At 55.8% G+C, this 55627-nt stretch overlaps 2 protein-coding genes across 5 annotated transcripts; both read right to left on the reverse strand.

The window, feature by feature from the left end:
* Positions 1-3295: 3295 nt before the first annotated feature.
* On the reverse strand, positions 3296-12565 carry CEL (carboxyl ester lipase). Its single transcript, XM_069586266.1, has 11 exons — positions 12500-12565; positions 10392-10542; positions 10192-10314; positions 9786-9983; positions 9136-9266; positions 8873-8980; positions 8662-8779; positions 6086-6272; positions 5392-5595; positions 3989-4186; positions 3296-3698 (listed from the first exon to the last, which is right to left on the reverse strand). Exons 1-11 carry the CDS (start codon positions 12563-12565, stop codon positions 3383-3385), a joined length of 1800 nt encoding a protein of 599 aa, XP_069442367.1. The 3' UTR covers positions 3296-3382.
* Positions 12566-15222: 2657 nt separating this feature from the next.
* GTF3C5 (general transcription factor IIIC subunit 5) lies at positions 15223-36040 on the reverse strand. 4 transcript variants are annotated; one of them, XM_069579979.1, is made up of 12 exons: positions 35537-36040; positions 27288-27507; positions 25896-26094; positions 21794-21989; positions 20877-20981; positions 19563-19677; positions 19291-19350; positions 19042-19122; positions 18752-18849; positions 17665-17747; positions 16733-16875; positions 15223-16021 (listed from the first exon to the last, which is right to left on the reverse strand). In XM_069579979.1, exons 1-12 carry the CDS (start codon positions 35690-35692, stop codon positions 15861-15863), a joined length of 1617 nt encoding a protein of 538 aa, XP_069436080.1. In that variant the 5' UTR covers positions 35693-36040; the 3' UTR covers positions 15223-15860. The 4 variants fall into 4 exon arrangements, with proteins under 4 accessions (XP_069436080.1, XP_069436079.1, XP_069436082.1 ...); XM_069579978.1 differs by having other exon boundaries at positions 18752-18873; XM_069579981.1 differs by lacking the exon at positions 19291-19350 and having other exon boundaries at positions 35537-36037.
* Between the last annotated feature and the right edge of the window lie 19587 nt (positions 36041-55627).

Below are 55627 nucleotides of genomic sequence, written 5' to 3' on the forward strand. Positions count from 1 at the left end.
GGGATTGGGGGCAGGAGGAAAAGGGGCGGACAGAGGATGAGATGCCTGGATGGCATCACTGACTTGATGCACGTGAGTCTGAGTGAACTCTGGGAGTTGGTGATGGACAGGGAGGCCTGGCATGCTGCGATTCATGGGGTTGCAAAGAGTCAGACACAACTAAGAGACTGAACTGAACTGAACTGAGACCACCAGGAGACCATTTTATATTATATGTATCCCAATTTAAAAATAGAAAACTTCCTCAAAAGCTGCTCTTCTACAGCTTTTGAGGAAGACAGAACATTTTATGCTTATCTCATTGGAGTTTCTTTTGACCACCAGTACCACTTGTTGATAGGTGTAGACGGTTGGATGGCATCACTGACTCAATGGACATGAGTTTGGGCAAGCTCTGGGAGATGGTGAAGGACAGGGAAGCCTGGCGTGCTGCAGTCCATGGGGTTACAAAGAGGCAGACAAGACTTAGTGACTGAACCAGAACAATGGAAACCACTTGTAGATTTCAAGGTCAAAGTCTGGAATTCCATCAGCACTAAGTGGGGAGAAATTGTAAACATCAAAAAGGGAGAGGAAGCGGGCCAGGGGGGCGATTATCAGCTAGGGAATATGGACAGGGGGAGATCTGCACTCACCCAATTCTGGGGCCCCATGATTGACCCTTGACCTGGAATCCCTGTCTCTCACCTCGGAATTCCTTTTCCTGCTCACTTCACACCTGGGGCAAGTATTTATGATGCAGCTCTTAGAGCCACAGCTGGACCTTATTCCTTAAGCATTTTGTCTCCTTGTGAGTTGGGATTTCCAGCAACTCTAGGGTTTCTGCAACTCAAAAAATTTTTTATTTATTTTTAATTGAAGGATAGTTGCTTTGCAATATTGCTTTGATTTCTGCCATACATCACCATGAATTAACCATAGGTGTGCGTATGTCCTCTGCGACTCTTCAGACAATTGTTTTCACCTAGGATCTCGCTAGGAGGCCACGTGCCTCTCCATGTCAGGCACGTGGGGGCCACTCATCAAGGCTGTCATCTGACAAATCCCAGGTGAGCACCGGTTCTCAAGGATAATGGGGCTCATTCCTGCCAGTGAAGGACCCCTGCGCTGCCCTTCTCTGGCTGAGACAGAGTCAGAGATCGTGTAGTTCAGAGGTCCACCGTCTCGCACAATCACCAGTTTACAAATGCTATCGTGTTGATACCAACTTTATCCTGAAGGGTAGTTGGATTGAAGCCCTTCGAGCTGCAGCCCCTAGGATGGCTGCTTTCTTTGTCCAAGTCTATGTTGTGGTTATGTCATGGGGAGATGGGAGGCTTGACCCTTTTCTGTGGGGAAGACTGAAAGATGAGGCATAGGGGGCAGGGGATGCCCCCAAGACTGCCAACACACAGGCATGCTCGGGAACAGCCTTGCCCATGAAATATCGAAGCACCACGTCTCATCAGGGTGGTGCACAGGCTCTGACCGGAGCTCCCCCGCGTGTCCCCTCCAGGCTTCACCCTAATAGGAGCTAAAGGGTCGTCTCTTGGCCCAGCAGGGAGACTCCAGGACCCTGGACTGGCCTCTAGCCTGCACCTCGGTAGGTATTTTCTGCTTCACGGCCTGGAGAAGGCCTGGAGAAGGCCTGGAAGGCAAGAGCACGATGAATTACAAGGTGTCCCCACGGCTGCAGGCGTGTCACCCAGACACACGGCCAGGCTCGCTCCTGCCTGGCCATGTCTGCGCAGTGCGGGGCCTGAGCACACATCCTGCCGTGGCCCAGCCCTCTGGGGACGTGAGTTCCTGCACAACAGGCACAGCTGAGCTGTCCCCTAGCGAGGGAGGGAAGTGCCACGTCGCGGGAGCCTGACGAGGCTCCTGAGAACAGACCCCGCAGGTACAAACACTTCGTTTGTGGCAGAGGGCAGGTAGATGGCATCCTTGGCTCCATCGGCCGAGAGTAGGGACGGGCCCCAGGAGAGCCCATGCTGGGGGCATCTCAGTCTTTCATACCTGAGAGCCCTGGACTGACCAGGAAGCCCAGTGCAGACAAGGTGGTCACAGGCCAGGCTGGTGTGGCCCCTGCTCCTCGGGGGGCCAGGTTTGCCCCTTGTTCAGCTCTGCTGCCTGGGGCCACAGGACTCACAGCCCAGGCTCAGCCCGCCGTCTGTGGCTGGCGAGTGTTGAGGCGGTCTGAGCGCAGGTTGGAAAAGAATTTCCCGACACAGAGCATTTCCGAAGGGAGTGGATTTATTAAGAACGAGGAGCAGAGATCAAGTGGGCACAGTGAGTGCAGTGACCTCCTGACAGATCAGGGAAGAGTCGACAGCTTTCCTGAGTTAATAGCCAATTCTTAGAGCCTCAAGACAAAATTCCTGCCGGAAGGTTGGCATTAGGTGATTGGTTCCGGCGCTAAAGGGCTCTCACCGGAGAGGGCATCTTTGCCTAAGGGGGAGCCAGGAAGAAGCTTGTTAGCTCAGTCGGCTTCAGAGCTGATCTTGGTCCTGGGCTCCGCTTCTGTGGCCTCGATGCAAGGTGTCGCACCTGTGGTCTCGGGGGCAGAACTCACCAGGGAAGGAGCCTGGGGCTGGCAGCTGGTCCTGCTGCCCCACGCACCCGCCCAGGACCCTAGACCCGCTGGCCCCTCACCCCCACCCCACAGTGACCACAGAATGGTCGAGGGGAGGGGAGAGAGGGAGCCCCCGGCCTTGTTACGAGCACTGGCTTTGGAGTCTCTGGGTGTGACTCTTGCTCTGATGTCCTCGGGCACGTACCCAGGCTGGATTCCCAGCGGCAGGGACGGCACTGACCCTGCCCTCTGCCTCTCACGCCCTCACGGGGCACAGCCCCACGTGCGCTCCTCTTGCAACCTTTGCTCCTGTCCTTCCAGTGCGATGCTCTGTCCTCGTGGGCGTGGAGCCGCCTGGAGGCAGAATCCGATTCTCTCCCCCAGACTGTAGTTAGAACAGAGGACCTGGGCGTGGCTGGGCTCCCGGGGTCCAGAGGCGGCCACCCCCTGCAGAACCTAGTTTTTCTCTTGGCTGCGGCCCTGCCCACCCTCGGTAGCAGAGCCCAGCACCTGGGAGACGACGGCCTTTCATGGGAGCGGTCCACACCTGAGTCCCAGTCCTAGCCTGACACTTCACTTCTATGGACCTGTTTCCTCCTCTTTAAAGAGGATGGTCCTGTTGGCTTCCTGGGCTTGAGGGCTGACGGATGGAGGGAAACACCTTGGGCCGGGCGCCTGGGGCTCGTGATAACTGAAGACCCCTTTTTCCTCCAGCTGGGTCTTGGGAGCAAAAAGAGACCCCAGAGAGAGATGGTTGAGGCTTTATTCAGGAGGCACTTGGGAGGGAAGGTGGGTCCTGGGGTCTCCTGTGGCCCCTGGAGGCCAAGGACATTAGAAGCCAATGACGACAGGCATCTGAGCCACCTCAGAGTCACCCGCAGAGGGTTCAGTGGTGGCCTCAGAGTTGTCCGCAGGGGGCACGGGGCTGGCCTCAGAGTTGTCTGCGGGGGGCACCGAGCTGGCCCCCTCGCCGGTCACCGTGGGCAGTGCCTGGTAGGTCTGGGTCCAGAACTGCAGGTAGTTGGTCCTCAGGTGCAGCTTCATTGAGTTGCTATCCATCTGCTTGTTGATTTCCAGGTAGTTACCGTCTTCCAGGGTGTAGGGATCCCAGTTTGCGGGCACTGTTGAGTGGCCCATGTTAGGGTCCCTGCAGAGTGAGAAAAAAGGCTGAGTGGCTAGGTGGGGCCAGGGGGCTCACAGGAGGCTGGAGACCCCCATCCCCTGCTCACCTGAGCAGTCTTCCACCCTCTGCCCCTTAGGCACTTCCATGACTCCCAGGCACTGGTTGGGCACATGAACATCCTAGGGCCCAGCCGGGAGCCCTTGGCCTCACACGGAGTGCTCGGGCTCAGGGAGGGTAAGTGTTTAAGGGAATAGGGACTGAACCCCCAGCCTGCAGGATGATGTGGACAGAGGCCATCCCCACCCCTGTCTTACCCAGTTCTGGCAAAGTTGGTCCAGTAGGCAATCATGGCCTTGGAGACAGTCCTGTCTTGGGCCCGGTAGCCCAGGGGGGTGGCGAAGGGCTTCCCAAAGACATACTGGAGATCATCGGCATGGTCAGCCCCCATCCACTTGGGGTAAAGGGGCATCCGAGACGGTTGGGAGAACAGGTAGGTGTAGGTGTTGGCGCTCCTGAGGAGGGAGGGATGACCGCCCAGGTTGGCAGGGTGCCCACCTGGGGCTGCCCACCCCAGAGATGGGCCCCAGGGGAAGGCCATGGGGGAGTAGGTAAGGGTCTGGGCAATTCCCACAAGACTCAGGAAGGGGAATTCCCTGGCAGCCCAGTGGTTGGGAATCAGTGCTTTCACTACAAAGGGCACAGGTTCAATACCTGGTTGGGGAACTGAATCCCACAAACTATGCAGCAAGTTCAAAATAAATACATTAAAAAAAAAAAAGACTCAGGAAGGATCTGGATCTTTTCACCCAGGAGAAGGAAACTGTGGCCAAATTTTTGACTTCATGGATTCTACAATTTCAAGTGCATTTACACTTGGCCTCCACCAATGGTATAGAGGCATCTTCCTTCATAATTCAGTATCAAGAGAAATTGTTTTTCTCTGCACGTGAATCTGTATTCTTGATTTGATGGGACAAGGTAGTATGCATCCTCAGTTATTTCCTTTTGGCCTCGACTGACAGGAAGCTCCAACCAAATTTATTGCCGAATTTTCATCCTAGATTTCTGCGTGTGTGCTCAGTCATGTCTGACTCTGTGACCCCACGGACTCCTCTGTCCATGGGGATTCTGCAGGCAAGAATGCTGGAGAGGGTTGCCATTCTCTCCTCCCGGGGATCTTCCCGACCCAGGGATCGAACCTGTGTCTCCTGTATTGGCAGGGAGATTCTTTACCACTCTGCCACCTGGGTTCTAGGTGAAATTTTATCTTCCTACGTTTTAAGCATCCCTCGCTTATTTTTCATTTTCGTTGGCTATTATCACGTGGAAGGTTTAAAATTGGCTGCAGGCTTGTTCTGAAAGTTGTCAAATTTGAAACCCGCTGCAGAGAATACCACCCAGTGGTGCCGCCTTCCAGACAGCTGCGGATAGGAGGCCAACTCAAGGACTTTCTGACGGGGAGCGCCGAGGGGTGTGGGAGAGTGTGCAGGCCTGGCCTGGGCCGGGAGTCACAGGAGGGTTCAGTAAAGCCCCCGAGCTGAGGCTGGGAGGACGGGCCCTCTCAAGGTCCGTCAGGCCTGGCAGACAGCGCAGACACAGGTGGGAACTGAGCCTGGCTTTCCCGGGCCTCCTGGACTCCTGGGAGCTGCCTGCCTCAAGGCCTCACTGGGAAGGTGTTTGGGATCCCTGGTGGGCCACCCCCGCCCGCCCTCCTCACTTGGCATGGCTCTTGTGCTGGGCCACGGCGATCTTCGTGGGGATCAGGAAGAGGATATCGGTTTCCAGGTCCACCATGGTCTTCTTCCTGGTCTCCTGGGATGAGTCCTGGGCCCAGGGCTCGGTGTACACCTCGTACGTGGCATTGGCACCTCTGAGCCCCTTGGTGACAGTAAGCCCGCTGACCAGCTTATAGAAGTCTTCCCTGCAGACACCAAAACGGGCACTGGACCCTCCACCCCCTGCCCACAGGAGGGTATCTGCCGCCCTGTGACTGCAAGATCAAACCAGTCAGGAAATCAACCCTGAATATTCACTGGAAGGACTGATGCTGAAGCTGAAGCTCCAGTACTTTGGCCCCCTGAGGTGAAGAGCCGACTCACTGGAAAAGACCCTGATGCTGGGAAAGATCGAGAGCAGGAGGAGAAGGCAGCGACAGAGGATGAGATGATTGGATGGCATCACCGACACGATGGACATGCGTTTGAGCAAGCTCTGGGAGATGGTGAAGGACAGGGAAGCCTGGCGCGCAGCAGTCCATGGGGTTGCAAAGAGTCAGACGTGGCCAACAACCGAGCACCAGTAACACCGAAGCAACAGACGGTCACGGACAACCCCTCACCGCCGTCATGGCGCCGACTTCCTCATTCGGCTGATGCCACCCCCTCCGCACCCCCTCCACTTCCCCAGCTTACTCCGTGACGTCCCGTTTGTTGCTGTTGATGGCTGGCACATCCAGCCCGACAAAGAGGTGGCCGTCCATGTCGTTGGTGCCAGCTATGTAGTCGATGTCCGCAGCGTTGGCGTACAGGTTGACGGGGTCATCAGGGATGAAGTCTCCATCGATGACGGGGACAAAGGACAGATAGTGCAGCTTGGGGTCTGGGGGCAAACAGCAGCATGTTCTCAAACCTTATGGTACCCACCTGCGCCTCCCCCAGACCTCCGGGGCAGGAGCTGACTCCATCCTGAGGCCACCAAGGAGCTGCACCTCCTTTGATGGAGAGCGAGGTTCCTCGGCTTCAGCATTATTGAACTTCTGATCCCTTCATTCTATGTCGTGGGGGCGCCATCCTGCACAGTGTATAGTGTTAGCAGCCTCCCTGACCTCGACCCACTAGACTCCAGTGGTGCCGCGTCCCCGACTGCAACCACTAGAACCGCCTGCAGGCTCTGCCACACATTCCCTGGGTGCAAAATCACCCAGGACGAGAAGAACTGGTCCAGGCGCCAGACCTGCTCCCTGTCTGCAACCTGATGCCCTCTCCCTGTTCTCTCTCTCTTTTTGTTTTTTGGTCCCTGTTCTCTTGCTCTGTTAAATCAAGAAGGAGCAAAGTCTAGAAATCCCGGAGGGGACCGTTGGAGAAAGAGGTGCCCCCTCTCTGTTGGGGGGCACTGGAACCCACCTCTTTGGCGGATTCCAGTGTGTCAGCCAGAAATGGTGTGAGACCCCTGAACTGGCCCCAAAGGACCGTATGCCCTGCCCCCATTAGGCCTGTCCCATTTCCCCTCCAATTCAGCTCAAAACAAAACACAGTCACATTTCTGCAAATCCGTGACTGTTGCTACCAGGACACCAACATCCAAGTGCTCAAATCTCTTATATAAAATGGTGCACTATTTGCATACAACCTACCGACATCTCCCCATATACATATGCGTGTGTGGCTCCTCTGTCCATGGGATTCTCCAGGCAGGAATACTGGAGTGGGTTGCTATTTCCTTCTCCAGGGGATCTTCCCAACCCAGGGATTGAACCTGTCTCCTGCATTGGCACACAGATTCTTTACCAGTGAGCTACCTGGGAAACCCCCATCCTCCCATATACTTTAAATCATTCCTAGATGACTTTTAATACCTAGTGCAAAATAAATGCTATGTAAATAATTGTAAATGCTATGCAAACATTATGTAAATAGTTACAGGGCATTCTAGCATAGTGATGGAGAAGGGTATGGCACCCCACCCCAGTACTCTTGCCTGGGAAATCCCATGGACGGAGGAGCCTGGAAGGCTGCAGTCCATGGGGTCACTGAGGGTCGGGCATGACTAAGTGACTTCACTTTCACTTTTCATTTTCCTGCATTGGAGAAGGAAATGGCAACCCACTCCAGAGTTCTTGCCTGGAGAATCCCAGGGATGGGGGAGCCTGGTGGGCTGCCATCTATGGGGTCGCACAGAGTTGGACAGGACTGAAGTGACTTAGCAGCTTAGCAGCTAGGGTAATGAAAGTGAAAGTCTCTCAGTTGTGTACGACTCTGCGTGTCTGACCCTTTGCAACCCCATGGACTATACAGTCCATGGAATTCTCCAGGCCAGAATACTGGAGTGGGTAGCCGTTCCCTTCTCCAGCGGATCTGCCCAACCCAGGGATCGAACCCAGGGCTCCCACATCACGGGCAGATTCTTTACCAGCTGAGCCACCAGGGAAGCCCAAGAATGCTGGAGTGGGTAGTCTATCCCTCCTCCATCAGGTCTTCCTGACCCAGGAATCGAAGCAGGATCTCCTGCATTGCAGGCGGATTCTTTACTGAGCTATCAGGGAAGCCCTGCAGTGGGGTGGGGGGTGGGCAGGGGTTGCGGGGAGGGCGGGAAGCCAATTCAAATTTTGCTTTTTGGAACTTCCTGGAATTTTTTTTTTAATGTTTTCTATCTGCAGTTGCTTGACTCCCCAGATGCGGAACTCTCAGATATGAAGTTGGTCTGCGTCTTGGGCCAAGATGTTTACGTAGCACTTATGATTTACTTCACATTAGGTCCAGATGCAAACGATGGCGTTTGCATTGCACTTTGCCTTAGAAGAAGGAGGGAGAGAGAATGATAGCTTCCTGCGTTGATGAAACTGACACCTGCAGGATTCTGCCCCTGGGCCCCCTGGCCTTCCTGGGATACAGAGCAGCAGAGCTAGAAGGGGAACGCTGCAGCAGGTGTTCCGGAGATGTTTGCTGAACTCATGAGCGGAGGAAAGAATGAATGCTTATCTCTGTGCAGAGGCTTTCTTGATCTGGGGTCCATAAATCTGCTGAAAATCATGTACGAATGATTGCCTATGTGTGCGTGATTGGGGATGGGGCCAAACTGTTCTCCAAGGCGTCATGACCCACTGAAGACAAGAGGTAAGACGCCTCCCCCACTTCCAGCTGTGGCCACAGAGGGCTGCCAGGGCAGGGGTGGCAACGAGCTGCCCGGGAATGCCAGTGAGCTGGTGACAGAGCCAGGATGAGATCCAGCGCCCAGTGGGGAGCCCCCGGGTCCCCAGCCCCCTACTCACATTCCGTGCTTCCCAGGGGCAGCTTATAGGCCAGCGTCAAGGCACGGGGGTCGGTGATCTTCAGACACCCAGCCATCTTGCTGGTGTCGTCCACGGGGCAGCCCACCTTCTCTGCAATCTGGGGGTTGGGGACAGAGAGGCAGTGCTCAGGGTGTCAGACACAGGGTCCAGAAGAGAGTGAAAAGTAGGGAGGCCCCGCCCCCCCCCTTACCCTTTTAGCCCAGAAGAGGGGATCCTCCTGGATGGCCCATGGGCACAGACCCACGCCACTCTGGCTGATGGCTCGCTTGATGAGGCCCTTGTTGTAGGGAGAGAGGGTCTGCAATACAGAGAGGTCCAGTCATCCCCTGAGCCCGCCTGTCTGCAGGGCTCGGCCAGAGACACCCCCACGGCGGCGCCTGTCAGCCTTGCTTCTCCCCATCACCATTGACTGCCTCCCACTCCTCTGAGCAACCCCTTTAGGGGCCCCCAGACCTGCAGAGAGACGCTGGCACCTCCGGCCGACTCCCCAAAGATGGTGATGTTGTTGGGGTCTCCTCCGAAGGCCTCAATATTCCTCTTCACCCAGGCAATAGCCATGTGCTGATCCCAAAGGCCATAGTTACCTGTGGGCGGGGTGAGGGGGCTTCCTCAGGGGGCTTGGCCCACATTAGGCACACAGTCCATGTGAGTGGGATGAGATTGTCCCTGACGGCGTGGAGACCCTGTCCAGCCCCAGGGTGGTGCGTGGTGTGTCCCCGGGAGGCTGGGTGGGCGGGTGCTGGGGGAGGGGCATCTCAGGCTGGGGGAAGGGGAGCTGGAGGCCCTGGGCTCAGCTCTCTCCTGGCCAGAGTCCCTCCTGTCTGTCCAGGGACTTCTGTGTCCTTCCCCGCCCCGCCCCGAGGTGCCGCCTGGGTGTGCCAGCTCCTGTGTCTCTCAGTGGCTCCCACCCCCACGTCTCTTGGGGTCTGGCCAGCTGGCTGGCAGCCTCTTCTCTTTCGCTTCAGCTGCCAAGCGGCTCCTGTGTCTCACTTAGCAGATGGGAGGCTGGACCCTTTCTGGGGGGCTGTAGGGAGCTATCTGGGGATGAGGGACGCTCAGGGGCCCGGCACACTGGCTCCCCCCGCCTGGTGCCCCCGGCAGACCTGGCAGGTTGGAGTCCCCAGTGCTGAGAAAGCCCAGGGGCCCAACGCGGTAGTTGAAAGTGACCACGATGACGTTGCCCCGCGTGGCGATCTCCTCCCCGTCGTAGAGGTAGTTGCTGAGAAAGTTGGCTCCCTGGCTGGACCCCATGAGGAAGGCACCTCCGTAGATCCAGATCATGACGGGCAGGTCGTGGGAGACTGAGGGGGAGGGGAGCAGGCTCCGTGATGCCAGATACACCCCTCCGACAGGCCCACACCCCTCCCATGTCCTGCCCATCCCCCCCACCCCATCCGATCTGTGCTGATGTCAGGAAGTTCAGCTCTGGAGCCCCCAGACACAACCCAGGGGCCGGAGCCAGGCCTCTGGCTGTTTGGGGAGCTGGAGGGCGTAGGGGGGAAAACAGACCTTCCTTCCCACCCTGGGGGACCCAGATGTTGAGGTAGAGGCAGTCCTCATTTCCGTAGGTGCTGTCCTGGGTGAGCGTGGCCTGCAGGCACCGTTTCTTGAAGTTTTTGGCCTTCAGGATCCCTGTGGGTGGCCGGAAGAGCTGGCGTGAGGGTGGGCTCCCCAGCCTCGGGACCTGGCCCATCCTCACCTGCTCCCACCTTGCCAGCCGGGGTGTCGCTCGGGCTTCTCCAGGGCCTTGGGGGCGGCGGCGAAGGGGATGCCCTTGAAGATGTCGACAGAGTCTCCAAAGAGGCTCAGCTTCTTGTTGACGCCCTCCACGAAGCCACCTTCGGTGTACACGGAGCCCAGCTGGGCAGGGAGGGGAGAGTTCAGGGGGGCTCTGGCTGGTGGGCCCCCGGAGGAGGAGAGCCCCCCTGCAGGCTCCGGGTTCCCAGAGGTTCCCCCGAGACAGCTCCAAGGAAGGGCCCACCTGCATCTGGGACTGAGACCCCTGCCACCTGCTCATATCACTGGAGGAGCTGGTTCAATCCCCATCCCACCCCACCCGTACCCCCAGGGTGTCCTGCTCCCTGAATCTCAGAGGGGGCTGGTTCAAGCCATGTGTCTGCACTCAGGGAAGCATTCCAAGAAGGCTGGGACAGGTAGGGTGGAGGTTTGGCTTCTCATCATGGCTGCCCGTGACCTTGAGCCTCAGTTTACCTGCCTGTAAGATGGGTGACAACACTATCCCCCTCGTGACCTGTTGGCTTGCCCAGCTGCTGGCAGTGGTTGGCGCCTGAGGGATGCCGAATTGTTCACGCCCAGCAGTGAGCTCCCTGATCAGCAGGCCCTTCTTCCTCCTCCCCCCATCTCCCCCTTGACTGAGTCCCCTCAAATCCTCACAACCCCTGTGCTCCAAGCCAGGACAGATCCCTGCTCACCCAAGGTTGCCAGAACTCCCACTGAGCTGGCGCCAGCTGGGCCCTTCTCTCCCAGAGCTTTGCCCCGCTGATCTGGGGGGAAAGCAGGTCCGGGCTTTCTGGATCTCTCCTGAGCTAGGTTCCAGGGGGGTTAGAGTGGGCCAGCCCCACATCCCAGGCCTGCCCAGATCCCAGCAGCCCTCTGATCTAAGTCTGGGCTGGGAGGGGCCCCCTGCCTCGCTGGGGCAGGGGGATCAAAGTTCCAGGCCAGGCTGGAACTTCAGAGGAAGAAGCCGGGAGCCAGCCCTGCCAGATGCCCTGGGAGCTGGGCCCCTGTTTCTCCCATCCCTCCACGCTCCAGGCGTTTCTTCCTGAACAGCCTCCCTGGCTGCTGGGAGAGGGCACTGGGGGGCTCGGGGTTGACAGCTTTGTGTGACTGAGACCGGCCTGAAGGCCCCTCATGGTGGACAGGGCGTGGGGCCCCGGCCACGGTGGCAGTGTGGGGAGGGTGTCGCTGGCTGCTGGAACAGCACAGAGGAAACCCGGGCCCCCTCAGCCCCCAGGAAAGAAGCCCCCAGAGGAAGGAGGGTGGCAAAGGGCACCCAGGACCAGGCCTGAAGCTCTGGGCAGCAGGGGTCTGAAGAGCAGGCTGAGGGGTGGAAGGACCAGCCTGGGGGGCGCTTGGGCCCTCGACCGGAGCCCTGCCGGAGCACCCACACCATCTGCATGTGGCTATTGGCTCTGTCCTGGAAAGGTCTCCCTGCCTGGGTGCTCATACCCGCACGAGGTCAGTGAGGGTGGGCAGGGTTGGCTGCCCCAGGAGGGTTGGCTGGACCTCCTGACTTGTGTCTGGGCAGAGAAGCTGTAGCAAGCAGGTGCTGGAGGAGCAGGAGATGGAGGTTACCCCAGGAACTGGACTCCAGGGTTGGACTAACGTGGATTCCAGATTCCTGCTCGGCTACAGTGGCTGTGTGATGTTGGGCAAATCGCTCGTCTGCTCTGGGGCCCCGTCACCCCTTCTGGGAAAGGGGGACCACACTGATGTCTCTAGAGAGACAACAGAACCAGAGGGGGGTTGTGGGTCAGGTGGTTGACTCAGCAAGGTTGCCCAGTTACACTTGAATTTCAAATAAACAATGATACGTATATTTTTAAGTGTATGTCCTAATCATTGGGTGAAACATACACCAAAATTGACTCGTGGTTTATGTGAAATTCCCGTTGAATTAGATACTCTGTATTTGGCAGCCTGAGGCGCCCATTCTGTTAACAATGGTGGTCTGGTTCTGCCAGTGACTCTCTGTCTTCCCCCTGCTGGCCCCTGTCCCCAGGTTCCAGGTCTGGCTTAGCGAAGGTGAGAGGGGGCTCCCTCCCATGGCTGACCCCTCAGCTGGTCTCTCGCTTACCTTCGCCCCACTCGCGACTGCCAAGCAGCAGGCGAAGCCCAAGACGGCTAGCTCCCAGCGCCCCATGGTGTGCGGCTGCCTCTGTGACACCTGCCCTCGGGGCCTGCAGGTATTTATGGGGCTGGAGCCAGCCCAGAGCCACCTGCGGAGGGACCCTTCCCCTCCTCCTGGCATTGATCCTTCCTCCAGGCTGGCCGCACTCCAAGTGGCGTACCTGGGGCCAGGGGACAGCTGCTGTTTCCAGTGGGGCTCGGGCTGGGCCAAGGTCACACGCACACACGTGCGGGCATGGTCCATCTTTCCCAGGGTCCGCTGCTCCCGCGTGACCTGGTCCCCACGGGGCATCTGTGCAGGTGACTGCCCACCTGGGAGCCCAGGCAGATGGCAGGGCAGTGGGGAGGGCAGGGGCTCAAGGACTGGGGCTTGGCTGGGTGCACAGTGCCGACAAAGGACTCGCTTTTGCCCTCGGGGAAATGGGCTCCCTGTGACCCCATACCCTGACTGCAGTTCAGCAGAGGCCGTTTACAGGGTCTGGGCCTGTGACTTCTGGGACAGAGCTGGCCATGGGCTACCGGGCAACTGGTGTGGCCCCCGGCTGGTACCCAGGGTGTGCTGGGTGTCTGTACGGTGTGAAGTGGGGGTGAGGGCTGAAGCAGCGCCAGGTCGTCACCGGGCAGCACAGTGGGAGGTGGGGACGAGACTCCAGTCCAACCTGGAGGCTTTCCCCAAGGAAAAGGAAGGGCCGGGCTTTCCAGCCACACAGATGACCCAAGCAAAGACCCCAGGTCCACCAGCTGTGGCCAGGACCCAGAGACCTGCAGAAACACAGTTGGTCCATCTGCCTGTCCGCCTATCATTTCCAGCACCCAGATCTTTTGTGATGCAGAGTGGAGAGAAGCTGGAGAAATGTGGGAGGGGTGGGTGGCTGCAGGTGGGAGCCAGGAGTTAGGATGCCGGGAAGAGGAACGGTGCAGGCTGGGCTGGGCCGCAGAGGTTTGAAGGATGCCGGCAGTGACAGAAGATGAGCTTGTTGGCTCACACCTTTGCCCAGCCCCTCCAGTTCTAAGAATCTGCTCTAAAGAAGTGACTCTGATTATGGAGGAGGGGAAGCCTCCTGTGCTTGAAGTTCAGTGGCAGTAAAAACCAAGGAAGGCGGGGGCACCCGAGAGCAAACGGTGGCCTGGGTCTAAGACAGGAAGTGAGGTGGAGGAGCCTGGACCATCACGGTGCCCAGAAGCAAGAAGGCTGGGAAGACCAGATGGTATGTCAGAGGACACAGCAGCCAGCCTGGGGCTGTTCTCAGGCCAGAGATGAGATGAGCTGGGCAGCAAAAAGCAAGACTGCGATTGATTGAAACAAATCATCGCCAAGCTAAACAGGCCCTTCTGGTCATCACTAGGGCCAGAAATGAGGCCGGGGGACGAGAGTGCCCGCACCCCAAACTGCCGGTCAATCAGTGCTCGTGTCTCTGAAGGGGCCCAGCAGACACTGGGGCCTCCCAACTGCACGGGCACGTCTGAGGCGGAATTGCTGTTGTTAGGTGTGATGACACCATCACTGTGTTTTTAAAACAAAAATCTTGATGTGTTAGAAACATACACTTAGGTACCAATTTCCTTAAAACAGTTCCGGCAAAACACAAATACGAAATAGAACAGAATCACGGAGAGGGATTGCCCTGGCGGTCCAGTGGCTGATTCCATGCTCCCGATGCTGGAGGCCTGGGGTCAGGAAACCAGACCCCGCATGCCACCACTAAAGATCCTGCATGCTGCAACCAAAAGAAGCCACGTGCCACAGCGAAGCCACGGCGCAGCGAAGCTGGAAATGCGGGCTTTGAAATCAGGAGTGGATGCAACAGATCTGGTGGAGGGTGACTGGGCTTCTTATACAAGATGCAGCCTTTTCACGTGTATTTGCTCTTCTCCATAAATAAAACGCTTCTTTAAAGGGGGGGGTTGGTGGCGTAGGCATGCAGGTTTCTAAGCTGGGAATCACTGAGCATTTGTCGAGGACCTGGCAAGGCCGTGCAGTCCGGCACATGGCAGGCAGGCTCTGGGAACCGTGGGGCTGAGCTGCAGAGGCACGGTGCTTGCCTGCCCCAGGCATGTCTTTCTCAGCTCTGCACAGGAACTGAGGCGGCTTCTGGGTGAGGGGCCAGAACCCAGACCCTCTCCCCTGAGGTCTGAGCTTGGCAGCATGGCTCAGGAGGTGGGACGAGCCCCAGCTGAGATCCACCGGCCGGGACCAGGGCCTGAGGGAAAGCCTTGCAGAGGTGAGGGGCGGGGAGCAGCCCGGCCTGCCATTGGGAAGAGCTGCTTCTGGTCTTCTGGCTGAGGCAGGGCGACGGGCTCCCCTCTGGCTGGGGCAGCGTGTGCAGTGTGCCCCCCAGGAGCATAGGTTCAGCCCCACCCAGGGACCTGCTTGCCCTCTGGTTTCCCACTAGGCAGTGCTGAGACCATGGTGTCGTCTCCAGGAACCCCTCTGCAACACATCCTTGTGGAACAGGAAGGGTGAGCGTGTGGCTGGAGTGCCCTCCAAGGCTGCTCTCACCTGGCCCACCTGCTGAGGGGCACCCGGCCTGTTCTCAGCCATCCCAGCATCACCAGCATCAGGGCACCGACAAGCAACTGAAGGGACAAATGACGTCCAGCTGGAGCCCAAGCCCCGAGGCCAGAGAAAACCCCTCTCGGGTTCTGACACCCACACTGAGACACTGAGACTCCTTGGGGAAATGTCTTTAATGAGGACAGTTCCAGCTTGGCCTGCCCTTTGCCAGGTCACCCCAACAGATGGGGTCTAACCCTAAGGACAGTCTTCGCCACCGTGACCTGGACCAGGGTCCTCGCGCCGCCCTCACCTCCAGCCTGACCCCAGCCAGGCCGGCTCCTCCTGGGCCAAACCATCCCCACCGCCAGCTCCCGCTGGGCTCAGCCACAGGCAGGGCAGGGCGCTGGGCTCAGCCACAGGCAGGGCAGGGCGCTGGGCTCAGCCACAGGCAGGGCAGGGCGCTGGGCTCAGCCACAGGCAGGGCAGGGCGCTGGGCTCAGCCACAGGCAGGGCAGGGCGCTGGGCTCAGCCACAGGCAGGGCAGGGCGCTGGGCTCAGCCACAGGCAGGGCAGGGTGCTGGGCTCAGCCACAGGCAGGGCAGGGCGCTGGGCTGGCGAGGCCAGGCACAGGCGCCAGGGGGCAGCCTGGGCAGGACCAGGGGCAGCACACCCAGCTGCTCTCCTCAGACAGGCTGCCTAGGGCCGTGCTGGCTGCTGCAGGCAGCGCTGGGGTCCCTGGCGCATCCCGGCCCCCTCTTCGGGCCTGGGCAGGGGCCTGGGTGGGGGGCCCGGCCAAGGGCCCAGGGCTGCATTACACGTAGTCCAGGATCTCCGTCTCCATCTCGTTCTCGCTCCCGTCGGACGGCTTGAACTCCTCCTCCTCCTCGTCTTCCTCCTCCTCCTCGTCTTCCCCGGACTCACCGGTCAGCTGCTCTTTCCCACTGTCCGCTTTGGTCGGGCTGGAGAAGAGAGCTGGGCCCAGAGACCAGGCCGGGTGTGTCCCGACGATGGCCCGGCCGTCCCTGGGCTCAGCCCCGGGGGACCTGCCTACAAATTCAGGGGCTGGGGCTCCAGTCTGAAGCTGCTCCAGGAATTAAGATGGCTGGTGGACCTGGACTCATTTAACCAGCACCCTCAGAGAAACACTGATGCCCAGGGCCCTGGGAACCTCCCCGGAGCAGCCCCAGGCAGCTCAGGAGTCCAGGGGACCCCACAGGAGTGGGCCCAGGCTGCCTTTCCCCAACTGGGTGCTCAGAGGGGCCTGTGTCCTGGGAGAAGCTGAGAGCCCCGGCTCCCGGCAGCTCTGTGGGGGTCGGTGGTCTGGGATGCCCCCACCCCAAGCCTGGAAGGAACCCCAGAGAGGGAAGGGGCGGGCAGGGCATGGCGACAGGGCCCCTGCCCCCGAGGAGAGACAGGAGCAACCTGCCCACACGTGGCCGCAGGACGCAGGGTGAGGTCTGGGCATGAAGTGGCAGCCCCAAGGGCAGCCCCAGCCCCTCTTCTGGGCCCGGCTCCTACCTGGAACCCCAGGGCTGAGCGCCTCAGGGAACCGCCGGGGGCAGGGGTGGGGGGGATGCTGGCTCTTGGCTCCCACCAGGTGAGGTTTCCTGTGGAGCAGGTCCTTGAGGGATGCCTGCTCCGGCCCTGGGGGCGCCCACAGCACGCGGGGTGAGCGGCTCTCACCAGGCCTCTTGGAGCGGATGGTCTGCCGGATCATGAGGGACATGGTGTCCCTCAGCTCGTCCGTGGTCTTGGGGAGGCACCAGCCGTCCCGCTCAGTGCACGAGCTCTCCGCCCCGTCATTGCGGTGAATGACTCTCTGCAGCCTGGGTTTCGGAGACAAAGGTTGGGGGTGGGTCTCTGCTCAAAGGCTGTGGGGGGACAGTCTCTGCTCAAAGGTCCAGGGTGTGGGTCTCTGCTCAAAGTTCTGGGGGGGGGGGTGTCCTCTGCTCAAAGGTTGGGGGGGAGTCTCTGCTCAAAGGTCCAGGATGTGGGTCTCTGCTCAAAGTCCTGGGCGGGGGTGTCTCTGCTCAAAGGTCCGGGGTGGGCGGTGGGGGGGGGGTCTCTGCTCACAGGTGCCAGTAAGCGGCTTCAGCAGAGCTGGGGTGCTCAGAAAAACAGCACTCAGAGTGCTGTCCTGCATATAAGCACGGTCGCAAAGGGCCTCCTCAAAAGCCACTCGCCAGACTCCAACCTGGGGTAAGCTGCCCCTCCAGCCCAGCACCCCTCTCCCGGCTTTCTAAACATCACTGGGAACAGCTGGGTTAAAAATGTCTGGGATTCTGTCGGCTCTGGGGACTGGGAACCATGTCAGGAACCCCAGTGCGGGCCACGGAGGAGGAAGACAAAGACCCGAGCCCAGCGCCATGCTCTGCGCCCAGCACGGCTGGCTGCTTGGGGGCAGGGTGGCCCACGGGGGACCCAGGAAGCCGCTGCTGGGTGCCACACGAGCCCGGGCGAGGGCTGGCAGCACTCACTCCCAGGGCCCAGCCGTCCCGAGGGGTCACGGCGGACATGAGAGGGAGGAGAGGCAGGACACACTTTGGTCCCCGGCAGTCCCTCTGCTCTGCGCCCGAGTGCCCCGGTCCCCGCCTCGGCACCCCTCAGGTACGTACTCCTCCACGTTCAGGTCACAGAACTGGTAGAACATCTGTCGGTACGGCGGCAAGGCCCCCTCCTGGAAGATGTAGACCGAGTCCTGGAAAGGAGGGCCGAGACGAGCCGGGAGGGTCAGGGGAGCGGCCCAGGGTGGGCGGCGCTCGAGTCCCCGCAGGGGGGAGCTCCCCGGGGCTCTTCCAGGGCAGCGGCCCGTGCCAGCCCTGAGACCTGGCAGGCTTGGCTCTCCTCTCTGGATTCAGGCGGGCGGATGGGTCAGAGGCCGGGGAGGTCAGTAGGACATAACCTGCAATTCCCCCGGTGCTGATAGGCGTGGAAGCAGCCAGGCCTCCCGGTACCCTAGAGCTGCCCGCAAGACCAGCCAGGCACGTCTAGTGGGGAGGCCCCACTGGGGTTGGGCTCTGCCTCGGCGCCTCCCTGAAGAGAGGCCTCCTCACTTCTCCTAAATGGTCATCTTAGGGAGAGCTGCAGACCAGCTCCAGAGGTGGAGACTACGGCCTAAAATGAGGTTCCTGAAGGCGGCTTTCCACCCTGAGGAGAGAGGAGACGGACCCTGCGGGCATATAGCTGGCCCCAGCCCTCTGTGGCCGGGGACTCCTGCCCAGGCCTGGAGCAACTCACGACAGGCCTTGGGACGTCGCTGCCGTGCTGGGTGGCTGTGCTAAGGGGGCCCAGGCCTGGGAGGGCGGCCCTCATCCAGCCCACGGCTGGGTGCAGGTGGTCTGCTGTGGCTCTGGGCTCACAGCCCTCAGTCTCACCCTGCCCGGGGGGCCACAGGGGCCTCAGGGCCCAACTCAGAGGGCAGTGCACGCGGCTGTTGGTGTCCAAGACCCTCTCTGAGACGGACGTGCCCTGGCGGTCAATACCCTCGCCCCAGGGGCTCACATCCTGAGTTGTGTTTGGAGGCAGTGCTGGGAAGTGGGAGTAGGGTGAAGGGACTGGAAGGGGAGGGCAGCCTCCACCAGAGCCTCCCCATGTCACAGGCGAGGCCCAGTACGGGTAGCGGGGCCCGGCCTGCCCAGGGGAGGGGCCGCTGCTCCACCCACCCCTCACTCTTGCCCAGACAGGCTGCCCGCGGACGCCCACCTTGAGCTTGTACTTGTTGGGACTCGACTTCTGTGCAGTGGCCGACCCTGAGGGGCCCAGGCCTTGCTTCAGGTCATGCATGGTGACGAGCTGGCTGGCTGCGAGGGGACCACGGCAGGGGTCTGGAATACAGGGGGGTATTTCTCCTGCCCCCCGACCACCCCCTCCCACCCTGGGGTGCGCTGGCCAGCAGGGCCCTGGAGTGACCCTTCGGGAGGCCCCTGCCCTCCCACAGTCTGGATGCCCCTCTTTCCCGGCGCCTGCTCTGCAAGGGAGCCCGAGGCCCTTACTGGTCTTTTTGACGGTGATGGGGAGGCTGTAGTTGTAGGTGCTGCGCTTGGCCTTGACGGGCATGTCGCTGGGGGCGTAACCTGCCGGAGAGGGCGGGCACATCAGGCTAGGGGGTGCAGAGCCCCTGACAGCGCGGCCTGCACCACGGGTGCACCAGGGCTCCCAGGGGCGGCTCCTGAGAGAGGGCACAGGGCCCCGAGCTGGACAGGAGCCGCCGTGTCTCGCTGCTTGGTGTGCGGGGGACTCACCGCAGGCGGGGGACGGACACTGACCGGACGCCTGGCCTGCACGGCAGGAGCCGCAAGTAACTGTGGAAGAACAGAAGGACCACTAGAGCGGCACCACGGGGCCAGGAAGGGAGCTCGGGTCCTCGGGTCTGCACTAGCCCGCCTCCAACAAGCCCGCTGAGGGCGGAAGGCGCTCACCCTCTCCGTGAGGATCTACTCTCCTTACCCAGAGGATGCTGCAAATGCAAAGCTAGGAAGGGAAAAGGAGAGCCAGGGTTTTAGCAACTGTTTACCGTATTTCATTCCACATCGGATTCGGAAGTCAAGCACTTGATAAATCTTGGCCTCTGGGCGTTTTCGGGGGTCATATCCAAATCGAATCCACAGGCTTCTCCAGGGGCCTGTTATCTGGAGACAGAAAGGGTCGAGGTACGAAGTGAGGTTCAGGCTGATTCTCAGCTCCCCTGGGATGCAGGCTCAGGTAGGGCTCTGCAGCCCCTGCCCCGCAAGCTCGCTCATGTGGCTCTGTTTCCTGGGATGGGTCACTTGACCCTTCCAAACCTTGGTCTTCCAAACAGAGGGCATTTTCGGGAGGATTAAAGGAGTCTTAAAGCTGAAGCTCCAATACTTTGTCCACCTGATGCGAAAAGCCGACTCACTGGAAAAGACCCTGATGCTGGGAAAGATTGAAGGCAGGAGAAGGGGAAGACAGAGGATGAGATGGTTGGAGGGCATCGCTGACTCAATGGACACAAGTCTGAGCAAGCTCTGGGGGATGGTAAAGTACAGGGAAGCCTGGCGTGCTGCGGTCCGTGGGGCTGCAAACAGTCGGACACAACTGAGCGACTGAGCAGCAGTGACAGGAGGAGATGGGGACCCTGGCGCCCTTGGCACAGCGCCTGGCACAGAGAAGAGCCTGGGAACCATCACAACTGTCCTGACAGGCGGGAGGCTCTGAGGCCCCGTGTCCAGAGCGCCCAGGCTGAAAGGCAGCGCTGTGAGGCCGGGTCTAGGCCCCCCACCCCAACTGCCATCACAGTCACATCGTCTGCCTGCCCCCCAGGGCCCCATGTTCAACCCCTGGCCGGCAGGAGTGCCTCCCCGTGGCCCCTTGGGGAATCTTGACAATGACACCCCCATCTCCAGTCCCTCTTGGACTCAGTCTGAGGTATGTCTGCTGCGCACTGAAGCCCACTCGACCCGGGGAGAATGAGTGAATGCAGGTGGCACCGTGGTCAGGGCCCCCAGGAGCTCTGCCACATGCTGGCTGCAGGACGCTGGCACGTTGAGGCCCCAGGCCGAGCCTAGCATCCTCACCAGAGCAATGCCCCTGCTGCTGCGCCAGCAGAGAAGAGGCTGTGCACACAGCACTTACCCCAGCCCCTGGTCCTGGAAAGCTCTCAGCTCAAGGCCGTTAAAAAAGGTACAATCCCTTTATTTGCAAGTTACGTAATCAGTCTTGAATCCCACAGTCACCCCAATGTGGCTGACATGTGACCGCGGAGGCTGAGGAAGGCCTCTGCAGGGGCGGTACCGAGCTGTCCCGCGGGTGCTGGGATCAGGACAACCGTGGCGGGAACCCAGGGGGGCAGCAGGCAGACCCTTACCATGTAATAGGCCACGAAGGGCAGCAAGATCTTGAGCTTGTCGGGGTGGACACTGATGTTGGCCTTGAGGGCGTTGCGTGACCAGATAGGACGGATGTCAAACAGCTGGAGGGTCAAAGCAGAGGCTGAGAGGAAGGCAGGCAGCTTGCCCGCCAGCCCCAGGGCCCCCTGCAGGGTCCGGCCCCAGAGGAGGGGCAGCCTCGGGGAGCTGCCTCGTGCTCGCTTGTCCCTCCCTTGGAAGTGGCCTGTGCACCCAGCACACGCCAGTGCAGCTGAGCCTGGGTGTCCTGAAGGACCACGAGGGGCACCGTCAAAGGGTAACGGGGGAGGCAGAGGACCAAAGGCCAGAGTGGGGCCAGGCCAGAGCTCCAGGACCCTGAGCAGCCCGAGGGCAGAGGCCTGAGCTGGGATGTGAGGAGGCCCTGGGGACAGCCCAGCCCAGGGGAGGGCTGTGGAAGGCTAGGGGGTGGAGGAGGGCCAGGGCAGGAGTGGCCCCAAGCCACGGGGAGGCTGGGCTGTGCGCAGAAGAGTGGCCCCATGTCCCCTGACCCAGTGACTCGGGCCAGGCAGAAGGCTTCTTCCTCCCAGGGCCGCCTGGCCAGCTGACTAACGGGGAGGAAGGGCCAGGCCTGGCACACAGCAGGTGCCCCAGCTGATGTGTGCCCTGGCCAACGACTGGAGGAAGGAAGTTTCCGGGACCCCGGAACTCCAGGCTGCAGTCACGCCTGGACCGCGCTGACCCCCTGGGAACCTCAGAGGAGGCTGAGGAACACTTTCAGCCTTGGGAAGGCAGGGCGCGCACTGGCAGAGCTTGAGACATGGCATCTGGAGGTGATGGGTCCCGCGAGTTAATGAGCAAGTCTGAGACAAGCGCGGGGTCCAGCAGGTGAACGGGGCGGCCGAGGGGCGGGGCGCACCTTCCTCAGCTCCGCCTCCACTCTGTGGTCCACGGGGTTGGTGCAGACCTTCTTCCATGTCTGGACCGCGGCCTCCATCGGCCGCTCGGGCACCTCGTCCCCCTCAAAGTTGACAAAGATGGCGTTGTGGGGGCGCCGGGCCCTGCTCAGGCCGATCAGGTTCTCGCCCGAGACGGCAGGATTGTTGTAGCCTTCCCTGGGGGCAGAGAGGGGGCTGAGGGCAGCGCGCCAGGCGTGGGCCCAGCTGGACACTGGCGGCCCAAGTTTGGGTGCTTCCCCTGGAAGCTGGGAGAGGGGAGGATCTCGGTGCCAGCCGGGGGCAAAGGGGCAGCGAGTCAGAGAGCTCAGGGAGGCTCTGAAGCTGGGCCCAACATCCCAGAGGCTGGTGACCTCACAGCCGCATCGAGTTGTCATGGCACTGTCCAGCCAGCGAGAAGCTGGGAACAGCCCAGCATCTGTCAGGCGTAGCGGGGGAATCAGCCGAGGTGCGGCTACACAGGAACCACGGATCCTCTGCCAGCTGTGCTTACTGACATCACAGATCACTCATCTAACCCTCGAAACGGTCCTTCCATTTTCCCATAACAAGGACCCAACTTCCACAAGTCCCTGAGGCCACGGGGGTTGGAGACCTGCTTGGGCCAGAGCTCGAGGTGACAGAGCTGGGATCCCAGCCCAGGGAGGCTGGGCGGGGGCCTGGGGGCGGGTGGTGATGGCGCCGACTACTATCTGGCCGCCTGCGATGGAGCCTGAGTCCCTGACTTGAAGCATCTCAACGATACTGCAGTGAAGGGAGGAAGAATACTACCAAACAGTCTCATCACAGAGCACAGAGGCTAACCGGACTCTGCTTCCACTGCAGGGGCACAGGTCCCATCTCTGGTCGGGGAACTAAGACCCGGCAAACCACGTGGAGCGGCCAAGAATAAAAATAAGTTTTTAAAAAAGGGCTCCGTTTTTATAGCAGAAATCAAGACAATATTGTAAAGCAATTATCCTTCAACTAGAAACAAAGTAGAAAAAGCGCTCTGTTGCCGGCAACCTTTATGAGCACCGAACACAGGGGCCAACACTTCCCAGGAGGCTCCGAGTGCCTCCCTCTGTGGTGGGAGTCGGAGCGTCCGGCCTTGCTGAAGCAGGGAAGCAGCCCCAGGGACCCCCAGACGCCCCCCCATCAGCTCCCACAACTGCCATCACACGGCCACTTCCACACCATCCAGGCTCCATCCCAACCCACTCTATTATTCTGAAGTACTTTTCAAAGTACATCCTGGATGTCACACAGGGGATTATTCGCTTTTAAATCTGTTTCCATTTCACCTTCATTTTCCATGAGTACACACCATCTGCATATTTACAAAGAACAACAAAGTGATTTTTCACATTGGGAAACAGAATTATAAAGACGGGATTGAAGCTGTGGCTTTTTTCAAAAGCATGACTCCATCTGAAACCCCCCGAATTTGTCCAGTTTTAAAGACACAACCCTGAAGCCCCAGACACCCGAGCAGGAGAGCCCCTGGCGGCCCCTCCGGGCCCAGCGGCAACTGCAGGGAGGGGGGCCCTGCCTGGCTCTCTGCTGGCTCCCCCCACCTCAACTGCCTCAAGGAGGAGGGTCCACAGGTCATCTAGGAAGTTGAACCTCCCTGGACCAGGGCAGGCCAGTGAGGCGGACGCCAGGCCTCCTCGGCCAGTCCTCGGTACCCAGGAAGGTCAGCAGAGCAGAAAAATCGATTGCAGCCCTGGGAGACCAGGCAGGCTCTTTCCATGTGCCGGAAAATCAATAAACCACATAAGAGAAAAACAGGGCCCGTGGGTCCCAAGGCAGCTGGCTTCCCACCCCAGGCCCCTCCCAGAGGCGCGAGGACAGAGGCGTGACTGCAGTCACTGCTGCCAGCCAGCGCCAGGGCCAGCAGTGTCCGGGGAAGGGAGGGCGCGCTCTCGTTTCTTCCTGGACATATTTGTGTCTGTTTCTGACTTAGGAGTAAAATGTTTGTGGGAGGAAAATAATTAAAACATTTTAGAAATATGCACATTTTAAAAATTAAAACTCTTGTATCTAGTATAATATACGCACAGAAAACTGTCACTGCACAGGCTAGAGTTTTCGGCAGGAGGGGATGGACTTGATTCTTTTAGTTAAACACATCTACAAGGTTTGGTCTTTTCTAACAAGCACAGTTTACTCCTGTGATCAGAAAAAAGGGTGAGGCGGTGGGATGATGGGCTCAACAGGCCTGAGAGTTGGCGACGTCCCCTGGCTCTCAAGTCGCCTTGGAGACAATGGGGCAGACATCCTGGGCCGGGATGACGTAAGGATGCTGTTGCATTCGCTCGATCTGCGGCCGGTGCCGTGGCTGCCTTAGCTCTTCCCGGCGCAGATGCACACCAACTTGTTTCTGGAGGGTGCGCTGTGATGCCGGGGTGGCGGAGGGGAGAGGAAGCCAGCAGCGGAAGGCTGCTAATGGCTGAAGCTGGTGACGGGGGTGGGGGGTCCAGACAGCCCCCTCTCCTTTTGGAACACCTCAGAATGCATTTTTTAAAGGAAGAGAACAATTCCCCTCTCTCTTCAGGGCAGAATCTAAGCTCCTCCGCGGGGTCTGCAGAACCCTCACCCACCAGTCTCTTGGCTTCAGGGACAATCCCCTAGACCAGTCCTCTGCACGTGCCAGCAGCAGCACCCAGGTCTGGTACGCCCTCCCTCCCTCCCCGGACCTTCATCTGTTTCAAAGGTCACACCCCCAAGAGTCCTCCCTATGCCCCACTCACGGTCCACAACAGCCCAGTCCCCACTTGTCTCCTTTAAGACACACGCCTGCCCACTGGCCCCCGCTGCCCACTTACTCACCCCATGTGCCCTGCCGGATCCCCAGCTGGGCCCACAGAGAGCCACCTGTCATGCCCCCTCCAACCCCAGCTCCAAGGGGAGGCCTGGGCCCTGCCAGGCGGACAGGGCTCGTTGATGCAAATATTTGATGAGGGAAAAGAAGGTTCTCGTCCTTCCGCCCCTCCAGAGATGACTGTCTGGGCCCAATCTTCCCGGTTTTCCCAGGCTTCTGTCATCGCTCAGTTTATTTTTACAGCGTGCAGTCTGCTCTAGTGAAGTTCTCTGGACATGAGCCACGTTGGCCCATGGAGCCGGGCTCTGGTACAGGCGGTGTGGTCTTCCCTGGCACAGACAGGCCATCACTTAAGTAACTGCATGGCACCTATTCACGGACTGGTCGCCACCTGCTTATCCACTGTACCACACTCCGCCAGCACGCACTGTGCTGAGTATTCCCAGGGGCTTCAGGTGTGCAGTTCTCTAGCGATGCAGAGACACGGGACTGTCACTATTGCTACCAGGTGGACAGGCTGGAGCAGGAGGTCGGGGCTCTCGTGGGGTCACAGGCCCCGAACCTGAGCACAGGCCCCGCCGGCCCGGGCTCTCCCGCTACACCAGGTTCTCCTAGCTTCCTGCCCACAACCAGCCAGGAAACACTCCTGTCAGTGTATCTTTGAGCACTGAGGTGGGAATCACTATGGGATAAATTCCTACAGGAGGAACCACTCGGTCGACTGGAAAGAACATTTAACACCATAGCAGGGGAATTCCCTGGTGGTCTAGTGGTTAGGACTCCGTACTTCCACTACAGGGAACATGGGTTCGATCCCTGGTCAGGGAACTAAGATCCCCTAAGCCACGTGGTACGGCTAAACTTAAAACAAAACTGTAATAAATCCTGCCAGATGGCTTTCCAAAAGAGTCAACCAACCTCGTTCTCAGTGCCCCTAGTTAGGAGGTGTCTGTCTCTCCACACTTTCACATACACACTTTTGGCAATGGGCCCTCCAGTCCTGAGGCAACATCTTCATCGACATTCCATGGTGTGGGGACAGCTCTAAGCAAGGGCTCTGGGTGGGATGCAGGGACCAGGGCAGGCTCCTAACTCCTGGTCACCAGCTGCTCTGCTTTTGGAGGCACTGGGGCCAAGGGCCTGAGCAGAGCCGGCTGCCTGGGCCCCCTGACCCATGGGGGGCAGAGTCCAGCCTTCTGAGCACAGGGCCCTCCCCCCTCAGGATCCCGATGCTGCGGGGCGGCGGCCGAGGGGGCGCTCACCGGTGCTGTGTCTCTGGGCGGTAGTAGTAGTCCACCGGCGTGTCCAGCCTGGAGAAGATGGGCGGGGGGATGTAGAGTGGCAGGTCCTGGTGGAAGAAGCTCTCCTTCTGGGGCTTGAGCATGAGCACCTTGTCGTACATGGACACCTGCCTGCCGTCCGCCTCTGTGTGTACCGCCAGGTACTGGAAGTCGGACATCCCTGGGGAGAGAGGCGGACAGGCGGCAGACGCCCTTTAACACCGCCCAGGCGCTGGCAGCTGCCACACAAGGCCCACATCTGCTTGGGGGCGCTGAGGGGGCCTCGCAGGAGAGGCTGCCGGGCAAGAGTGGCAGGAGCTGAAACCAACCCCCTTGAGTCACTTCTGGGAGCTCGGCCCTGGGTGCTCCGAGTCATCTGGAGAGACGTTATTTGTCGGGGCGGGGGCGTGGGGTGGTTCATGACACTGAGGATGGAGTCCAGGTTGGGAATGTATGAGCTGCACCGTGCGCGTGCTGAGACATGCCGCAGGTGAGGCTGATGCTGCCAGTCCAGGACACACACTGAGCGGGGAACTGCCGGCTCAGTTAGAGAGGGGAAAACGCATCACGGGGAGAGCCCCGTCCCGGGAAGGACAGCCCTCCCTGGTGGAGACACATTCCACCAGCGATGGATGTTCAGAACACCCACCGTGTGGGGATCCCAAGGCCTGTTTCAGTCTTCGCTCACTTTTTATTCTTCATTTCCAGCCTTTCGTTTTTTGTTTCTGCCTTAGACCTGCAGCGGCTTCCGCAGACACGCTCCAGACTTAGTAGTCATTTGCCAAGTGCTTCCTGTGCGCGTGGATGGGCTCTCTAAGAGCACCACCTCCCGAATCCCCATGGGGGGCCACGGGGCCCAGGGCCCCATTGTCAGACAAGCAGACCCAGGGAGGCTCAGGCAGGCATGACTCCCCACCCTACCCCACGCCTCACCCCCGTGAGGACCCCGCAGGAGACATCTAGTTGGCTGAGAGATCAAAGGACATGAGGTTCCAAGGGGTTGAGGTGATCTGGGAAGGATTTAGACGGGAGACAAGACCAGCAGCGGTCAAGACTCACAGGTCCCAAAATACGAGGGAGGGGGTGGGGTTGAAAACTGGAGGCCTGTGGACTTTTTCCTTTGGCCCTGCAAAATGGCTTTAAACATGAGATGTCTCAGAGAACTCCAGCGGCCAAGAGCCCAGGGCCCACAGGGAGCTGCTGGCTGGAGTGAGGGCACCCTGCCTCCTGGACAGGGCCCACGCTCTGCCCTCCCCTCACGCCTGGGCACAGCCTGGGCCCCTTCACAGGCGGATAATCCACGTAGCCCCTGCAGGCACGAGGGACACAGGCCCGGAAATGACCCAGCACAGGAAGAATGCATTTTGCAGTTACCTTGAAATTTGAAGACTGTGGAGACGACTCCAAGGCTCTCTATGTCGTACGTGACCTGAGGGCGAGCCTCAGGCCCCAGCGCCCCACTCTGTCGCCTGGTCTTCCGCTTGATCCGGAGCAGCAGGCTGTTGGTACTGAAGCGGTTGGCACACACAGGGTGGCAGTAGGGGTCCTTGGGCCGGAAGTAAAGCTCCAGCCTCTTGGTGGCATCTGCGTAGATCTGCGGTGAGACCAAAGGAGAGAGTGACAGGGAGGTCGGCCGTGCAGTGGCAGCTCCTCCCTCAGTGAAGGCCCGCTGGGGACCCAGGAGGCTTTTTCTGTTTTGTGTTCTAGGCTTTTAATTCCCAAAGACTCATTTTCCAAACCCAAGGATCTCAGCTTTTATCTGGTAGAGAACATGAGGACAGCCTCTTCCTTTCTAAAGCTTCCCTGGTGGCTCAGATGGTAAAGAGTCTGCCCGCAATGTGGGAGACCAGGGTTCATTCCTGAGTCGGGAAGATCCCCTAGAGAAGGGAATGGCTACCCACTCCAGTATTCGTGCCTGGAGCTCTCTTGGACTGAGAAGTCTGATGGGCTACTATCCATGGGGTTGCAAAGATTTGGACACGACTGTGCGACTAACACCTTCTTTCTTCTAAAAGGTTATAAAGCAGCAAAGTTGGAGACAATAACTGCCAGTTAAGCAAAGCCTGGTCAGTACAGGGAACCGCCATTCTTCCGGCAGCAGTTTGTGGTGGTGTTACCCCCGCGTCTGCCATGGAGAGTCTGAGTGGGAGCCGCGTGACTTGTCTACGGTTAGGAACTACCCGCCCCAAAAAGGTCCTAGTATTCAGCCTCATTTACAAATGTTTCAAGGTCCGAAGGAGATGAAATCAGTAACAAGCACTTGGCCCTGACTCGTGTGACTCCTCCTTTCCAGGCCTTGGCTCCTTCTCCTTAAAATGGGAATAGGAGGACCCACTGATCAGATTCTTATGATGACTAAGAGAACATAGACACAAGGCGCTTAGCCTGGCTCGTAAGGCGTGGCAAACACGCTACCTGCGCCATCCACGCGGGAGCCTGTCCACACGGGCTAAGAAGCAACAGTGTCAGCCGTGTGCATGTAAAAGCACAAGCAACGTCCCCTAGGCCAAGGTCACCTACCTGCTGGCGCCCCAACACCCAGGACACAACCTGGCCCGTAGCAGGCATCCAGGAAGCGTCTAGGGAAAGAAGGTTAAAAAGAGCCCCTATCACCAGGGAACAGGTCTATTAGACTGCTGTGCTGGAAATGGCCCTAAATGTGGGCCTGGCTCACAATAGGTACACAAGAAGCAGGAATGGAATGAATGACTGACCAGTCTTTTCCCCAAAGGGCTCACCCTGTACCTGGGTACAAACATCCCTGGGGTTAGCAGCAGTACAGATCCTGTCAAAGCCACAGTAAAGTCAGTAAGTCAGGGTAAAAGAACAAGACGTGAATGACTGGGCCTCTACGAGCCTCCTGTGCTCAATGACAGGTTCAAGGCTTTTCAATATTCATAAAGGATGAGGAAACAGAATTAAGAGTTCAGACTTCAGAGGGAGGCATGTACGTGTTTAAATTCCGTCTGTACTATGTATGGGCCTGTTTGACCAACTTTTCTTCCTGTGTCTTTACCAAAAAAATGGGCATAATAGAGGTACCTAACTCACAGAACTGTGTTTGGGTGTCTCCTGAGGAGATCTGGGTCAGCAGTGGCCTGCCGCAGGGGCAGGGGCTCTGGGTGCAGCAGACCTGGGTGTGGCATAAGCCCTCTGGGAGGAGGTCACCATTAACCCCACCATAGAGCCATGAGAACTTACCCAGGACTGGGAAACAGACTCTGGGACGGCACAAACAGAACCTTATGCACCAGGACCCAGGAGAAAAGAGCCATGACCCCACGAGAGACCGACCCAGACTTGCCTGGGAGTGTCCAGGAGTCTCTGGGGGAGGCATGGATCAGTGGCGGCCTGCTGCAGGGTCGGGGCACTGAGTGTGGCAGTGCATGCACGGGACCTTTGGAAGGAGGTCACCATCATCTTCATCACCTGCACCATAGTTTGGCCTCAGGTCAACAACGGAGGGGAACACAGCCCTGCCCATCAACAGAAAACTGGATTAAAGATTTACTGAGCATGGCCCCACTTGACTTCACATTCCAAGATGTCTGGCTCTAGATTAGTGATCACATCATCATGATTATCTCGGTCGTGAAGATCTTTTTTGTACAGTTCTTCTGTGTATTCTTACCACCTCTTCTTAGTATCTTCTGCTTCTGTTAGGTCCAGACCATTTCTGTCCTTTATCGAGCCCATCTTTGCCTGAAATGTTCCCTTGGTATCTCTAATTTTCTTGAGGAGATCTCTAGTCTTTCCCATTCTGTTCTTTTCCTCTATTTCTTTGCATTGATCACTGAAGAAGGCTTTCTTATCTCTTCTTGCTATTCTTTGGAACTCTGCATTCAGACGCTTATATCTTTCCTTTTCTCCTTGGCTTTTCGCCTCTCTTCTTTCCACAGCTATTTGTAAGGCCTCCCCAGACAACCACTTTGCTTTTTTGCATTTCTTTTCCATGGGGATGGTCTTGACCCCTGTCTCTTGCACAATGTCACGAACCTCAGTCCATAGTCCATCAGGCACTCTATTTATCAGATCTAGGCCCTTAAATCTATTTCTTACTTCCACTGTAGAATCATAAGGGATTTGATTCAGGTCATACCTGAATGGTCTAGCAGTTTTCCTTACTTTCTTCAATTTAAACCTGAATTTGGCAATAAGGAGCTCATGATCTGAGCCACAGTCAGCTCCTGGTCTTGTTTTTGTTGACTGTATAGAGCTTCTCCATCTTTGGCTGCAAAGAATATAATCAATCTGATTTCAGTGTTGACCATCTGGTGATGTCCATGTATAGAGTCTTCTCTTGTGTTGTTAGAAGAGGGTGTTTGCTAGGACCAGTGCATTTTCTTGGCAAAACTCTATAAGTGGGCCTTAGAAAGCATCACTACGAACAAAGCTAGTGGAGGTGATGGAATTCCAGTGGAGCTGTTTCAAATCCTGAAAGATGATGATGTGAAAGTGCTGCACTCAATATGCCAGCAAATTTGGAAGACTCAACAGTGGCCACAGGACTGGAAAAGGTCCGTTTTCATTCCAATCCCAAAGAAAGGCAATGCCAAAGAATGCTCAAACTACCACACAATTGTACTCATCTCACATGCTAGTAAAGTAATACTCAAAATTCTCCAAGCCAGGCTTCAGCAATATGTGAACCGTGAACTCCCTGATGTTCAAGCTGGTTTTAGAAAAGGCAGAGGAACCAGAGATAAAATTGCCAACATCCACTGGATCATGGAAAAAGCAAGAGAGTTCCAGAAAAACATCTCTTTCTGCTTTATTGACTATGCCAAAGCCTTTGACTGTGTGGATCACAATAAACTGTGGAAAATTCTGAAAGAGATGGGAATACCAGACCACCTGACCTGCCTCTTGAAAAATCTGTACACAGGTCAGGAAGCAACAGTTAGAAATGGTCATGGAACAACAGACTGGTTCCAAATAGGAAAAGGAATATGTCAAGGCTGTATATTGTCACCCTGCTTATTTAACTTATATGCAGAGTACATCATGAGAAACGCTGGACTGGAAGAAACACAAGCTGGAATCAAGATTGCCGGGAGAAATAGCAAGAACCTCAGATATGCAGATGACACCACCCTTATGGCAGAAAGTGAAGAGGAACTAAAAAGCCTCTTGATGAAAGTGAGAGGAGAGCAAAAAAGTTGGTTTAAAGTTCAACATTCAGAAAACGAAGATCATGGCATCTGGTCCCATCACTTCACGGGAAATAGATGGGCAAACAGTGGAAACAGCGTCAGACTTTATTTTGGGGGGCTCCCAAATCACTGTAGATGGTGACTGCAGTCATGAAATTAAAAGACACTTACTCCTTGGAAGAAAAGTTATGACCAACCTAGATAGTATATTCAAAAGCAGAGACATTACTTTGCTGACTAAGGTCCGTATAGTCGAGGCTATGGTTTTTCCAGTAGTCATGTATGGATGTGAGAGTTGGACTGTGAAGAAAGCTGAGCGCTGAAGAATTGATGCTTTTGTACTGTGGTGTTGGAGAAGACTCTTGAGAGTCCCTTGGACTGCAAGGAGATCCAACCAGTCCATTCTGAAGGAGATCAGCCCTGGGATTTCTTTGGAAGGAATGATGCTAAAGCTGAAGCTCCAGTACTTTGGCCACCTCATGAGAAGCGTTGACTCATTGGAAAAGACTCTGATGCTGGGAGGGATTGGGGGCAGGAGGAGAAGGGAACGACCGAGGATGAGATGGCTGGATGGCATCACAGACTCGATGGACATGAGTCTGAGTGAACTCCGGAAGATGGTGATGGACAGGGAGGCCTGGCATGCTGCAGTTCATGGGGTCGCAGAGTCAGACACGACTGAGCGACTGAACTGAACTGAACTGAACTGAGCATGGCCCCACCCATCAGAACAAGACCCAGTTTCCCCCTCAGACAGTCTCTCCCATCAGGAAGCTTCCATAAGCCTCTTATATGTCTCCATCAGAGGGCAGACAGAATGAAGATCACAATCACAGAAAACTAACCAATCTGATCACATGGACCACAGCCTTGTCCAACTCAATGAAACTATGACCCATGCTGCGTAGGCCACCCAAGATGGACAGGTCATTGCGGAGAGTTCTGACAAAATGTAGTCCACTGGAGAAGGGAATGGCAAAGCACTTCAGTATTCTTGCCTTGAGAACCCCATGAGCAGTTCAGTTCAATTCAGTTGCTCAGTCATGTCCAACTTTTTGCAACCCCATGGACCACAGCATGCCAGGCCTCCCTGTCCATTACCAACTCCCAGAGTTTACTCAAACTCATGTCCATTGAGTCAGTGATGCCATCCAACCATCTCATCCTCTGTTGCCCCCTTCTCCTCCTGCCTTCAATCTTTTCTAGCATCAGGGTCTTTTCAAATGAGTCAGCTCTTCACAACAGGTGGCCACAGTACTGGAGTTTCAGCTTCAACATCATTCCTTCCAATGAACAGTCAGGACCGATCTCCTTTAGGATGGACTGGTTGGATCTCCTTGCAGTCCAAAAGACTCTCAAGAGTCTTCTCCAACACCACAGTATGAACAATATGAAAAGGCAAAAACATAAATTCCACTGAAAGATAAATTCCACAGGTCAGTAGGTGCCCATTATGCTATTGGAGATCAGTGGAGAAATAACTCCAGAAAGAATGAAGAGATGGAGCCAAAGCAAAAACAACACCCAGTTGTAGATGAGACTGGTGATGGAAGCAAAGTCCAAAGCTGTAGAGCAATATTGCACAGGAACCTGGAATGTTAGGTCCATGAATCAAGGCAAATTGGAAGTGGTCAAACAGGAGATGGCAAGAGTGAACATCGACATTTTAGGAATCAGAGAACTAGAATGGACTGGGATGGATGAATTTAACTCAGATGACTGTTATATCTACTACTGTGGGCAAGAATCCCTTAGAAGAAATGGGGTAACCATCATAGTCAACAAGAGAGTCCAAAATGCAGTACTTGGATGCAATCTCAGAAACGACAGAATGATCTCTGTTCATTTTCAAGGCAAACCATCCAGTATCACAGTAATCCAAGTCTATGCCCCGACCTGTAAGGCTGAAGTTGAAGCTGAAGTTGAACGGTTCTATGAAGACCTACAAGAGCTTTTAGAACTAACAACCAAAAAAGATGTCCTTTTCATTATAGGGGACTGGAATGCAAAAGTAGGAAGTCAAGAAATACCTGGAGTAACAGGCAAATTTGGCCTTGGAGCATAGAATGAAGCAAGGCAAAGGCTAATAGAGTTGCCAAGAGAAGGCACTAATCATAGCAAACACCCTCTTCCAACAACACAAGAGAAGACTCTATACATGGACATCACCAGATGGTCAACACCAAAATCAGACTGATTATATTCTTTGCAGCCAAGATGGAGAAGCTCTATACAGTCAACAAAAACAAGACCGGGAGCTGACTGTGGCTCAGATCATGAGCTCCTTATTACCAAATTCAGACTTAAAATGAAGAAAGTAGGGAAAACCACTAGACCATTCAGGTATGATCTAAATCAAATCCTAAATCAAATCCCTTACAATTATACAGTGGAAGTGAAAAACAGATTCAAGGGATTAGATCTGACAGAGTGCCTTGAAGAAGTATGGACAGAGGTTTGTGACACTGTATAGGAGACAGGGACCAAGACCATCCCCATGGAAAAGAAATGCAAAAAAGCAAAGTGGCTGTCTGGGGAGGCCTTACAAATAGCTGTGAAAAGAAGAGAGGGGAAAAGGAAAGAAACACCCATTTGAATGCAGAGTTCCAAAGTATAGCAAGGAGAGATAAGAAAGCCTTCCTCAGCTATCAATGCAAAGAAATGGAGGAAAACAATAGAATGGGAAAGACTAGAGATCTCTTCAAGAAAATTAAAGATACCAAGGGAACATGTCATGCAAAGACAGGCACAATAAAGGACAGAAATGGTATGGACCTAACAGAAGCAGAAGATATTAAGAGGTGGCAAGAATACACGGAAGAACTGTACAAAAAAGATCTTCGCGACCCAGATAATCATGATGGTATGATCACTCACCTAGAGCCAGACATCCTGGAATGTGAAGTCAAGTGGGCCTTAGGAAGCATCACTACGAACAAAGCTAGTGGAGGTGATGGAATTCCAGTGGAGCTATTTCAAATCCTGAAAGATGATGCTGTGAAAGTGCTGCGCTCAATATGCCAGCAAATTTGGAAAACTCAGCAGTGGCTACAGGACTGGAAAAGGTCAGTGTTCATTCCAATCCCTAAGAAAGGCCATGCCAAAGAACACTCAAACTACCTCACAATTGCACTCATTTCACATGCTAGCAAAGTAATGCTCAAAATTCTCCAAGCCAGGCTTCAACAGTACATGAACCGTGAACTTCCAGATGTTCAAGCTGGATTTAGAAAAGTCAGAGGAACCAGAGATCAAATTGCCACCGTTCGGTGGATCATCAAAAAAGAGAGTTCCAGAAAAACATCTACTTCTGCTTTATTGACTGCCAAAGGGTTTGACTGTGCGGTTCACAAAGATTCGGACACGACTGAGCGACTGAACTGAACTGAACTCACTAGATGGTTGTGAAGATTCAATCATGCATTCAAACAATATTTTGTAAGCAGGCACGATTAGGGATGTTCAGATTATAAGAGTGATCAAGAGAGACCAGGACCCACAAGAGCTGATCATCTCAGAACCAAGGGTCCAAGACAGACAATAAAGACTCTAAAACACAGCTTCAGATTGGAATTAGCAGGTGAATTGCTAGCAGCCACTTTAGTAAGGGCAGTCAGGGAAGGACTCTCTAAAACAGAGACACTTCAAGACCTGGTGCATTTAAGTCACTGACACACAGCTTTACACCAGATAAAGAATTCATCCCAGCTCCACTGTTTGCTGGGTGAACTTGAACAAGCTGTTTTTCAGTTTTCCTGTAAAATCTGGACAACCCCAGTCCCTACCTGGCAGGGTTCTGATGCGATGCTAATGCAGGTAAAGAACCTAGAAATATAGCTGGTGCAGAACAAATTTGCAGGAGACCAGGGTTCAATCCCTGGGATGGAAAGTTCTCTGGAGAAAGGAATAGCAATCCACTCCAGTATTCTTGCCTGGAGAATTCCATGGACAGAAGAGTAGCCTGGCGGGCTACAGTCCGTGGGGTCGCAAAGAGTCGGACACGACTGTGCGCCTAACACACATACATTACTACTCTTTAACTCGAGTAACATAATCCTTCTTCCCCTCCTCATGTAGGTCTGTTGTGTCGCTCGTTCGGTCCGACTCCAAAGAGTCGGTGCGACCCTCATGGACTGCAGCCCTCCGGGCTCCTCTGTTCCAGGGACTTTCCAGGCAAGAACACTGGAGTGGGTTGCCATTTCCTTCTCCAGAGATCTTCGAAAGGCGCGTCTCCTGCTCTGCAGGCGGATTCTTTGCCACTGGGCCACCAAGGAAGCCCCTCTTCCCTCAGATACTAGGGGAAATCAATCTACGCCCGGCAGCCCCCAAATCAGACCCCCGCCCCCTGGCCCCTCCAGAACCGACTGGAGCTCCGTTGCCAAGGCAACCTCAGATCCCTCCCGGGCTGGTCTCGCCCCTCAGCCGCAGTCCCGCGACTCAGTGTTCCCCTGGAGACTCCCCGCTCCTCACCCGGGAGACGCCTTCCTCGCCGCCCAGGGTCCGCAGCATGTTGGACACGTCGCGCACCACGCCCGGGTACTCCACACACACCATGCGCCTCTCGCGCCGCAGCTCCACCGGGATGGCGGCGCCCGGCCGAGCGTCTACCGCCGCCGCCGCCGCCATCCCCGCCAGTCCAGTCAGGCCCACCGGGGGTGTGAGGGGAGAACGTCCCCTCCACACGCTCCTGGAAGCCTTGTCTCAATGGTTCCGGGAAAGAATCGTTCCGGGGTCCCCTCCCCGCTCGCGTGTAGTCTATATCCCTGAGTTCCGTCAGGCTCGAAGGCTTCGAGCAGGACGGCGCTAAGGCGAATGCCCGAGGCTGGGCGGCAAACGACCGCGCGGATCCCCACCTCTGTGTGTAAAATAATAAGCTGAGGCGCCCGAGGGGCGGGGTAGAGGCCAATCTCATCAACCAACCCGCGAGGGACCCGGAGGACGTGTTAAGATTCGCCCAGTGAGTCTTTAACCAATGAGAACCCGAGGGCCCCAGTCTTTTAGCCAATGAGGAGTCGACAGGAAGCCGGGTTCCGACCCTCTCCTTCCGGTTTCCTTTCCGCCAATAACAAACCACTCGTAGGCGGGTTCCCGCCCCTTCCTCGAATTCCGCCCACTGACAGCTCGAGGGCGGGTTCGAGGAGGACTTCCTGTGTGTCTTCCTTGGCGGGATGCTGCTGCAGCTGCTGCTGCTAATGCTGCTGCTGCGTGACCCCATAGACGGCAGCCTACCAGGCTCACCTGTCCCTGGGATTCTCCAGGCAAGAACACTGGAGTGGGTTGCCATTGCTTTCTCCAATGCATGAAAGTGAAAAGTGAAAGGGAAGTCGCTCAGTCGTGTCCGACTCTTTGCGACCTCATGGACAGCAGCCTACCAGGCTCCTCTGTCCTTGGGATTTTCCTACTGGAGTGGGGTGCCGTCGCCATCTCCGTCTTTGGCGGGCAGGTCCCAGTAATGAATTGGTTTCCAGACGTTCACTTCAAGAGGTTTCTTGAGGGGCTGGGACCCCCACCCCCACCCCTCATCCCCAACCCTACCCCACTCCTGATGGCCCTCCGAAGACAGAGGCCACGAGGAGTTCAATCTGGAAATGGCGAGAGCCAGAGAATTGTGCTTTAATTTTTTTTTTTTTTTTTTTTTTTGCCATTCTGCGCGCCTTTCAGGATCTCAGTATTCATGTGAAAGCCCAGAAGAAGCCTAAGATCGCCACTAGATCTCCAGGGAACTCCCAGGAATTGCGCCTTGAGTGCTCGTCCACCTCTACACAGGGAAAACCTGGAAGTGCCCCCCCACTGACCCCCCAGCTGGGGCAGAATGCAGGCGTCTGTCCTTTGTTTCTTAAGAGTTATTTAGCGCCCGTTGTGAAGCGTTAAGTGAGCAGCTGTGTGGAAGAACCCGAACCAAGGGGCCAGGGGCCATTCTAGAGAATTACGAGGACAAAAACTGTAGGGAGAAAAGTGTGTGTGGTGGGGAGATGAAGGGTCAGAGGTAGACATAGGCCAGACAGATCCAGAAGAGGATGTAATAACACATTGGCTTTTTCTGAGTGTGATGGAGAACCCTTGAGGGCTTTTATGCAGGACGTACCGGAATCTGACATATGCCTATAAAAGACTATGGCTGCTGTGTAGAGAATAGACCAGAAAAAGCAAAAGTGGATTCAGATAAACTAACGAACAGCTCTTTGTGATCAGTACATTCTCCGAGCCAGAATACTGGCGTGGGTAGCCTTTCCCTTCTCCAGAGGATCTTCCTGACCCAGGGATCAAACTCAGGTCTCCCGCATTGCAGGCAGATTCTTTACCAGCAGAGCCACAAGGGAAGCCCAAGAATACTGAAGTGGGTACCCTATCCCTTCTCCAGAGGATCTTCTCAACCCAGGAATGGAACTGGGGTCTCCTGCATTGCAAGCAGATTCTTTACCAACTGAGCTATCAGGGAAGCCCAAACCAACAGAGAGGCTGTATAATCCAGGCAAGGGATACTTCTTGGGACCAAGAAAGTGGCAGTGAGTTTGGAAAGAAGGGACTGGATTTGAGGATGTTAAAGGAGATAAAAATCAGAGCACGGGGCCCCTTGGATATGGATACCCCAAGTTTCTGAAGTGACTTCTCAGTCAAAAGACTACCTTTTTACTCTAGATGGATTTAAGAAGGCCAAATAAATACCACGAAAATATGTTTTTAAAAGAAATGTGTAATCCAAGAGAGAGACATATGTCATTGGCTGGGAGCACCGAGACTTTCTCTGAGAGCACAGGAATCAACCAAAAGAACGTGGCAGATGAGCCAGAGGAGGGTAGACGTGAGGACTTGCAGTCCCTGACCTACCTTGTTCTGTGAGAACTTGCATATTCTGTCACCAAAGAAGGTTCGATGCTGTGAGGCCAGGATAATACTCCAGACTTTCCCATGCCTTTGATAGGGACAGAATTCCCCATTAGGGAACTGTAGATAGACAGGGAACTTTGGGAGGATTTGGGAGACCACAGTAAGACTAATGATCACTCAGGGAAGTAATGGGAAAATTCTGAAACAGTATGGGCTTGCTTCACTCATGAAGCAAAACGAGTCACTTAGCATCAAAGTCAGATTGGCCTGCTTAACGACAAAATCAAGCTAACTTGCTTAGCAACAGAACCATGCAACAGAAGCAGAAGACATGTCCCCAAACAAACAAAAACAACGGTGGCATGAGGACTACATCCTCCCCAGTGAGCTCAGTGAGTTAGTAACCCCTCAAAACATGTTCTTTGACCCATAAGACATGTTCTTTGCACTGTGCCCCCAAGACAATTTAAAAAAATGTTGAAAATAAGGCCTACAACATGCCCAGGGGGATCATCAAGTTAATGACCCCAAATCAGGCTCTGTGCACACAAAAAACAATCATTTATGGGAAGGTGACTCTTCAAAATGAAAGACCCTCATTGTACTGAGACCTGAAACTATTTTTCCAAGGTGCTATGACAGTCATATGCCAAATAGTTCTATGCCAGAAGACTATGCCAAAGCCTTTGACTGTATGGATCACCACAAACTGTGGAAAATTCTTAAAGAGATGGGAATACCAGAACTCCTGACCTGCCTCTTAAGAAACCAGTATGCGGGTCAGGAAGCAACAGTTAGAACTGGACATGGAACAACAGACTGGTTCCAAATAGGAAAAGGAGTACGCCAAGGCTGTATATTGTCGCCCTGCTTATTTAACTTCTATGCAGAGTACATCACGGGAAACATTGGGCTGGAGGAAGCACAGGCTGGAATCAAGATTGCTGGGAGAAATATCAATAACCTCAGATATGCAAATGACACCACCCTTATGGCAGAATGTGAAGAGGAACTAAAGAGCCTCTTGATGAAAGTGAAAGAGGAGTGTGAAAAAATTGGCTTAAAGCTCAACATTCAGGAAACTAAGATCATGGCATCTGGTCCCATCACTTCATGGGAAATAGATGGGGGAACAGTGGAAATAGTGTCAGACTATTTGAGGGGCTCCAAAATCACTGTAGCTGGTGACTGCAGCCATGAAATTAAAAGACCCTTGCTCCTTGGAAGAAAAGCTATGACCAACCTAGACAGTGTATTAAAAAACAGAGACATTACTTTGCCAACAAAAATCCGTCTAGTCAAGACTATGGTTTCTCCAGTAGTCATGGATGGATGTGAGAGTTGGACTATAAATTAAGCTGAGCACCAAAGAACAGATGCTTTTGAACTGCGGTGTTGGAGAAGACTCTTGAGAGTCCCTTGGACTGCAAGGAGGTCCAACCAGTCCATCCTAAAGGAGATCAGTCCTGGGTGTTCATTGGAGGACTGATGTTGAAGTTGAAACTCCAGTACTTTGGCCACCTGATGTGAAGAACTGATTCGTTTGAAAAGACCCTGATGCTGGGAAAGATTGAAGGCAGGAGCAGAAGTGGGCGACAGAGGATGAGATGGTTGGATGGCATCACCGACTCAATGGACATGAGTTTGAGTAAACTCCGGGAGTTGGGGATGGACAGGGAGGCCTGGCATGCTGCAGTCAGTGGGGTTGCAAAAAGCTGGACACGACTGAGCAACTGAACTGAACTGATGACAGTCCTGGCCTGACCGTATTAGGAAGGACAAGTAAACATCCCTGCCCTACCTGGGGGAGGAACTGATGATAGAGACATGGTGTCTACTCAAGAAAGGCAAAAACGGTCTTCTCCTCCTCCCCTCTCTTCCTCTGATTATAAAAGTGTAACGCACTGAGTATCAGAGACAGCGCAGTACTTGCCTGCCACTTGTGAACCTTACAAGTGTCCTAATAAATCCTTATCTAGCACTCGGCCTCTCGCTGAATTCCTTTCTGGGCTGAAACATAAAGGCCTCTGGTGCCACAGCTCTTGGGAACCCTGGAAACGACACCTTACGGTTTCACCTTGAGCTGAAATGTCCTTTCAGACTTCTCATGTCCTTTGTCTTCATTCCATGTTCACCAAGCAGTGAGCATTGGTTGGTTTAATTTGCCAGAAAGAAGAGTCTGAATAAGAGATATATTTTTAGCCCTTTCCACCATTATAAATTAACAAACAGGAGTGTTTCTATCAGTCCCCTGTGAGTTTGATACACATGAATCAGTCCTGAAGTCTGTCATTGACAGTCGAGTTGACAGATAAAATATTGGACACTCAGGTAAATTAGAATTTCACATAATATTGGGGACATATGGTTATAAGTATGCTTATATATACTTATGGCTATATATACTTACATAACCATTTTTTCATAATTGATCTGAAACTCCAGTTAAGTATGTATATTTTTATTTGCTAAATATGGCACACTTATCTCTGGATATTGAAGGAATTGAGTTTGTGACCCTGCAAAGCTGATTCTAAACCATCAGCCAGGGCTTCCCCGGGGCCTCAGTGGTGAAGAATCTGCCTGCTGACGCAGGGGACGCAGGTTTGATCCCGCATCCGGGAAGATCCCACAGGCCGCTGAGCAGCGAAGCCTGTGGGCCACAGCTCCTGAGCCCTCATTCCAGAGCCTTCGAGCCGCAACTGCTGAGCCCGTGTGCCGTGACTACTGACGCCCGTGCGCCAAGAACCCATGACCACAACAAGAGGAGCCCACACATGGCAGCTAGAGAAAAGCGCCTGCAGTGACAAAGACCCCAGCACAGCCAAAAACAAAGCATACAGACATAGACTACCTGCCGCCTTAGGGAGCCTCCTGAGGCCCTCCACCCCCTAGTCCCCATCCAGTGACCCCTGGCTTTGTCTCCGCTCACCTGTTCTTTCACGGAAGCGAAGGTGATGGCTCTAGAATGAAACCTCGCCCTGTCTCCAGTGACCCCCAAACCCGTCCTCTGTCTGCTGCCTGGCTGACCCCTCAGCATCCTTCGGGCTCAGCTCAGAAATCCCCTTGCCTGGAGAGTTCGGGGTCATGCTCGGAGCCTATTCCTGTCGCAGAGCCTGTGGTGCTGCTTCCTTCCTTTTCTTTTCTCACGTAATTGTATTCATCTGTTCTTGGCTGCGCTGCATCCTCCCTGCAGAGCGGGCTTTTCCGCAGATGCCGTCAGTGGAGGCTGCTCCCTGGTTGTGGTGTGTGGGCCTCTCACTGCGGTGGCGTCTTCTGTTGCAGCTGCCGGGCTCAGTAGTTGTGGCTCATGGCCCTGTGGGATCTTCCCAGATAAAGGGTCAAACTCACGTCTCTTGAATTGGCAAGCGGATTCTTTACCACAGAGTTACCAGGGCAGCCCTTGTTTTTATTGCTCCTCCCCCAAAGCAGCAGCTTCCTAAGGGCAAGGCTGTGGTCCTACCTGGGATCCAAGGTGGAGAGGTCAGAGGCAGAGGAGGGGTAGGGAGGCAGGGCTGGGAGATGAGAGAGAGGCCAGGAAGGTTCGGGAATCCTGTTAAAGAAACAGCTGGGGCTTTCAGTGAAGCCTCATAGCATTGGGGGCAGGTCACAGTGACACTTTCAGTCGTCGGGTACGGATGTCAGAGCTGGACCATAAAGAAAGCTGAGCGCCGAAGAATCGATGCTTTTAAACTGTGGTGTTGGAGAAGACTCTTGAGAGTCCCTTGGACTGCAAGGAGATCCAACCAGTCCATCCTAAAGGAGATCAATCCTGAATATTCATTGGAAGGACTGATGTTGAAGCTGAAGCTCCAATACTTTGGCCACCTGATGCAAAGAGCTGACTCATTAGAAAAGACCCTGATGCTGGGAAAGGTTGAAGGCAGGAGGAGAAGAGAAAGAACAAGATGGTTAGATAGCATCACTGACTCAATGGACATAAATTTGAGTCAACTCCAGGAGTTGGTGATGGACAGGGAAGCCTGGAGGGCTGCAATCCATGGGGTCCCAAAGAGTCGGATACAAATGAGCTGCTCAACAACAACAATAAGAACGCAATCAACCGAGAGCAAGGAGGGCTTTGAAAAATGTTTCGTTTAGGCCCCAGAGTCTGAACATTCCTTCCTGGGCCCCTGGGTCAGCCCACAGAGGACAGAAGTAGTGGTTAACCCATGCCAACTGGAAATGGATTCTCACTGCACCCTCAGGACAGGGGAGAAGGCGTAATGCTCACTTTCGGCCACGAGGTGGCGACAGAGCGCCCCGTGAGCAGCCACCGCCACCTGGTGGTCCTCAACGTCCATGACACCCTAGAAGAAAGGGAGAAGTCGCCGCAAAGGAAGGCCACCTGATTGGGGGAACCGGGGGCAGAGCCTAATAAGAGGCCTGCTCTGGGCGGGAGGCGGGGCGGGGGCGACGTCAGACCCTCCCCATCAGGTCTGACCCCCCGGGAGGCGTGGCCACAGGTCCCGGAATCCTCCAACACGGTGCCACTCACGCGGGGTCAATGATGAAGACGTGGGGAGGGGTTTTCTTTTTACTTCCAAGTGGGACACCCTGTTCCAGAGGACGTTCGTCTGCCTAGTCAACTGATTCCAAAGCACAGTGAAACTAAGTACCTACAGGTTGTTGTTCAGTCTATCAGTCGTGTCCGACTCTTTGCCACCCCATGGATTGCAGCCAGGCCTCCCTGTCCATCACCATCTCCCAGAGCTTACTCAAACTCATGTCCATCGAGTCACTGACGCCATCCAGCCATCTCATACTCTGTTGGGTCCCCTTCTCCTCCCACCCTCAATCTTTCCCTGCATCGGGGTCTTTTCCAGTGAGTCAGCTCTTTGCATCAGGTGGCCAAAGTATTGGAGCTTCAGCTTCAACATCAGTCCTTCCAATGAATATTCAGGATCGATTTCCTTTAGGATGGACTGGCTTGATCTTGCAGTCCCAGGGACTCCCAAGAGTCTTCTCCAACACCACAATTCAAAAGCATCCACCTCCAGGGCTGAACATCAAATACTGATTACAAACAGAGTTTGTATGGCCAAGTTAAATATTTTCAAAAATGTGCCAGGCAGAGGCAAATTTCAATGGAGCTAACAGAATTTACGCGTCAGGCCCCCTTCATTGCAGGTGCTTTTCTTCAAGGCTCTTGGGAGGTGCTTTGTCGTTGTATTCACTTGGGCAGGTGTCTTTAAAGAATGGAAAAGGTAAGGTATTTTAACGGCAGTTGGTTAAGGCTGCTGTCTCTCTCCATCTAACCTGCCTCCAGGTCACAATTTCCTTTGTGTTGTGAGGCACTGAAGTGGTCACTGGTATTAGGAGAAGCTTGATTAAGGAGAAGGCACATTGGGAGTATATTCCATGTGGACTGAGTGGAATATATGTACTTGGTTTGCAGTCACTTTTATTTTATTCTGTTTTGGCTTAAAATACTAGAAAATTGTTCTCCTATGGGTCTGGGGCTAAAAGTCCAAGATCAAGGTATTGGTAGGGCTGCGCTCTCTCTGAAGGCTCCAGAGGCGGAGTAATCTGTTCCATGACTTTTCCTTGGCCTCCGGTGTGGCCAGCCATCTTTGGCATTCCTTGGTTGTATGTAGCTACATCGCTCCAGTCTCTGCCTCCAAGGTCATCGGGCCATCTTCCCTCTGTGTCTGTGTCTTCAAAGAATTCGCCTCTCTGTGTGTCTGACTCTCTCTCACTTATTTTTTTTTTTTATGCTCTATCTATATATTTTATTTTATTGAAATACACGTGTGTGCTCAGTTATGTCTGGCTCTTTGTGACCCCATGGACTGTAGTCTGCCGGGCTCCTTTGTCTATGGGATTCTCCAGGTGAGAATGCTGGAGTGGGTTGCCATTTCCTCCTCCAGGGTTATTGAAGCATAGCTGGTATAAAATATGTAAGTTTTACGTGTACGATAGTGATTCACAACTTTTAAAGGTCATCCTTCAGTTATAGCTATTACATAATATTGGCTATATTCCTTGTGCTGCACAGTATATCCTTGTGGCTTATTTGGTTCATAGTAGTTTGTACCCTTGATCTGCTCCCGCAAGGCTGGCCCTCCCCTTCCCTCTCCGCACCGGCGGCCACTCGTTCGCTCTCAGTCTGAGTGCTTCTTTGTTTGTTATAGTCACCAGTTTCTTGTCTTTTTTTGATTCCACGTGTAAGTGATATCATACAGTATTTGTCTTTTTCTGATTGATTTCGCTTAGCATAGTGCCCTCCAAGTCCATCCATGTTGCCGCAAATGGCAAATTTCATTCTTGTTGTGGCTTAGTATTCCATTGTGTGTGTGTGTGTGTGTGTGTGTGTAAATATGTAAATCACATTTTCTTTGTCGGTGCATCTGTTGATGGACACTTAGGTTGCTTCCATTATCCTGGCAATTATAATGATTCTGCGAACATTGGGGCGTATGTATCTTTTCAAATTAGTGTTTTTGATTTTTTCGGATATGTACCCAGGAGTGGAATTGCTGGGTCATGTGGTATTTCTGTTTCTAGGTTTTTGAGAATGTGGTCCCTTCTGTGATCGCTGAGTTATTGATGGCCACCCTAGGTAGGAACGGTTTCCAGAGATGCACTCTTACCACCTTCTGTGACAGTTTGCTGGTGGTGTGATGTGGAGGTCCAGGGCCAGAGGCAAAACAGCGGTCAGAACCGGAAGCCGGTCTGTGGAAAACTTGTCCACCCAGTAGAGGAAGGTAAAATGGAGCAGCCCTGAGTGGCTTGCCTGGTGGCTCAGTGGTGGAGAATCCGCCTGCCTCTGCAGGGGACACGGATTGTACCCCTCGGCCTCGACAATCCCCCATACCACGGAGCCGCTACGCCCCTGAGCCACAGCTACCAAGCCTGTGCTCCAGAGCCCAGGAGCCACGACTACTGAAGGCTGTGTGCCTGGAGACCCTGCCCTGCGACAGGGGAAGGCCCACAACGAGAAGCCAGGCAGCGCAACTAGAGAAAAGCCCGCGGGCGAGTGCGGCAGTGAAGTCCCAGCGCAGCCAAACAGGAATAAATAGAATCAACGAGGCGCCCTGTGGAAAACGATACGGCAGTTCCTCAAAATTAAAAACAGAATGCCCACACGGTCCAGCAATTCCACTCCTGGGTCTCAAAGACCTATGTGTAGACCCCGGTTCATAGCAGCGTCACTCACAATAGCCAAATGGCAGAAGCAACCCAAGTGTCCCGGGCCAGAGGAATGGTTAAACAAATGCAGTCCATCCATCAGCCCAGCTCACTTCACCTCTCAACTTGATCACCACGACAGCCTCCTAACAAGTGTCCCACGTCCACTTACATTTTTCTCTCAGGAGGATGCGTAGCTAAATACAGGTGGTTCAAAATCTCAACGACACCAAAGCCTTCTGGTAAAAAAAGACCTCCTTCCCACTCCTTTCCCCAGATACGGGACTCATCTTTTCTCTGGAGGTGACCAATATTATCAGTTTCTTATTTATCTCTCTGGAGTTAACCTACATAGTCAAAAGTAAAATTGTATATTTTTCACCCCCTCCCCTTAAAAAGTGAACCACTAACCCACAAAGGGGTTTTGTTCATCTGTTCTCCCTTTAATAGACAGCTGAACATGCTTCTGCTGGCTCCCTAGAGGCTGTAATATGAATCCTTGATCTTTTAAAGTGAACTCTATGGACTTCCCTGGTGGTCTGGTGGTTAGGACTCCTTACTTCCTCTACAGGGGGCACAGGTTCGATTCCTGGTCAGGGAACTGAGATCCCGCCTGTGGCAGGGGCAAAACGTCGTCAACTCTCAATGAATTGATGACACATGGGTTTACTACACACTCCCTCCCATATCCGCGTTTTTCATGGGACAGTATATCTTGGGAAATTGTCCCTGTCAATTCACATGGCACTTCCGCATTCTTTGAACAGACGCCCAGTGCTCCACCGTATGGTGGGACCATGATTCATTTAACCAGCCCTCTTTGAAGGATACTTCGGTTGTTTCCAACCTTTTGCAAATACAAGGTCGCAATGAATCACTGTTGTATGTCAATTAAAACATGGGCAGATGTCTGTAAGATACTGTTGGGTCAAAGGGCATGGAACTCTGTGATTTCCTTAGACGTCACTAAAGGTTCCCCTACCGAGGCCACAACCCTGTATGACCTCTGCCCCTGTGACTGTGTTGCGGTCTCAGGGGCCTCGGAGTGGGGGGCTGGGGGCCTCAGGCCATCCTCAAGCCGGATTCCAGTGGGCACCCTCACCTCTGGGTATCCCCGGTTTCAACACCTTCGCAGGGCTTGGTGCCTGCCATCCTCCCCGCTGAAGCCAGGGGGCGCTTCTCCATTAAGGTGCCTTGGCTGCTCATTGCTGTGGTTATGGGAGGCGGGGACGCCAAACCCTTTAACAGAGATTCCGGGGGTCCTGCTCCCCAGACTGTCCCAATCACACTCATCTTGCTCCCGACCACTCCCCCTCAATTCTTATCCCTGAGGCTCCAGGCCCCTACCCCAGGGCCTCTTTGCCTTTGCCCCCGCCCTCCCGTCTTCTCAGGGTGACCCCTGCTCTTCGGGGTCCGCTCCCCACTTTGGAGAGGCCTCCGCAAGTGGCACACCTGTTGATCCCGAACCCCGAACCCCCAACCCCATTGACTGCTAGTTGGTGGAGGGGTCTCTGGACCGTTTTCCAGCGCCTCTCGCCCCTCGCAGACAGGCAGACCGATGCCTAACTGGCCGCGGCGGATGAAATGGTCAGGGAGCTAAAGCCGACCCGCGAGGGGCGTGAGTCCCTTGCGACCCCGGCCCGCCCTTGCGCGCCCCCTACCTCCGTCCTGCACGCCCCCCACCCTCCGCGGGCGCGGTCACCAGGGGGCGCAGTCCCCCCCTACTGGGCAGGGACCCTGCCCGGGAGCCCGCTGGCAGAGGATGAAAGACCCGAACCACCGCATAATTCAGCGGTTTGGGCCTCAGCCCTTGCCAGGGCCCCAGACCCCACTTGGGGCTAGGAGCGGGGGAGGGAGATGGGAGATGCGGAGGAAGGAGGGGGGAGTGGGGAGGCGGAGGGGACGGGGAAGGAAGGGGGCTGCGGCTCTGGACGCTGGGGCTCCGCCTTCCAGCGCAGGGATGCCTCCTCCGTGCCCAGGACTCGGGGTGTGGGGGTTCTGGGCAGGAGAGCGGGCCTTGGAACTGGAACTGAATCCAAGGCCTTGAGGGCAGGGCTGACCTGCCCATTAAAAAGCCTTTGGGCTGTGGAGTGAAAGCCTCTGAGTCCTGTCTGACTCTCTGCGACCCCATGGACTGTATAGCCTGCCAGGCTCCTCTGTCCGGGGGATTCTCCAGGCAGGCACACTTAAAATTCAGCCACGCTTCGGACAAGTGGATGCCTCCGTTTAGGGCTTCCCAGGTGGCTCAGTGGTAAAGAATCCACCTGCCAATGCAGGAGACACAGATTCAGTCCCTGGGTCGGGAAGATTCCCCAGGAGAAGGAAATGGCAACCCACTCCAGGACTCTTGCCTGGAGAATCCCATGGACAGAGGAGCCTGGCGGGCTACAGTCCATGGGGTCACAGAGAGTCAGACACACTGAGCGACTGAGCACGGCGAAAGGTACTTGCCTTAGCTTCTGAGGTTGTTAAAGAGGGATGCCCAACAGCTACTATTTACTGGGGAAGTGCTCTGTGTGGGGGCGGGTCTTGGGCTGAGGGCTGGTCCTCCGGGTGGACAGTGGTGCTGTCTTCCTGTTGCAGCTCTGGGCTGGGGTCTCGCAGCCATCCGCTGATGTCTAGAAGCAGATCTCATACGACTGCACAATCTCGCAGCTCAGGCAGGACTGACCAGGGGTTCCGAACTCCAAATCACAGCCGTCCACCCCTCACCGCCCCCGACAACTCCAGCCTGGGCCCTCACCGAGCACCAGCCCCTTGGGATGGGAAGGGCCAGCCCCATGAGCTGGTCTGCCCACCCACCCACACACCCAGCCATCATCTTTATTTGCTGGGTGCAGGGGAGGCATGGAGACCTTCACTGGGCATTCAGATACTTGCACAAATGGCTATTTGATGACAGTTATGATCCGTGTCCGAGGAGGGCATCTCTTGGGGCCAGGTCTCCTGGGAGGGTGCCTGTGGGTTGAAACTAACTAGAGAAAGAATTGAGGGAGAGGAATTGAGGGCCCGCCTTCCAGGCAGAGGGAACAGTTTTGTGGGAGGCCCAGAGGCCAGCAGAGCTGCTCTGGGAGGAAGAGGAGAAGACGCTGGGATTCTGGTGAAGCTGCCTGGGATGTGCTCAGCCGCTTGGTCCTAAAGGGAAGCGGCCTCTCCCCTCAGCCCTGGGTCCCTTCCTGCCTGCTCCAGCAAGGGCCTAGCCTGCTTGGCCTCAGTGGTGGACACTGCTGGCCTGTCTCTCCACGCAGACCATGAGCTGTTTGCTGCTGGGCTCGGGTTCCGAAGCCTTTGTTTGGCAAACACCAAGGCCACACTCTACCCAATGGCTTTCTTCTCTTCTCGTCTTCTCTCTCTTTTTTTAATGGTGCTAAAATATACATGACTCAGGCACTTCCCTGGTGATCCAGTGGTTAGGAATTGGCCTTGTAATGCAAGGGACATGGTGTTTGATCCCTGGTTGAGGACCTAAGATCCCACTTGCCACAGAGCAACTAAATCTGCACCTCACAGCTAAGCCAGCTCACTGCAACTCGAGAGGCCTCATGCCCCAACGGAGGTCCCGCGTGCAGCGACTGAGACCCGGCACAGCCAATCAATCAAGAAATAGTTTTTAAAACTACCCAGCACATTCGCCATGTTCATCACATTTGTGTGCACGGTTCAGGGGTGTCAATTCCGTTCACATTATTGGGCCACCATCCGCTCCTAGAGGTCTTCTCATCTTGTAAAACGGCACCTCCGTCTCCATCAAACCTGGCCTCTCCTTCCCTCCTCGCCCGGCCCTGGCCCCCACTGCCCTCTGATCTCTCTGTGACCAGGCCAGGTCTCTCTAGAAGTGAGAGTGCATGGTGCCAGTGTGTCTGGCTTACTTTACAGGGTCCTCAGGGGTCATCTCTGCTGCCGCAGGGGTCGGACTCTCCTTCCGTTTTCAGGCTTGACGAGTACTCCACAGTGTGGACGGACCACATTCTATTTCTCCCCATCTCTCGGCGGACACTTGGGTGGCTTCCCCTTTTGGCTGCCGTGACCCTGCTGGCATTTCTTGCTTCTGGTTCGTTACCTTGGGCCAAACACGCCCCCCGCGAGCTGTTGGTATTTCGCAACGTGCAGCACGTAGGGGTGGCCGATCCCCGTCTTGACCAGCGCTCTCACTTTTGCAGCCTGGGAAACGGAGGCCCTGGAGGAAGGCAAGGACTTCCTTGAAGTCACGGCAGAGGCTTGACCAGCTCCAGGTCAGCTTGGAGGATTAAAATAGGCAGAAGGCCTTTGCACCCAAGCTTGTCCCTGGAGCCTCCTCTTGTACCTTTTTCTGTCTGGCCAGCCTCTCTCTTTCAGAGAAATGAGCTCAGAAAGCTGCCCCAGGTGGAGAAGGAGAGGCAGCCAGATAGTCAGACCCCTGACTTTGTGTGCCGAGGACCTGGTCGGTGTCTGTCCCCAAACCACCCCTTTTCCAACCAGACGCTGACTCCCCCAGCCTCGGAGACTGGAGTGGCTCATGCCTGGCGGGTGCACCTTCATGCCCCAGGACAGCCCTGCCATGGGTTTGGGGATCACTCTCATTTTACCAAAGGGCCCAGAGCAGAGAAATGACTTGTCTAGGATGGCAGAGCCCCGCCGCAGCCCTAACTTAAACCCATCATCAGTTGACCAGCCCCCCGCCAGATCAGGAAGCCTGTGGCCTCAGCAGCCCCTGCCTCTCCCACATTCCAGAGATGGAGTCAGACCCGGGGAGTCAGAGGTGGTGGGGCTCCAGGCTGGCCTGACTCTGACGTGCAAGCCTGGGCGCCCCCTGGCGAGGCCTCCCAGGCTGCCCTAGCTCTGCCCAGAGGAGGTACCCAGCCCTCCAGTGGCCCCGCTGCTCCCTGCACCCTAGGGCCTCCAGAGGATGGGCATCCTCACTTCCCCACTCAGCGGCCCTTCACCAAGAGGGTTGCAGGCAGAGCTGCAGAGGGGTGCTCGCAGCGGAGGGCATCTATGGGCATGCCCCCGGTGCACTTTCTGCACAGGCCTCCGCCCTGCTCTTTCTGCCCCTCTGGCAGGGGCGGGGGACGGTGCTGGCAACACCAGCTCCTCTGCTTCTGTGGCCAGGCGCTTCCTCTTCGCCCAGCTCGCCACCCGAGGGCATGAACTGCCCGGTGACTTCCCCCGGGCCAGGCCGCCGCACCCCACACCTGTGGCAGGCAGCCTCCTCCACTGCTTTAGAAGGTTTATCTGTCAGAGGGGCTTTGAGGGCGGAGTGGGACCCTTATCTCCCTGCCAGGGGCCTGCCCTACAGTTGGGGCTTTGTAATCTGACATTGTGATTTTTTTTTACACCCTTGTTTTTCCCCCCAGGGAGGGAAGATTTGCTGAATCATCCGGGGGAGGTGGTTGGAGGGGGCCCGGGCCCAGGCAGCTGGAGGGCAGTGATAAGTCTGAGGCTGGGCTGAGGGGCGCTGGGGAGCTGGGCAGGGAGGAAACCCCGACCTGCGACGGTTTCCAGCTAAGATTGTTGGCTTCTGCAGAGCTGCCCTGGGGATGCTTGTTCAGGTTAGGTGGCCTGAACCTTCCTCCCAGAGGAGGGCCGGCTGCAGGCGGGACTGGCCAGCTGGGCCCGCGATAGCCGGCAACGGCAAGCTGGGGTGAACATGACTGGGTGCCCAGCTCCCAGGAAGGCTCCTGTGAGCCCTCGAGCTCATCCTTGTCCTACACTTTGGCTACTGTGGCCCAAACAGGGCCCTGGCTGGGTCCCAGCAGATTGGGGATGGAGCTGGGACAGGTGGGAGCCTTAGGTCTCCCCAGGGCCTTTGCACAGACTGCTCCTAGGCTTGGAGCCACCCTCTCCACTTCGGACAGATCAAATTCATCTCGGATGGCCATTTCCTGTGGGAAGACTTCTCTGCACCAGCGTGGGTTTGGTGGCCTCTCAGCCTCCCAGAGTCCGCTAAGTGGCCCCTCTTCTGGATCTTGCCCCCTCAGGGCCCAGATTGTTGAACGGAGCCTTAAGGTTCTTTCTTGGAAAACCCTGAGAGGAGTTGCCTTCCATTGGGACTAAAACTCTGGGGACTGCAAAATGGGAAAGAGTCCCCACAGGGGTTGGGCTGGGCCCTGGGCTCCTCTCTGCTGCAAAGTGGACCCCTGGCGGGGTGAGGAGGACCGCCCTAAGCCATGCCTGCCTTCCCAGAGCCTCTGCCTTCTCACTCTCCCTACAGGGTGGCCTGACCTCCAGGAGTGGGTCCCCCAGCCTCTGCAGGGGCTGGGGGTGTAGTGGAGACGACGTTCCACCAGCTTTGCAGGACCAGGCGTGGGTCACATAGACTGGGTCGTGCCCAAGGCCCAGGGCAGAGGCTGGGCTGGACATGCCAAAGGCTTCCCCCAAACTCTCTCTGCCCCCCTGATTTCTGATCCCGACCCCCCCACCCCAGAGGCCGGTGGGCAACCGCAGCCCCGGGGAAGAAGGCTGATTGACGCCCCTGAGTCAGTGGCCACATCCCCTGCTGCTCCCAAAAGGGGCTTCTGGGGCAGGAAGCGCGGCCGTGGTGGTCGCTTCTTTCCCTTCCTGCTGCCCAACTGAGCCCAGAGATAAGTCCTCGCTTGGCTGAGGGGGCTAGGGGGGCCCAGGCCTCCCCCAGAAATCATGTCAGGGTTCCTCGCATGGAGGAAGGACCTGAAGACCACGATAACCCCTTTATTTTTAAGAGATCCGGGAGGAAGTCCCAAGTCACCCTTTGCAGAAATAGCTCTGAGCTTCAGCCTGGCATCTGTGGTTCCAGCTGTCAGCGGGGACTTCCCATGAGTGTGGCCCTGGTCAGTGCAGCCCACGGTGGCCCGGAGGGCCTGGGGCCCAGGGTCCAGCCCCGTGCCTGTACTCCAAGCTCAGAGCCATTGGCAAAGATAATGACCACAGCTCCATTTACTTCTGCATAAGGTGGCTCAATCGGTCAAGAAATCGCCTGCAGTGCAGGAGACCTGGGTTCAAACCCCGAGTTGGGAAGATCCCCTGGAGAAGGGAATGGCTATCCACTCCAGTATTCTTGCCTGGAGAATCCCAGGGACAGAGGAGCCTGGTGGGCAACAGTCCCTGGGGTCACAAAGAGTTGGACACGACTGAGTGACTCCCACACTCAGTGTGGGGAGAGGGCAGAGGTTCTGAGACAGGGTATTGCCAGGTATTGCAGACAAGCTGCAAAAATGTGTCGGGCACCCCTTTCTGTCTTCCTGCTTTCAAACCCTGCTCCATATCTGGACACCTGCCTGCCCCCATGCACTGAAGGCCCATGAATGTGCAAACTCTGGGGTCTCTCCCCAACAGTTGTCACCTGAACCCTGCCTTCAAGAGTCCACGAGGGGGTGGTGGGGGAGGATAGAGTGGCAGTCTGGGATTAACAGATACACACTACTTACATAAAATAGACAAGAAGGACCTACTGCGTAGCACAGGGAGCTATGTTCAGTATCTTGTACTAATCTATAATAGAAAAGAATCTGAAAAAAAATATCTATATATACACATATATGTATTGAATCACTTTGCTGTATACCTGAAACTAACACAACATGGTCAATCAGCTATACCTCAGTGAAAAAGAGAGAGAAGGGTAGATCTTTGAAGTTCTCATCAGGCCCTCCTGGTGGCTCAGTGGTAAAGAATCCACCTGCCAATGCAGCAGGCACGGGTGAGATCGCCAATCAGGGAAGATCCCACATGCCTCCACGGGGCAGCCTAGCCCGTGCGCCACAGCTACTGAGCCTGCGCTCTAGAGTCCGCGAACTGCAGCCACGGACGCCCTCAAGCCCTAAGCCCTCGAGCCGCCGCACTGAGAAGCCCGCCCTCCGCAACTAGAGGGAAGCCTGCCCAGCAAGGGAGACCCAGCCCAGCATAAACTAAAACTATGTAAAAAGCAGTTCACATCAGAAGAAGGTCTTGAACTGTGTGCTGATGGATAGTCACTTATCGTGGTGATCGTTTCACAACACATACAAGCATCGAATAATCACCCACTACACGTAAAACTGAGAGAATGTGACCTGTCACCTCTATCTCAACATTAATTAGCTAAAATGCAAGACACTGCCCAAAAAAAAGTCGATGAAAGGAAGTCTTGGGACTGGAGGTTGTGGGCTGAATGGAGATTTCTCAAGACCACAGGGGTCATGGTCCGGATGAGAGAAACTGAGGTCCAGAAGGAAGCACCTGTAAGTCCGTCCTGCCAGGAGGGGGTCAGAGTGACATCCCAGCCTCTGACTCCGACCCCACACCGCCCCGTCTGGGCTGTCTCCTCCCCACCTCTCACGTGGGAGGCTCCCCATGCCAATGTCCTGCCCCCCCTTTCTGTATTTCTTCGGGCTTTCTCTGTTTCTCCTCTTAGGATACCCCCTCAGTGCCATAAGCATGGACACTCTGGCTTCTCCCACTGCCCATCCTCACTACCCAGAAGTGAGCCCAGCTCACGGCAGCTGCTCTGTAAATAAGAGTCGATGAATGAGTGCTTTCCACCCCACTGGGCTGCCTTAGGGCCTCGGGAAGGCCCTGGGCCCAGGGGTCCTCCAGGGCTCTAGGGGACCCGGCTGTCTGTGCGGTGAACACCGGCAGGCCTGGCCTCCGTTTGCACGTGGGGCTGGACAGATGCGCGGTGCTCCTGGGCTTGAGGGCCCAGCCGGGGGCTTCTGGGGCCCTTGCACTCTCTCCTTCTAAACCCAAACAAATCAGCTTTCTCCCCCCAGGCGTCCCAGCTCCCCCACATTGTTACCATAGACGTCATGGAAAAGGCAGGAAATGTCTAGAAAAGGGAATTATAAAAACCCACTAAAATGCCATCCCATTCCCACCCACCCAGGAAAACCCTGCAGACCTTGGGGTCTGCCCTCCTTCTGACCACCATGGCCAAGGTCGGGGGCCTGCCCTGCATGGCTCTGAGCCTGGGACCAGCACCCCCGCCTCTGCAGCGGCTAGCCCTGCAGAGTGTGAGCAGGGGCGGGCATCCCGGGCTCAGCCTCTCATCCCTTCTCCTTCTGCCTTCTGCTTCCTGGGTCCTCATCCTCCGAATCCTCGTCGACACTCACTCTGAGACTCTGTTTCCTCGTTTGTAGGGTGGGGATGACTCCCTGAAGGGTGACTTAATTATGGGAGTGGTCCCTAAGGTGAACTGAGCCTGACCTTCACCTCGAGACCACAGGGGCGGTGTGGAGAGGTGCCCTCCTGCCCCCTCTTCTAGGGCATGGAAACTTCCCGAAACAGGGACTTTTTCTCTTTTTTAAAATTTTGTTTACTTTTGGCTGTGCTGGGTCTTGGTTGCTGTGCATGGCCAATCTCTAGCTGGGGAGAGCAGGGGCTACTTTCTAGCTGAGATGCTCGGGCTTCTCACTGCCGTGCAGACTCCAGCAGCGGCAGCGCGTGGGCTCAGTATTTGGGCTCCTGGGCTCCAGAGTGCAGGCTCGGGAGTGGTGGCTCATGGGCTTAGCTGCTTCGTTGCACGTGGCATCTTCCTGCATCAGGGATTGAACCTGTGTCTCCTGCCTTGGTAGGCAGACTCTTTACCGCTGAGCCACCAAGGGAAGCCCGGGCCGCTTTTTCTTTAAGCCTTGCAGAAGGGCAAAGCAGCAGCAAGCCTGTTCTGTGGCCCGAAAGGCTGGGCCCTGGGAGAAGCCGGAGCCCCCAGCCCACACCTCTGTGGGGCCCCTTCCCAGCTGCTCATGCAGCCACGACGTCAAGGGCCCCAGGGTCCTCTGAGACCTCTTGTCCTTGGCTCTTGTCATCTGGTTGAAGTGGTTGGAAGTCTCCCTCCCTCCCTCCCTCTCTCTCTGTCTCTGCTTCTCCCTCTCTCCTGCTCTCTGGGACACCAGGCCCCCTGATAACACCGGGAAGGCGCTATCGGCCTGGGAGCATCCTCCCGCCAAAGCCCGCGGGCCTGCTCCACACCAACGGTTGGCAGCCGGCACCGTTTGATAAACTTTATCAGGCCAAAACCTGAGCACGGCCGCTCAGCGCAGCCCCTGTCTCAGATTTCCCTCCTCCTACCTTCCTGCAATCCCCTATCCCCGCCGCTGGAACCTGGGGCCCTGCCCGTCTCCTGGCTGGGGACCAATTCCAGCCAGACCCCTGGCAGATGGGAGGGGGCAGCCCTGCACCCGGCTAGGAGGGAGATCTGGGGGTCCAGGGTCCAGCCCACCATCCCCAGGCCAGGGGCTCCTCCATTAGGGGTTCCACCCCACCTGCCACAAAGGAGCCAGGGGCCCTGACAGGGTGCATATCCTGGGCTTCTCTGGGACCTCCTGGGTGCTGGCTGCTAAGCTGAGGGTTATGACTGGATGCAGCGTCCGCTAGGAGGCGGCTCTCAGGGTTGGGAGTTGGGGACAAGCCGGCCAGCACTGGTGAAGGAGAAAGGACCTAGCCCCGTGGAGCCGTGGAGGGTCAGCAGCAACCTAAAGGCAGGGAAATGATGTTTGAGCAGAAAGAGTCTTTTTGTAACGCCATTGATAGTGTTATCATGCACGCCCATGATGGAAAAACACAGCATACACGCTGAAAGAGAAGGAGAAGAAAATTTGCACCCCCCGACACAGGCCCTATTGATACGCTGCTCTATCCTTGCGAACTTCCTTCCGTGTGTAATTAACAAAATGG

Source organism: Ovis canadensis, chromosome 3 (genome assembly GCF_042477335.2).
Source record: "Ovis canadensis isolate MfBH-ARS-UI-01 breed Bighorn chromosome 3, ARS-UI_OviCan_v2, whole genome shotgun sequence".
In the NCBI taxonomy this organism is placed as follows: Eukaryota; Metazoa; Chordata; class Mammalia; order Artiodactyla; family Bovidae; genus Ovis; species Ovis canadensis.

Coding starts and splice junctions, on each gene's coding strand:
- CEL (XM_069586266.1), bottom strand. CDS start 12,565: ATGGGGCGCTGGGAGCTAGCCGTCTTGGGCTTCGCCTGCTGCTTGGCA. Junction 9,984..10,191: donor CCCCCAGGGTGGGAAGGAAG/GTCTGTTTTCCC, acceptor CCTCCCCCTCAG/TCTCCCACGACCTGCCCGTC. Junction 9,267..9,785: donor TGGGGACTCCAACCTGCCAG/GTCTGCCGGGGG, acceptor CCCCGCCCACAG/GTAACTATGGCCTTTGGGAT.
- GTF3C5 (XM_069579978.1), bottom strand. CDS start 35,692: ATGGCGGCGGCGGCGGCGGTAGACGCTCGGCCGGGCGCCGCCATCCCG. Junction 26,095..27,287: donor CACAGTCTTCAAATTTCAAG/GTAACTGCAAAA, acceptor CTCTCTCCCCAG/GGATGTCCGACTTCCAGTAC. Junction 20,982..21,793: donor TGGAGGCGGAGCTGAGGAAG/GTGCGCCCCGCC, acceptor TTGACCCTCCAG/CTGTTTGACATCCGTCCTAT.